This window comes from Nymphaea colorata, chromosome 12 (genome assembly GCF_008831285.2).
Source record: "Nymphaea colorata isolate Beijing-Zhang1983 chromosome 12, ASM883128v2, whole genome shotgun sequence".
Taxonomy (NCBI): Eukaryota; Viridiplantae; Streptophyta; class Magnoliopsida; order Nymphaeales; family Nymphaeaceae; genus Nymphaea; species Nymphaea colorata.
This window is the reverse complement of record NC_045149.1, coordinates 3820710-3892798: the sequence shown is the minus strand read 5'-3', so window position 1 is coordinate 3892798 and position 72089 is coordinate 3820710. Positions and strand designations below refer to the sequence as shown.

Sequence of the window (72089 nt, the reverse complement as noted above, 5' to 3'; positions counted from 1 at the left end):
ATCTTGTGGATAGGATTGGCAGTCAGGATTGGATTTTGGTCAACGTCGGGATAAGTCCTATCAGGCCACACGTCCAGGGACCGATGCCCCTTCACTATCATAGTTCCTTATATAAGTGTTGTAGGCGATCTCCTCGTGCGAGCATCGGAGCACCCAAAATCTCTGGTCTACCATAAATTTCAGACTACATGTTGCTGCTATCTTCTGGCCTACGTCTACTGACTTCCAGTTTGCTCCTGTCGACTGCCGGCCTGCTTTTGCCGACCAGAGCCATCGCTGCATGCTTCTTTGGGACCAGATAAGTGCCTTTTTCCATGGCATCTTCTTGCCAAGCCTCAGCTAGCCAGGTCGATCACCTCTGGCTGGCCAAGCCATGCCATCCCTGGCCTTTCGGCCAGGATAAGGGCCTTACACCAGCCCACTGGCCAGGCTTATGTTTAGTCATACTCCGCCACTTCTTTTCTACATGACAACATATATCGAGTGTCTCTAGTCCCCATTGTCTCCATCCGCTAGAGCTAGTGAACCTCCCTCTTCCTCTAGCCTCCACCCCCCCCCCCCCCCCTCCTCTCTATCCTCTCATACTTGTGCGTCAAGCTCTTTCTCTCCCTCTCCAACATCTTCCTCTCACTCTCCAACTTCCTCATCCTTCTTTGGGACATGGACAGAGGCGGCCCTCCCTAGATCTTCTTTATCTTCCTCATGTACTACTTCCTTTAGAAGTTCTTCCTTTACTCTATCTTCCCAACTCCTTCTTACTGAACTTATTTGTCTCCCTCTTATACTTCCTCATCTCCCTCCTGTACCACTTCTATTTCCTCTTTATGCTGAACTTGTTTATATGGAAACTTCTTCCTCTCCCTCCTATATTTTGTCTCCCTTTCTCCTTGTGTCTGTGACCATTTATTCTTCCTTTCCCTTTTTCGATGATGGTTTGTTCAAAGAGACAAGTATCTCCTAGACATGTTAATCATAAACCTTCGGTTCCTTCTAGCACTCGAACCTTTCATCCAAATTCCTCTTAGCTTCATCTTCGTTCTTCAGCGTGTGTACTCTTCCTTCCTCGACTCTGTCACCATGTTCTTTCCCTTTATTCTCGCCTTGTATTATTTCTTCCCTTTATACTCCTCGTCCACTACTTCCTCCCATTTCTTCTCATCAATTGCTTATTCCCTTTCAACTACTTGTTTCTCACTTGCTATTTCATTTGCCTCGGCCATCTCACAACCCTTCTTGTCACATCTTTGCCCACACATGCATTCATTTCAATCCCAGATATGCTGATACCTACAACCAACAACAACAACACGTCCATGTTGACCAACATGACATCTTTGAGTAAAATGATTTTGAAACATTGCCAAAGCTTTGCATTTTGCAACATGCCTTGCAACCAATTTTGCCTGGAGCACATGTTATTGCAGTTCTTCGACTCGGAACAAATGGTGGAAACTTGGTCGATGATGAGACAGCGCTTCTTTGATCCTTTCCCAATAAAAACAACACTAGGATTCTTTCTCTAGAAAAGAGGTTTACTTTTTGATAGATGGAACAATTTTGCTCCATTTTGGGAGGCGGTGCTATTTTTTCAAGGGTTCTGCAAACACAAATCGACTATTTCCGGGCACCGTGGTGGTGCAGCTAACCAGCACCGGCATATGTGTGCATGGCATGGCTTTGTTGACTTACAAATTCAATGCCGTCGCCCACTTCCTCGAGTCTAGACCGGTTCGGGTTCAACGGTGAAAATTTATTTTCTAATTTTAGATTTCAAGAAATTCGGTCCGAACTCGAACCCTTGTGCAGCAGGCCCAGGAAAGGCGGGACCGCTTTGACGAAAGGGGTAGTCTGGGACTGGCCTCGCCGGGAAAAGTAAAAAGCTACTCCCGTATTTTTCTCCTCCTCCGCATCACTTTTCCGTCCTGCCCCCTCGCCCCCTCTGCATTCTCCACTTCTCCACCCAAATCACAGAGAGAGAGAGAGAGAGAGAGAGAGAGAGATGTCATCATCTTTCGATACCTTCAGCAACGATGGTGAGGGCGTCAGAGACTCGAGTCGGCCGTTCGATGACGACGGGTACATGGGCTACGATCCTCGCCTCCCCTCCGAGCGCTACGAGTCCCGCAACAACTTCGTCACTGAAGAAGACGATGCCAACGCGGCCAAGGATCCTATCGACGAGGTGCCATCACCGCCCATACCCGTCTACCACCACGAGGACGATCCCGTGGACCTGATGCCGGAGAGCGTGGCTGCCCCTCCGTCACCCCCGGTCTATGGTTTCCGTGCAGAGCCCCAGCAGCAGCCCACCGAGTACTCGCCCTTCTCCGATCCCCTTGTTCCGGATTCAAACGGGAATTATGCATACGTCAACGGAAGGAGTGCAGATCTGGACGGAGTTTTCACATCTGATGGGCCGATCCTTCCTCCTCCAACCGAGATGCAATCTGAGGAAGGTTTTAGATTGCGTGAATGGAGGCGGTATATCTCGCTTTTTCTCATGGAATTTCTTCTCCTTGTTCCTGTTTGATCCGTTCTACATGTTGTACAAATCATTAGATCTCCTCACGTCATTTTTGTTCCTTGAATTTGTGCGGTTCTTCTTGAAAATATGCCCATCTTTTCTTAGTTTCTTCTTCTGAATTGACATTTCTCGAAGATCTTTGCATGCCAATGTATACGGATACTGTTCTTGTCTGCCTCTTTTAGTTTCTGTTCCGCGTACGGGCCCTTTTATTTCTTTCTTTGTCATTTGCATGTCGTGTCGTCGAGTAGATATTACTATATCGTCTGAAAAACCTGAGTAAAAAAGTTAAGCTAAAAGTTAGATATACATAACCTCGGAACTTAAGATGTTTTTGTCTTATGGCCTCATTTTTACTCCCAAGCGCTTGGGGCTCCTTGGCGTCTTGAATTTCTTCACTTCTTCAAACTTTAGCCCGTCTTCGCAGGATTGCATCTCATCAGGTGGATGTCGGTGGAAGTCATCTTGTCGAATGCCCAACCATTCTCTTAGTCGTGAACACCACCATAATTCTTCCTTTTTCTTGTTTGTTCTTGTCATGAATTACTTGATTTACATTGCTTTTCTTTTCTATTTATGCAAAAGATATCTTGAATTTTCGATGTTTTATTGGTGTCCTTTCTTGTAACAGTTCCAGATTTTTCTGGGAATCTAGGCGTTAAGTGATTTTCATTTAAAAACTTGGTAGTTTGGTTCAGTAAAATGCAAACTAGATGGATTTAAAAATCACTTTTAATAAGTTAACAGGTATGTATGAGAGAGCTAAACCACTATTCAACAAAAAACAAAAGATCTAGACATTTTTAAGATAATCGAGCCACATTTATGAACTAGTGATCTTCACGATTTAAGAAAAAAAATGTGGAAAGACTAAAATGCAAAATTTTGAAATGGGTGAAACTTTTGGATTTGCATCCAGAAAGGCCCTTAATAGGTTTCATTGGCAGTTTAGATACTCTACCTTTTGTGAATGGTTGACATATTTCAGGAAATATCTTTGTTCTTTAAATCCTTTTATGAATCTTTAGTTCTCTTAGTTAGCTTGTTAGAACTGGTTTTGTTGATTGGATCCAGATTTCATCCTTGAGCCCTGCCACAAAGGCCCCAACCAGCGCAACAATCGGCCATCATCGTACCATGTTGTTAAGATCTTCGAACTGCTCTTGATAGTCTAGCACTGGCCCTTTCTGCTTGATTTTGGAAAGCTCGACATTATAATCAAGATAAGATGAGGGGCCAAAGTGTGCCTTTATGGCCTTGATCAACCCTTCCCAACTTGGCTTCCCATGTTGGGACAACAACTAGCGATACCATCGAATCGCTGGGCCCTCAAAATGCACTGCCTCATGATTCACCTTTTGGTCATCGACAATCCTCTGACATTCAAAGAATTGCTTTGATTTGAAGATCCAACTCAAAGGATCTTCACTGGCGAATTTGGGGAAATCCATTTTGGACGCCTTCCAGCCACTTGCTCCACTTGTTTCTCCCTTTTCGCTACCACTAGTGGATGAGTTAGGATTCGACGTCCCATTGGGCAGAGAGATTTTCACCTCATATGGCTCCTCATTCAATTCTTTGGATGGCTCTCTGCCATCCCATGTCGTGCGAACCCCTTCTGATTCCCCAGTCTTCTTTCTCTCTGTGCTAGGTGAGTTGGAGAACCTGCCTTGCTAAATGATCTCCCTCATCAGCATCCCCAGGGATTACTGGTCTGCCATGAATGCTGGCATCCTTGCATTGGCTTCCTGATTCTGACATTCCACTGTTTGCAACCTGTGGTTCATTGTTTCCAAGGCTTGTTCCATCCATGCTCAATGAGCATCCACTGCAGCCATGATCTCTAGCATTGTCATTTGGTTGCCCATTCTCTGATGCTGATGCCGTTGTTAGCCTTGTCTTGCTAACAAGGGGCCAAGTTGCCCTTCGACTCACTCACTCACACATGCCAGCCGCTAGAAAGCCTGCTCCTAGTAATCACCTTCCTCATTGATACTTAGGGTTAATCCCGTTTCAGATTATATACACTCTGACCCTGGGTTGGATTTATTACATTATGGACTACTCGACCCAGCTATGACCTGACTGTGTGACTCAAGAAGCTAAAGGTATTGGATGGTATTGTATCCGACTCCTAACAATAAACACAATGAAAAACATAACATAATATATAAACAAAATATAATGAAAAACATAACGTAATGAAACATACCTGGTTGAGCCGCTGAGTGAAGTAGATACTGGTGACTCTTATGCAGGATGCCAGGAGCACCAACTGAAGGCTGATTCTATGTTGAAGGCTGAAGTTGGCTCAAATAAAAATGAGCCTTCTGCTTCCTTAAATAGCAATTTCCATGTTTATTGAAGAGTAGAAGACTTTGTTTCCATCTTCCGCAATCAGTTAATTAACACAACAGCAGTTTCCAAGTTTATTTACTCCTAACTGAAAGGTCTTTAATTGAACCCCAATGTGTCTCTTCGACTTTTATGGACTAGGTGATGAAGGTGGAGTTCCTCTCCTATGTTCTGGACTTACACAATGAAGGTGGAGTTGTGCGTAGGCAACACCTAGGCATGCACTTAGGTGATGCCTCAACAACATGGGATGGTGCATGTACACATATACGCATGCGTGCGCGCACACACTCACACTCACACACACACACACAACACAAAAATCATACGGTTCACAATAATCAGACAGTTATGGATAGCGATTGTAATATATCAGAAGAATATATATTGTACTTGCTTATATATTAATTCTAATATATCTTCCAAAGTTATCTTTTTATCAACAAAAGTTTATCAAGAAGAAGTTGAAATCCGTTGGATGCAAGAGCGATGGTAAAAAATTCCACAAGTTGGCATTTTGAAGGGACAAAAGACAGATCTAAGGTTTTCCAACTATGTTATTCTTGGACATAGTGGCAATTTCGTTTCTTCATTCTTCCCTAGAACGTGTGATTGCTACCTTTGTAAATCACACACTTGTTATCGCAACCAATTGGTAATTATGCCCATGTTTTTTATAGACCTTTTGGCCACATAATTTCCATGATAGTAGCGTCTTTGCTCGATATTTAGCTTCTGTTGATGATAAAGAGCCCTTATTTTGTTTCTTGCATCTCCATGAAATCAATGAATCACTTAAGAATATATAGAATTCAGTAGTGGAGTGTTTATTATTAGGATCTCTGCCCCAATTAACATTAATGTATGCAATTTTACATAAAAGGAAAAAAGATGATACAAGTAGTGATACAAGTAGTCGTTCAGTGATGGAGTTTTTGATCTATCTGATAGTTCTTATTATTGCGATCATGTGGACAAAAGTGGAGACCTATTGGAATTGGCTTGTGGTACAGACAACATATGACAATGTTAGGTCTGGTGATGGACAAATAAGTTAAGGCTCTAATGAGTCGTCGATACAACGTTGGGTTGTCTATAATTTCTCTATCTTTTATCTTCATTTTTACTCCTAATCCCTGAAGAGCGTCAACTACATTGACATTAGCGTTTGTACTCCTGCTCAAAATATCAGTAGCAAATTTGATATGTGAAAGCAAATATCTTCATTTACTGTTAAACAATTTCAATTCCAAGAAAATATATTAATCTTAATCAGTCATTTCAAGTTTCTTTTTCAGACGAAAACAAATTTAGCTTGTTTAATTGCTTCTTTATGACTGCAGAATCATATCATCGATGGAGCGTAGTAATATAACTATACTTGTAACAAATTTTTTGACAAACATTTATAATATCAAGAGTAACATAATTTCAAACTTGATCAAGCATTGTGGTGTCAGTATGACAAGATTTAAATCCTTGACCAAGCTTTAGCAGCTTGGTTCATTCTAAGAATGAATGATTCAAAGACATATTCTTTGTTTTGGAGAAATAGAATTTTTGTTGATGTCTGGTTATTTTACATGACCTCCCAAGGACAGGTTGGGTTTCGTCTAGTTGAGTGTCTTCTATGGTTTGATGAATTCTTCTTTTTTATGTTTGAGATCTCTAGTTGACTCCTTTTTCACAACATGAAATATCATTTGTTCAATTAAAGCTTGATTTTCATCATGTTAACTTACAAAATGGATATCATCATCATCATGAAATAAGGACTCATCATCATCTAACCATTCATAAGAAAAGCAAAATCATCTACATGTTTGAATTTACATTCTTCAAAACTGCTTCCATTTTAAAAAAATACAGTATTTTTGGATACATAAACTTTATCCTTTTCAAAATCATTATGCCTATACCCATTCTGAGCTCCATAATATCCAATACAAGCACACTTTATTGTCTGGAGATGAGTTTATCATCTTTGTCATTTGAAATATAGCTCTCAAAAAAAAAAGTTTTAAACGGGCTACAATTAGGTTTTAGATTTTTAAGTTTTTGGAAGGAAGGGATATTTTTCAAAATCATGGGCGTTGTTCTATTTATCAAGTAGTTAGCAAGAGCTGCTTTGGCCCAAAAATTCTTAGGGACATTTTTGGATGCAGGGAGAGGTCTTGTTATTGCAGTAATATGCCAATGCTTTCTTTCGACAACTCCATTTTATTCAGTGGTTTTGGGATAAGATTTTTAGTTTGGAATACCTTTTTCATTGAAAAAGGTTTCCAAAATAATTTGAAATATATTCTCCTTGGAGTCACTGCTAAGAATGTTAGTGCTAGTTCTATTTGGTTTTGATCATATTATTAAAATCTTTGAAGTGACAAAAAACTTCGGGTTTGTGCTTGAGGAAGTATATTCAAACAAGAAGCACGAAAACGGCACTACAATCAGGTCAGTGAAAAAAGGGGAAAAACATGTTTTGTTTGAAAAAAAACGCCAACATGGAAAACACGTTGTTTCTTCACATTTTTTTTCATTTTTTTATATTTTTTTACTTACCAGATTCTTATTTTTGCATTTTTTGCATGTTATTTTTAGGTTTTTAAAACTTTCGAAGATTTTCCCGAGGAAAACAATTCTGCCGTATTATGCTTGAGAAATACCTGACTGTTTAATACCTGAAATGATATTTTTGACAATGATTCAAACATATCTTGAGAAATCTTCAACAAATATCCATCTTAGACGTTATGGAAGCAGGTCTCCATTCACTTCTAATTCAAAAGGTCCTTTTGGAACATAAGTTCTATTATCAAAGGGTAAACATTTCCTGTTTGCTTTAATGCAATCATTACTAAAAGAAATTCCTTACATATTTCTTTCGAAAAAGGAATACAAGATGTCTTTCCAAAACTTGAATTTTCCTAATTTTTGATGCCATGGATAGTCTTTCTTGCTAACATGACAAGAAGGTTTTGAAGGACCTAAATATTCAACATAGTAAATACCATTTCTTCTAGAACCTTTCCCAATTGCCTTTTTGGAAAGATGATCCTATATCCAAAATTTATTCGTGTGAAAATTATATTACAGGGTTACACTGTTGATCTGCTTTTTGAGAAACTGATAAAAGGTTTGAATTGAGTTTATGAGTGTATCCCAAGTTTGGTAGTTTTAGAATCTTGGAATTGAAACATTGATCAACATTTCCAATATATTCAAAAGAAAGAGAAACTCCTTCGGCAGTTTTTATTGAAGGAGAAGGCTTTTATTTGTGTATTCGGAGTGAGGAAGCTATTTGGGGTCGTCCAAAATAATGCCCCCACATCAAGTATCAAAGAGAACATATAGAAATGAAGGTCAAGCACAACCATTGCGTCTGAAATTGATGTAGCTCCTCCATTAAGGAATGGTTGAAGTTGAACAACATCTATTACCTTGGATTGAAGAAGATTTACCAATATGTCAATGCCAATTGATCCAAGGGTGTTGCTTTCTTCATGCATGACTTCAGTTGTTCTTTCTTTTTTGCGTAACATTTTCAATTTGGGAACTTAGGCTTTAGCCTCATGACAATGAAAACGAATAATCTTTCACTTCTTTCATCACCAAACTTATGAAAGTGAGGAGGCCTATATGGTTTTGTGTAAGTTCTGGGATGAGAGGTAGCAAGGACGCTATCATTCTTTCCTTGGAAAAATCCAGCCTATTTTTCTGCATTTGAAGTTATGCAATTGCCTTACTCATAAATATACTGTAGACTGTAGATCTATGAAGTAATGAAGTCTTGATACCTTTATATTCGAACCTCAATCCAATAATAAATTCATGGAATTTCTTTCTTCAGATTTCTTTTTCTTTCAAAGCTATGTCTCTTGCATTAACTGAAAAAAGTTAAACTTAATTATCTCATCCAACGTTAGATCAAGTTTGGTAACATACTCTTTGATAGTTTTATCTCTTTGTTGGAGATCAGGTATATCCTTTATAATGTGTGGTTTTTTCAAAAACTCAAGCTTCATGTGCATAGTTGTGCTTAAAAATGTGATCTATTCTAGTGGTTTTACACAGATAAGAATCCAAAAGGATCTTTTTATGTTCTACTTTCCAATCTTCCCATTCTCTCATAATCAGCTATCGTTTTTTTTTTTAATTTTATTTTCAGATCCTTCTAACACACATACTTTACCACCAATAATTTTAGCCAAAATTACTTGAGGTTCCTTGGTCAACAGTTCCCTATAACCTTTTAATCCTAATGAAATGTTCCATGCCTATAGCCCATTGAACATAATTTGTTGTGGAATGCTTAGGAAGAGGAAAGTAAAATATTTTTTGGCCTGGGAGGTTACCTTAAGATGGCCAACAACCTGCCCAATTTGATGGGGATTATGATTCACCACGACCATGACGATGCAGCAACAACCTTTTTCCAGCAGCAGCAAGGCGGATGGAAATACTCACAGGAATCTCACCAACAGTTGGTGAACAAGCAAATCTTTAAGACAACAAAAAACTCAATCTTCCAAGATTCCCATAGCTTCGAAAAACATGGTGCAGTCAGATTGGAGGACCAAGCTTGGGTATCATGTAAATTTTTATGACAGACATTGAAAATGAACAGGACGGGTCACCTATCTGCGTGTTCTAAGGGAAGGAAGGCACCTACAGCGTCAGAAATCTATATCAATAATCACAAGAAGAGAATCATTAGGAAAAAAAGTGCGGTAAAGCACTACAACCTGAATAAAGAATGTGCACCAAGGCACTAAACTGAATAATAAAAACTTAGAAAAGCTTCAAGAGAAGCATGTATTAGAAGAGGACCAACGAGGCCCTTTAAATAGGCTACAGAAGAAGTCCAGCATATGGAGAGCTCAAAGAATTCCAGGTGAGCTAGATAGATGACTACAGTAAATAAAATTAAAAAGAAAAGAGTCACAATAGATGCCAAAAAATATACAAGGAACTTATACATATATATATATATGAAAATTGAAATCAGGCAGCTAACTCTGTGGTCGGATATTTATTTTTTTCACTTTGTGTCAACAAAAACCGTCACTAAAAGTGCATTCCATTGCAAAAAAAAAAAGCCATCTAGGACCATACAACAGCTGGCATATTTTAATCTCTCTCTTTTTCTATATATATATATATATATATATATGAGAATTCTATGCTGCAATGTGCCAGATGTTATCAGATGGCTAGAAGTTAAAAATCTGATCTAAGGGCACCATGAATTGCTTCTAAAAACACCATGAACCATTGCCACATTATAAAGTCGCTAATGCTCATTGACAACCATGAACTCCTGTATGATACACAGACATAAACCATCACCAATTCTCATTGACAGCTGGTTGTTTGTGATAGATTTTTAATTTTTAGCCGTTTGGCACACAACATATAACTCTCTCTCTCTCTCTCTATATATATATATATATATATATATATATATGTAAGAATGGAGCGGCTCAATAAATCATTTGAGCCAAGGAGCTATATGTGAAAGAACAGAGTTTCTTTGTGCTACACTCTAGCCTTACTGAGGGAGATTATATCAGCTTATCAATTTGTTGAACCGAGTTGAGAGCGAGCAGAACTGGTTCATGCTATCTGCTACTTGGAACTTCCACGCAGCATTATTGGTTGTTGATACCATTTCAGTCGTGTGTGTGATATGGGTACAAATGGACACAAACTGATACAGGAACCAACCAGTGGGAGCATTATTCCATCGTTGTTTTATTTCTCTGAATCATTTCTTTACATAAAGTATGCACTGTAACGTTAAAAGGCAGATCTTTATTATGAAAAATATTAAAAGCCCCTGCTCTTGTGTCCCACCTTGAAAGAAAATCTTGAAGTTACTAGTTAAATATCTGCATCAAAAATTATTTTATTTGCACTTCCTTGTGTAGCCCATTGGAGATTTTTTTTATCAGAAAAATGAAATTTTTTATATGTTTATGCAGTGAAAATGCCCTTAGACTTGAGGAGAAGGAGAGGAGAGAGAAAGAATTATTGAACCAAATTATCTATGAAGCTGATGAATATAAAGAAGAGTTTTACCAGAAGAGGAGAGTCAACTGTGAGACAAACAAAGGTCATAACAGAGAAAAAGAGAAGGTCAGATTTGATATTATTTTGTTGTCCATTTGGTATTGTTTTGTTCCCCTCGTTCTTTCCGTTTCTTGGTGTTCTTATTGATTAATCTACATTGCATCTTGTTGGGGGTTGCAGTAAGCCAGTGAAAAATAAAGGATGCAAATCAGCTGTTGGGTAGTTCTAGTGGAATGTCTGAATAAACGCTGATAAACTTGTCAGTAAAGACCAACTTGCTGGAATTTTTCAGTACCGTGCATCCTATTATATTGTTCTTTTTGCTTCTTATCTTGAAGGAGACATGCCATTTATTGGCCTTCACCAATTGGTTGGTGGAGAAGTTCCCCGTTTTCCTTTACTTTTGTAAACTATAATTTCCAAGACCATTAAGTGTGACTTTGTTATTAGCTATATTCGTGGCATTTTTGCATATTTTAATACGTTTTAATAATTTGTTTTGATGAAACTTTGTTCCCCTTCTTCTGTCAGCTGTTTCTTGCAAACCAGGAGAAGTTTCATGCCGGTGCAGATAAGCAGTATTGGAAGGCAATTGCAGAGCTGATCCCCCATGAGGTTCCTAATATTGAGAAGAAAAGGGGGAAGAAGGATGCTGAGAAAAGGTCTTCCATTGTTGTTGTGCAGGGACCAAAGCCAGGTAAGCCTAGTGATCTGTCAAGGATGCGCCAAATATTGGTTAAGTTGAAGCACACACCACCACCTCATATGAAGCCACCTCCACCGGAACCTGCAAAGGATGCTGCTAAAGATGGTTCAAAAGATGATGCTAACAACACAACTCCACCTAAGGAAGCTGCTGCAGTGGCGGCAGGAGCAAAGCCTGCAATTCCTCTCAAAGAAGCAGTATCAGTTGCCTAAAAGGTTCAAAATTTACTTTCTTCTCTTCATGGTTGCGTGGATTATTTTGTATTTGTATTTGGTCCCCTAGTTGGTTTCCCCATCAATTACACAAAAATGACGAGGCAGCGATTTTTGGTAGTGATGGACAGTTATTAGTGCTTTGTATTATTATTTTTTCTTAACTTTCTGTCGGAATTCTGCTTTACAGATGCATCTTCTTTCCTTTTCCAGGGTTGAATTTGAATATTTCTCTCTGTCTCCATACTCTGCACGGAGACACTTGTGTTGCCGTTCCTATCCTTTATGCACCTTTCTATCACTGTCACAAATGTTGCGTTTTATTGAAAAAAATGATAAATACATTAAATATAACTCAACCGAAAAAACATAAATAAAACACGTCTTTTTGAAAAGGACGTCAGACAATAAAACACACGAAAAGACCTCTTTTTTTGTGCCTTTTTCTCATTTTTTAACAGCATATTAGATTTTTTCAGTGTTAAATGTATTAAATAAGAGACAATTAACCATAAAATTAAGCATAAAAGGTGAATGTAGTAATGGAGATTAATTACGTCATAAAGTGAAGGGGGAGATGATTAACAGAAAATTTAACGCAATAAAGAAGAGAGAGTGGGAGTGCCCAAGCAGCCCTAACCGGTAGCATTAACTCTTTTGTTAACACGGTTTTCATATCCGAAGATTGGGTTTAACACGGGGACCAACAAAATTTATTATTTTGTAAACTTACATATGGCTATTATTTACTTTTAATGTATTATTTTTCACACACATCTTAGATAGATTTTATCTAATCATTTTTCAATGTTTTATTATTAATTTTTAATTTATTTTACTTTTACTTAATTTTGGAGTTTTAAAAATTTTTAATTAAAAAAATGTCGATTTTTTTTCAAGAAATATAATTTTACCGTATTATATCTAAGAAATAACTCACCCTATAATAGTCTCACAATGCTTTCTACCCTTCTTTGCTGCACTCCCTGTCTTGACTACTTCTGTCCATGTTGACTGGTCTCCCCTTACAGAGGGAGTAGTCTGTTACCTTCGTTCCCCGTTCTTTAACTTTGGCGAATTCGAGGTTGGAGTCAACATTAGTCTTGATTCTTTTATTTGCTACGTACTTTTTATTGACCACCTACCACCGAAGAGGCTGCCTTTCTTTACTCGCCCTTTGTTGTAGGGCAGTCTTGGGAATGAAGATCATAATGGTAAAAAGAGGCAGATGTCACGATATCTCCTTCTGGTTGCGTATTCCACCGACTGAACAATCCTTTAGAGGTTCTAGCTGAAAGATTTGTAACAGGGACATGCAACAAAAGAGCCAATAATCTAGTCGTATGCCATGTTGCAATTTTCCTCGACCAGGATGTACTTCTGATTCACTACCAAGGCATTTCGCTGGCTTAAAGAATTCTAATGTCTAATAGTCTAATGAAGTAATTTTGGAGGCTGCTGCCGTATTTGTAGCTGATGAAGCTGTTTTATATTATTGGTCGTATCGTACATTGCATCAAAGAGCTTATTCCTGCTTTGCGCTTTTGTTCTAATATAAATTCTTTGAGCAGGCTTTTGGCTGGTTCCCCAAGTGCTTGCAGCCTGCTGAATGCAAATGTGGCTCCATCCATTTGTCATAGGGTCTGGCTGTGAAACCTGCTAACGCAGTCTACTTCTGCATCTCTAGAAGCTTATGGTAGGTAGAATATGGGGTATAAATGCAGTTTCGTCCTTGCCCGTTTGCCTTGATAGGCATTGAGCGCCTTCCCCTCCCAAAGGTCTCTGTGACAACCCTCTAAACCCATGTTGGTGCTTGCTGAGGAGAGAGAGTTTGGAATATTTTATTCCTTCATCTCCTCCAGTTATCCTGACGCTCATCAGCTTTCCAACAAGTCTCTCCTCATCTTCCCTCTTCTGAATTTGGAAAACCATAATCTCCATGAGAGATGTTATGCCATTGATATCCCTTGGTCCTGCCTCCTTACTGATTGACTTTCAATGGTGACAATGACAGTGTGGGGTTGGGTTCTACTCTGCAAGCCAACCCTATAGTGTAAAAAGTTCTGGTCTTAGATTGCATAGCTGTACTATTGTCGCTGCCTTTCCTAATTGGTTCGCTAGCCTTTTACTGCAAAAGGTCACAGGTGGAATGGAAATGAAGCCAAGCTCAAGTGGCGTATACACCTACACCTATCGGTGCGAGTCTAGCAATTCTTGCTGCCTTTACTAGGGATAGTCAGACTAAGGACTAGACTTTATGTTATTATAATTGGGTGTCATTCAAAACCAAAGAAAGCAAACATGTTCTGAATTTGAAATAACGCAAAGTTTAAAATTTAATTCGATCATCAAATATATGACTTGCGAACTGGGAAAATTCAAAATGTAACTTGGTTCATGTCTTTTTGTAACATCCAGCTCCTTAGTGCTGAAATCAGATTATGGGTTACCGTTTTAGTCATATAAGTTCTTGAACCTTATTATATTCCTGTGTGAGTATTGCTAAGACATGATAAACGAACTTGATAACTAATAGTACCTATAAAAAAGCATTCGACTTGGTCTCACTTGTATTTCGAACTGGACCGAAAAACGAATGTCGGATAAGTATGAATCTCACAGTCAAATTGGGGGACCGAAATAGTCCAATACCTAGTGAGACTTGGGTATTTTGGTAATTGGAATTAGCAAACTTATGATTATTAACCATGATCAGGAGTAGATTAGCAATTGAGTAATTTGAGATTAAATTTTGTTAATCATGATTAGGTTTAATTCATGATAGTTTAAGAGCTTAAACACCTAATTCGTGAAGGATTAAGCTCTTATAGTAGGATTAAGCACTAAGATAAATCATAATTGAAATTATTAAATTAATTGAATTAATTTTTACCACCTCTTCTTATTGTTAAATTAATTTTTAAAAATCTTTAAATAAAATATATAAAATATGATAAAATATTACAATAAATAATATTTTTACATAAGTAGGGCTGCCACCCATTTTGGGCAGCAATTTGAGGAGAGGAGAAAGAGAAAAGAAGGGAAAAAGAGGGAAAAAAAGAGGGAAAGAAGGAGGAGAGAGAAAATTTTGTTGATGGTGAAACCTTGCCGAATCCTCCCGTGCATGCGCCGCAATCATCTGAAGTGCAAAAATCTATGGTGTGGTGAAAATTATTGCAAGTTCTTTGATTAAACGTAAATTTCTATGTTTTCGACAGTAGGAGTTTTAGTTTCTTCCCCTATGTTGTGTTCTTTAGCTATTCTATAGGATTCCTACGAATTGAAACCATGAAAAATGGACTGGTAGTTGAGTCTGCCAGATTTTTATTTAGAACTCCGAAGCACTTCATAGCACGCATAGCGCATGCGAGCAAAGAATGGACTATGCCAATGGCATTCACGTGGTTTAATTGTCTAGCCTGCGTAGAAACCCATGTTAGTTCGCACGCCGGTTTGTATAATGGGGTGGGCGTCGGTAGCGGGTACCCGGCCCGTGGCCCATGAAAGACGTGTTTTATTGATGTTTTTTCGGTTGAGTTATATTTAATGTATTTATCATTTTTTTCAATACAACGCAATATTTGTGACAGTGATTAGAAAGGTGCACATAAAGGATAGGAATGGCAACACAAGTGTCTCCGTGCAGAGTATGGAGATGGAGAGAAATATTCAAATTCAACCCTGGAAAAGGAAAGAAGATGCATCTGTAAAGCAGAATTCCGACAGAAAGTTAAGAAAAAATAATAATACAAGGCACTAATAACTGTCCATCACTACCAAAAATCGCTGCCTCGTCATTTTTGTGTAATTGATGGGGAAACCAACTAGGGGACCAAATACAAATACAAAATAATCCACGCAACCATGAAGAGAAGAAAGTAAATTTTGAACCTTTTAGGCAACTGATACTGCTTCTTTGAGAGGAATTGCAGGCTTTGCTCCTGCCAACACTGCAGCAGCTTCCTTAGGTGGAGTTGTGTTGTTACCATCATCTTTTGAACCATCCTTAGCAGCATCCTTTGCAGGTTCCGGTGGAGGTGGCTTCATATGAGGTGGTGGTGTGTGCTTCAACTTAACCAATATTTGGCGCATCCTTGACAGATCACTAGGCTTACCTGGCTTTGGTCCCTGCACAACAACAATGGAAGGCCTTTTCTCAGCATCCTTCTTCCCCCTTTTCTTCTCAATATTAGGAACCTCATGGGGGATCAGCTCTGCAATTGCCTTCCAATACTGCTTATCTGCACCGGCATGAAACTTCTCCTGGTTTGCAAGAAACAGCTGACAGAAGAAGGGGAACAAAGTTTCATCAAAACAAATTATTAAAACGTATTAAAATATGCAAAAATGCCACGAATATAGCTAATAACAAAGTCACACTTAATGGTCTTGGAAATTATAGTTTACAAAAGTAAAGGAAAACGGGGAACTTCTCCACCAACCAATTGGTGAAGGCCAATAAATGGCATGTCTCCTTCAAGATAAGAAGCAAAAAGAACAATATAATAGGATGCACGGTACTGAAAAATTCCAGCAAGTTGGTCTTTACTGACAAGTTTATCAGCGTTTATTCAGACATTCCACTATAACTACCCAACAGCTGAATTTGCATCCTTTATTTTTCACTGGCTTACTGCAACCCCCAACAAGATGCAATGTAGATTAATCAATAAGAACACCAAGAAACGGAAAGAACGAGGGGAACAAAACAATACCAAATGGACAACAAAATAATGTCAAATCTGACCTTCTCTTTTTCTCTGTTATGACCTTTGTTTGTCTCACCGTTGACTCTGTTCTTTCACATGTAGCTCCTTGGCTCAAATGATTTATTGGGCCGCTCCATTCTTATATATATATATATATATATATAAGTTCCTTGTATATTTTTTGGCATCTATTGTGACTCTTTCTTTTTAATTTTATTTCCTGTAGTCATCTATCTAGCTCACCTGGAATTCTTTGAGCTCTCCATATGCTGGACTTCTTCTGTAGCCTATTTAAAGGGCCTCGTTGGTCCTCTTTAATACATGCTTCTCTTGAAGCTTTTCTAAGTTTTTATTATTCAGTTTAGTGCCTTGGTGCACATTCTTTATTCAGGTTGTGGTGCTTTACCGCACTTTTTTTCCTAATGATTCTCTTCTTGTGATTATTGATATAGATTTCTGACGCCGTAGGTGCGTTCCTTCCCCTAGAACACGCAGATAGGTGATCCGTCCTGTTCATTTTCAATGTCTGTCATAAAAATTTACATGATACCCAAGCTTGGCCCTCCAATCTGACTGCACCATGTTTTTCGAAGCTATGGGAATCTTGGAAGATTGAGTTTTTTGTTGTCTTAAAGATTTGCTTGTTCAACAACTGTTGGTGAGATTCCTGTGAGTATTTCTATCCGCCTTGCTGCTGCTGGAAAAAGGTTGTTGCTGCATCGTCATGGTTGTGGTGAATCATAATCCCCATCAAATTGGGCAGGTTGTTGGCCATCTTAAGGTAACCTCCCAGGCCAAAAAAGATTTTACTTTCCTCTTCCTAAGCATTCCACAACAAATTATGTTCAATGGGCTATAAGCATGGAACATTTAATTAGGATCAAAAGGTTATGGGGAACTGTTGACCAAGGAACGTCAAGTAATTTTGACTAAAATTATTGGTGGTAAAGTATGTTTGTTAGAAGGATCTGGAAATAAAAAAAAAAACGATAGCTGATTATGAGAGAATGGGAAGATTGGAAAGTAGAACATAAAAAGATCCTTACTTGGATTCTTATCTGTGTAAAAGCCACTAGTACGAATCACATTTTTAAGCACAACTATGCACATGAAGCTTGAGTTTTTGAAAAAACCACACATTATAAAGGATATACCTGATCTCCAACAAAGAGAAAAAACCATCAAAGAGTATGTTACCAAATTTGATCTAATGTTGGATGAGATAATTAAGTTTAACTTTTTTCAGTTAACGCAAGAGACATAGCTTTGAAAGAAAAAGAAATCCGAAGAAAGAAATTCCATGAATTTATTATTGGATTGAGGTTCGAATATAAAGGTATCAAGACTTCATTACTTCATAGATCTACAGTCTACAGTATATTTATGAGTAAGGCAATTGCATAACTTCAAATGCAGAAAAATAGGCTGGATTTTTCCAAGGAAAGAATGATAGCGTCCTTGCTACCTCTCATCCCAGAACTTACACAAAACCATATAGGCCTCCTCACTTTCATAAATTTAGTGATGAAAGAAGTGAAAGATTATTCAAGGACAAAATTTTCTTAAGGGGATTAAGATTGTAACAAGTAGTTCCTTAGTGCCTAAATCACGTTATGAGTTATCGTTTTAGCCCTACAAGTTCATGAACCTTATTATGTTTTTATGTGGGTTCATACAAACTTGTTATTACATACTATGATTAAGGTAGATTAGTAATTGAATAATCTGAGACTAAATTGTTCCAATCATGATTAGACATGCTTAATGACAATTTAAGAGCATAAACACCTACTTAGTGAATGATTAGAGCTCTTAAGTTTTTCTTTTCTTTATCTTCAGTTTAGTTCTTTTTTTTTTCTAGTTTTCTTCTGGTAGTATGTCTTAGATTTTTCTTCTCTATTTTAGCATGCTTAGTTTAGGTTATTTTTGCTTTAGTTCTTAATCAGTTTAATTTCCTTTAAGCATGCTTAGGTTTTAGAATTTCTAGTTTTGTCAGAATTTTTATTTTAATTTATTAGTCTTTAGGCTGGGGATTTGAGGTCAGGTATGCCCCTCCTTCCTCTCTCTTTCTTTTTTATTTTGGCATTTAAATTTTGGTTTAGATTCTTGCTTTAATGTATGACAAACACATATTTGCTTTTTGCATAATACGAGCATATCTTGGACCGTAAATATAAATTAAATTTCAAATATGCACTTAACATATGATTCATGTAGAAACTAAGCATGATTGGCTAGTACCATGCCATGCATAGTCCTAGCATGATAACATCCAGTTCAGTATAGTATCTACGTGGATTCACTTTCAAAAACATAAATTTTCAAATGCACATTTTCAAAGCCAAATCTCTTTTAGAAATTATGTTTTCTAAAATCCCTAGGTTTATGCATGGTCAAGATCTAAACCTAGAGTTACCCATGTTCAAATATTCTAGGGTCTAACGTAGACTAGCTTTAGAACCCACACAAGTAAGTCACAAATCCTAGATCCAGCTTTCGTTAGCCAACCCATACAAAATTTCTTGATAGTTAATTAAATGTGGCATTGAGTCCACTACAATGAACCATGATTTGGTCAAGCTCTAGCTAGGTCGGCCCGTTCTAGGAAATCCTAATTAGATCAAGCCTAGTTAAGCCTAGATCCAATTCAATTGAACCTCAAACAAACGTTATTGGATCTCATGGTGAATTGGATCTAAGATCTAGAAAATACCTCTGATTTAGGTTCGGATTTCAGGACAATATTAAAATTGAATATGGATAATAGATTACAAGCATTAGATCTGGCATTCAAAATTTGGATCTCAATTTAACTGATTCAGATTAAACCTCAAGGATTTATATATTGCATTCTGAATTTTGTATCTTAAGTATCATTTATTACAAGCCTGAACTATAAATTTGGATCTAAACCCCGGTCGACCCTCAGGCAAACCGTAGAACCTAAATTTCCATTACAAGTTTGGATCAAGAAGTCTAGACGTTAAATCAAGCTGATCATGAGAAGAGCTTGAATTTAATTTTAGATCTCTTTAGCATCACATCCCATATTTCATGAAATTTAGAGACCAAATCTTGATTATGCATAATCTAGTTGCATGCATACATGTGAGACCTAGGTTCATTTTCATGGATCAATAATGAGATAGTCCAATGTCATGCATAGCTAGGGGTGAAAAGGAAATAGAGGAAGAACAGGTTTTTTCTATATGATCGTTTTGACCAAGCAGAAGCGAAACAATTACACAATTATGTGTTTAGCGTAGGCCTGAGCAGTCTATTTATGTACAGTTAAACTTGCCATGTAATTGCATGCAGCACAACATGACCTAGAAGTTAGTGGCTCTAATGAAGAACACCTATTTATAAGCAAACCTCCAAATCATGTATCAAAGATTTGCAACTCTCACAGTCTTTGTTTCAGATTAGCAAAAAGGGATGTACATATATCTACGAACAAACCATGCACACACAAAATTTATGGTTCAAGTGGAATGCATATGACATCAGACATGCCCCTCTCAACAATCCCCCATCCTTCAAGCCACCTAGCAAGCATCACCTACAGTAGAATAGGAACCTAAAGAAAATAGATAATCATGACATCAGCACAACTGCCGAATACAATATCAAGTATTCCAAATACATGAAAGACCTAATTTCTAGCCATAGGTTGAAATAGCTTCAGTGCTTCATCTTTCCTTTTCTCCATAGTTTTTCCCATTCTTTCCATAGCTTTTCCCATTCTTTCTTACCATACTTACAAATCCTTTTTCTTTCATTTGAGTCTATTGCTTCTTCGCGTTGGTCTTCATAATAATAAATCAAATTATCAAAACTCATATGTTTCTAACAATTTCTCCAAGTCATTCTCTATGGTTGGTTCAGCAATACTAATTTCATTAAATAGTTCAATATGGTATTTATCTTTATCATGGTTCCATTTTTTGGTATTCTATGTGACTCACATTCTTCGTTCACTAGAATGTTTAGAAGAGTATCTTTTATAAAGTATGTTTCTTGAGAAATAAGAATGATAATGGCTGAGTATCATCACTGGATACAGGTCCACTCCTACACCAGTGATAATACTCAGGTCATAGTTCAAAAGTTTAGAAAGCATAACAATATAACTATCAAAAGATATTTTTGTGGGAGCAAGGAATGGAATCCCGTCACTTGGCCATCTGTGATCCTCAAGGGATTTAATGTGGAAGTAAGGACATGGTGTTTTAGATTGAGAAGGTAGCACATTCCAGTCAATCGAACTGTCCACAATGGGTCACTTTCCCTTATCTGCAAGCCCTAAAAGTCGGTCTTCTGGTGTTTTTGACATGCCAGTGAATCAGATCACTCACTCTGAGTCACACAAGTAACCAAATCACATTAGTAAAAGCAATGGAAGGAAAGGAATAAATAAATAAATAGACAATAATTCATAATTACATGAATTTCAATGATGCACACACACACCCACTTGAGCAAAATCATATGATGCCACCTAGCTCATCGATGTATTCAGGGCTGACCATTGTGCCGCTCATGGTCCCAAGCATCGAGTCTGCTGTGACTCTACATTTCATTGAGCACAACTATGTTATTGCAGTAACTGCATCCCACACTCTGCTGCCTCACATCGGGGATTGGCTCCAGCTTGGGGAATGAGCACTTAATATATCAATCCATGCATTCAAAGGAGGTTCCGCAAACTCAGGTCCCTGAACCCTTGCACCACCCAACCTGAACCCTTTTATGTTTTACAGTTGGGTTCAACTATCTATAGCCACCATGCCACAATTTCATAAATTTCTGCCATTTCGAAAACATTAAACTGGCCCTAAGCTCTTGCCTACATCAAAATGACAACTCAGGCCATGAGCAAACTTAATATGAAATAAATAACAAACCATCATGCTCAACCAAATCGATGCATGACTAACAATTTCTGGCTTTCTTCATTAATTATGCTCATTTGAAAGCTAAATCATGGACTCATTATAAAATAACATCAATGTCAAAACTCAGTTTAAAAGCCTATATCTCTGGCATAACTGAAGATCCCCGTATGAGTGTTGCACACTCCTTCAAAATCAATTACATTTGAATAGCAAGCATGTATGCATGCTTAAAGAATCAAGTTAAACTCGACTAGCTCAAGTAATCTTACAACTTGGATTAAGCTGTTGAATCTCAATTTATTAATCTAAGCAATTGTCAAATCACTTGAGCAATCTGATTATGCATAATGAACAATAAATTCAAGACAAAACTCTGGGTGGTCAATCGTGTGGGGCCTAATTTACCCTGGGCATGGCAGGGGTAATCTAACTAAGTTGGGGGGTAGCTGACCAAGGTCTAGCAATGGCTGGGCCATGGCCAACCAAGACTTACCAGCCCTCATAGCCTAGCTTGGCATACAGTCAATGTTTGTGATATAGAGAACCAATGTGCAAACTGACATGGGTTTCACGTAGCCTAGACAGCTAGACCACGCAAACAATGTTGGCATAGTTCATTCATTGCTTGCATGTGGTACATGTGGTATGGAGTGCTTCAAAGTTTCGAATAAAAATCTGTAGAATCTCAAAGATTGGGGCCCTTTGCACGATCCAACCCATAGGAATAGTAGAGAATAGCTGAATAGCACAACGCAGGAGAAGAAACTAGAATTCATATGGTTGAAAGCCTATAAATTTATGTTTAATCAAAGAAACTGAAATAATTTTCATAGTTTCTTAGATTTCTGCAAAATTTCTAATCCAGATAATTGTGGCACACCGGTGGGAGGATTCGAGAAGGTCTCACTATCAACAAAAGTGTCTCTCTCCTCATTTTTCTCTATCCTTCCTCTTTTTCTTTATCCTTTTCTCTCTTTTCTCCTTATTTTCTCTCTCCTTTTTATAGGTATTATTTGTTCTTAATTTCAATATTATGTCTTAGCAATGCTCACACAAGAACATAGTAACATTCATGAACTTATAGGCCTAAAAATGACAACTCATTATCTGATTTTGGCACTGAAGAACTGGATGTTACAGTCTTACCCTCTTTGCGAAAATTTCATTCTTGAATAGTTAGGGACAGTGTTTCTATATATCAGCTTTTAGCTCCCAAGTACTGTTAGTAGTGGTGCTGCCATTCAACTTTTACTACTGGTATTCTATTTGTTCTTAATACACATATGTCAAATCTTTTTTGTATCATTGACACATGAAAGATGTTATGAACCTGAGAGTATTGTGGTGACAGTCAGTACGTTGTTTTACCAATTCCTACTAGAATTTCAAAATGTCCAATAAATCTAAGATTCAATTTGCCCCTCTTACCAAATCTGAAAATCCCTTTGATTGGGGACACACATAAAAATACTTGGTCTCCAACTCAAAACTTAGGGGCTGTTGTCTTTTGTCAATACAACTTTTTTGATAATCCTAAGTAGTCGATAGTTTGTTTTATATCATCTTGATTTGATCAACATAGTGTAGTAGAACTAAAGAATGTTTCAATTTTCCATCACTTTCATCCCAATATATAGGTGTTCGGCATGGATGTCTATATAAAGCTTCAAAAGGAACCATAACAATATTAGAATGGTTACTGTTGTTGTAGGCAAATTTAGCTAGTTTTACATATTTGTCCCATTTGCCCTTCCATTCTAGAGAACATGTCAATAACATATCTTCTAAAGTTAAAATCGTCCTCTATGCTTGTCCATTGGCTTGGAGTTATAATGTAGAACTCATATGTAACTTAGTTCCCAATGCAAGCTGGAGAGCTTTTCAAAAACAAGAGGTGCATTTAGGATATCTGTTTGAAATAATGGTACACGGCACACCATGCAATCAATTCATCAACATACAGTTCAGTGAAAGATTCTAAGACTGGTTAGCTCTTATTGGAAAGAAATGAGCAGACTTTGTTAGTCAATCAGCGATGACCCATTTGGTGTCATGTTGTTTCCGAGTCCTTGACAATTCCATGATGAAGTCCATCGCTATATCTTCCCATTTCCATAAAGGAATCTCAATTGGCTACAATAATCCTCTGGACTTTTGATGTTTTGTTTTGACTTACTGTTACATATGACATTTTGCCACATGTTTGGTGATATCAGATTTCATTCTTGACCACCAAAATGTTTACTTAGCATCATACATTTTATTCACTCATGGATGAATTGTAGGAAGCAAATACTATCTCTATTGTCCAGAGAAAAATCTAGTTTATCCTTTGGACAATGAGAAATCATCTGGCTATAATCAAGATCATGCTTGTGTTTTTGTCGAACTATCTCAATCAAATCACATAGCTTTGTTGTGCACAAGTAACTGTTCTTAGAGTAGGTTGTAAGGGATGCCAGGAAATCAATTCCTCAATCATTTTCCATGTTTGAAGTATCAAACTTACTGCAGTCACAGTACCTTTGCGACTAATGGCATCTGCTACAACATTTTCCTTCTCTCTCCTCATTTTTTGTCTCCTTCCTCTCTTTCTCTCTCCTTTTCTCTTTTTTCCCCTTCTTTTCTATCTCATCTCCTCAAATGTGGCCCAAAATGGGGTGGCAGCCCTATTTATTGTAAAAATATTATTTATTGTGATATTTTATTCTATTTTATATTATTTTATTTAAAGGAGGTTGTAAAATTTAATTTAACAATAATAAGTGGGAAATTACCTAAACCACTAAAGACATAACTGTGTCTACTCTCATGAGCCTTGCATGTGTCTCATTTGGTTCTTGGTTGAATGTTACTTCAGCTCAAGTCCAAGACCTCACTTAGACTCTCACACTTCTTTACTTTAGTGAACATGCAAAATTTTCACAAGTTCAAATGATTATTTTACTCTTCACCATGAGATTTCCAAATGAATTTTCAAAGACCAAATTTCAAGGACAAATGGTCATTCTATGCTAAACAAGCACTTTTTACATCAACATTGAACACCTAGACTCATACCATTTTATCTTTGCATCTTGTCATCTTGACCTAGAAAATAAGGATTTTTCATCAAAATTTTTGAGAATTTCCTAACATTTGAGCAATTAGACCATTTGTCAATTTTACATGACCCCAAGCGTCGCTACAGTCAATTCACCAAGGTTATCCCTAGCTTGAAGCCAACTCCCTTGTAGCTCAAATAAGCTCTTGGAACTTAAAATTATGATCTTAGCTCAACCAAGTCAAAACAAGTTTTACCTTGATGGAGAGAAAGTTTTATTTCACTAATTTTGAGTCACCCAACCCAAGTTTCAACATATACTAATTTGCAGATTGCTGCTGAATCTTTCTATCTCTTGTTTTCAAGGGTTTATACTGAATTTGAGTTCAACCTGGAAGATTGAGCTAAACCCAAGCTACGACCATCTTTATCATGTATAATTCAAGCTTCATTTAGTTCGGTTTGAGTTCATTCATCCCGATTTTAGTTCAATTTATTTTTGAGTGCTTTCTCTTTCATGTTTTCAAGGGTTTAAGCTGAATTTGAGCTCATCCCAGAAGAGTGAGCTAAAATCAAGCTAGGACCACATTTATCATGTATAAATCAAACTTCATTTAGCTCAGTTTGAGTTTATTCATTCCTGTTTGCTTTCAATTAAGTCTTGAGTACTTTCTCTCTCCTATTTTTAGAAGTTTGAGCTGAATTTGAGCTCAACCCAATAAAGTGAGTTGAAACTGAGTTGGGTTATTTAATCATGAGTAAATCAATACTTAGTTAGTTCAGTTTGAGTTCATTCCTTTCGGGTTGAGTTCAATTCAATTTAAAAGTCTCTGGAGCTCATTCCTAGTACTTGGTACGTTCTGTAAAACTGTTGTCGAGCTCAATTTTGCAAAATTACATTGAATTTCTCTGATATTTCAGCATGTCATTATAGGCAAATAGCTTTTCCAAATGCCTGTAGCTCCACTTGTGGAAATTCTAATAAAAATCTGATTTTGATGGCCTTCCTTGATTTTCCTTTATAAATGTGGCGCATACAGGTTGATGAAAATTTGTTTTTGATTTTTAAAGTCATTCGAGAGAAAATTTTCACTAAGATTTTAATTAGATCCTATTTAGGAACTTGGCCACATGCTGGATCAGTCAGAGCGAGAAAATTCATCCGAAACTCTAAAATTATACACAAAGGCAAAATGGCTGTTTCCTTTCAATCCATATTCTTCTGCATAAACATAAGTTATGAGTCACATATACCTTGGTTTATGATTTTCTTTGATTCTAGAATCTTAGTTCAAGACAATCTCCTTATTTGAACCAAGTTTATCCCGAAATCACATACAAGGGTATTTTGATCATTTGACACTATGCACATATTTTTCATAAAACCTAGCTTAAAACCTAACTTAAGAGCCACATGAACTTAAGTTAGGTTTGAGATAAATTTCATGGATCTGGTAGGCCTAAGCACAGGCTTAGCATACCCCAATTTTCCATTAAAATTAAAGTTTTTTAAGACAGTACTAGGTTGAGCCTATCATCAGCCTAGCTCTGAACCCAATTTTCAAAAACTAAACCTAACCTAGGTCCAGTCCATGTCATACAGCTTGAACCCACCTAGCTCAACTAGAGCCTGGTCCAATTCCATGCTATTTTTATATCTTCGTTTCACATTTATGACCATGATCATATATCCATGTTTGGATCTCATACCAAGTCTCAAATCTAATCTATCTTTATAGATCCAGATCCATTATTCCCATTTTAGATTTTGGATATCGAATCATAATCCAAATTTCAATACCATATCCATATTCATCCTTTAGAATTTTTGTTGTATCTGGACCTGGATTTGGGTCCCAACATGAAACCCCTATCCAGTATTCACATGTGAGCTTAATGCATGTTATATCTAAAAAATGTATCATGGATTAAATAGACGACCTCCCACCTTGCCCCTTAACACTTTATTTATTCCTAGAGAAGCTCATAAGGTTGGTAAAATTCCAAATGGGCACTAAAAAAACGTTTATTTCAAAACAAGTTAAATTTTTTTGTCTTTGTCTAAGTATTGGTTCAGGCTACATTAGTGCCCAACCTACACCCAACCAAACTCAGTGTTGGGGTTGTGGGAGTGAGCTCAGACATGGTGCCGACTTTAGGTAAAATTTTATCCCTCTTCTTTTTTTTTATTTGCAATTTAGATCTTTATGCATGTTTAGTTTAGTTTATTTTTCTTAGTTGTTTTAATAATGTTATAGCCTAGCAAGTTTGTTTTCTAGATTAGGCTTATTTTAGTGTGATATGCCCCTCTCTTCTTTGTTTCTTTCATTTAAGTTCATGTTTTTTTCTTACATATTTTTACTTAAGTCATGCATATAGAATATGGTTTTTCTTCATATTTTTTTAATCATGCATTACACCTTTGTTTTAACATACACTGAACCACCTTGCACCCACATGCACCCCTTGTTTGAAACCAAACTAGGTCAGCAAAGTATCATACTCTGTGTGCATCAGCCCAGGTATGTGAAAACCAGAATCCAGTTTGGATCTCATGCAAGAATCATTTCAAATCATAGTTTTCTCTATAAAGTTTCAAAACCAATCTTTTTTAAATGATTTCAAAAACCCTTGGTCATGTAGACATTAAGTGCAATCCTGGTTCAATTCTCTAAGGCCTAGCCCAAACTGATCCTAGAGCCTACTATTTAGGAACCCAGTCTATAGCCTAGGTCTAGTCAAGCTTCTTTAAATACTCATTCACATGGAATGCATGAAATTTATATATCATATGGTTTGTCTAAGACCAAACCCACTTATTATAGTCAAACCCATCTTCGAACCCAGTGTTAACAGGACTGAACCCAGTCATGTTGACCAACTTACCCCTAAATCATTTGGATCTCAGATCTCAATTCAATGTATTGTATTCAAATCATAAACCATATGTTGATCTAATCTAAACCATGTCATTAACCCAAGTATACCTACATTGATGTCAATCTCAAGTATTGGATTTGGATGCCAAGTATTAGATTTTGGATCTTGAATTATGGACCTTGGATCTTGAATTTTAAATCCCAAATATGGATCTTGGAACTTGAATTTTGGATCCCAGGTCATAGGTTTTGGATCTTGGATTTTAGACTTTGGATTTTGAATCAGATTTCATGTACGAGACCTGAATCATAAATGTTAGGTCATTGGTATTGGATTGTGGGTTTTGGATCCTAGATTTTGGATCATGAATTTTAGATCTTGGATTGAATTTCAAAGTAAATGAGCATTTGATCATAAACCTAGGATCAATCCCTACAAAATTAAACCAAAATGCAAGATTTTGAACCCCACAATCATCAATTTTGGATCTATCCTTTTAGAATTTGGTTCTTAAAAGATTCAATTATGAATGCAAGGTAAATTCACTAGATCTATGACCATGAATTTTGGGATCATGAGTCTCAATCACATGAAATGATACTTTGTCTTCTATAACATCTCTTCAAATTTAGAACAAGATTTATATAAAATTTCTTAGTTCATGATTATAAGTTTTGGATTCAGATCCAGTTCTCTCTTAATTTTTCCATGAACCTACATCCTAGCCCTAGTGGAGACCAGACTCCAAACCTCCATGACATAGTTTTGCATGCATCATTTTAGATCTAGGATCTCAAGTTGCATTAATCTATGATGATTCAGACATCAGACATCTAATTGAGTTTTCTTTGTTCATCACTCTACTTCTAAGATCTATTTAAATTTTAAGACATACATGATTTCAAAATTAAGGCACAATTGTTTTCCTAGGTTTTGAATACATTTAAACTCAGCAATTGAAACATCTATTGTAGTCCTTGGTCCGATTAACCCTGTTTAAGACACCAGGAATGGTTAGACCTCATACTGACAGGTCGAGTTTCATCCCTCAAAATCCTACACATGGAATATGAAGGCAAGTACAAGTAATATATCCTATTTATTACAGTTTACATGTATGATTTGATAAAAAATGTACATATAAACAAAAGTGGTGATCACAATTAGACCTATCACTAACTACTAGACAATAATGTCATTTTTCTACTATCTCTAGTTGGCCAATTTGTGATTTCTTAATTGCTTTCTACTCTAGTGGATATCCTCTAAGCATGTGCAGCATTACAAAAGTGAGTTTGTTATCAAATATTTGACATTTCTATTGATGTTTCCTTCAATATACACTCGATGTTTATATTTGTGCTTTTCTGCAAATATTCTCCATCATTTATGACTTATTTTATCTTTTGCATTTTCTTTATTTATAAGTTGTACATTTTGATCATTTCTTTGCACAATTTCACAGTTGCTTTTGGTATAGACATGCCATTATGATGTTATGAAAAAAGCCTTTGCGCTTTGAACGAGTCAAGTTGCCACCATAATGGGAAAAATAACTTAATATCACTATGGGAGTCACAGTTGTGATTAAGCTATCACATACAGTGTTTGGTATCCAAGTTTGACAGACATGGCTCTCTTCTGGGATATAGACTATCCTAATCTTGTTGACACCTCTAAGCCATCATCACAAGCTAGGTGCAAGCCAATCTGTTTGTATGTGTATATGTACCTTGTGAAGATAGTATGCATATTAAATTTTATATTTGTGTTTGTGTTTATGTTACCTATTTATTTATCTTCTTTTGCAAATAATATTTTTGTGTTTTTTTCTTCTTTTAATCCTTTATCTTTACTAGAAGGCATTTCAGTCATTTTGTAGTTTTAAATTGAATTTAAATTTTATATTTGGGAAATCAAGTACGAAATTAGCTTTTGACTAATAAATCTTTGAGCTTATGGAAACCTGCTTAGGACTAGGGGATCCTGTTGAGCAAACGATCTCAACTTGTTAGTGAAAAGGAGAACATAGAGAAAGAAAGTTCAACATTTTGCATATCTCAACAACATTTGAAGTATGGAAGACTGTGTTTTATCAAACTATTTACTTCCTTTTATTGACGTTGGATGATGGAAGAGCACATGCCACTTGAATGTGTACATCATGTGATTCGGATGGTTTGAAAGAGACTGCAACTTTTCTAGATATGGTATTTGTTATTTGTAAAGTCGTAGCCTTTCTCTGTTTTATTTTAGAATTTTGTTTTCTTGGAAAAATTTGGAATCCAATGACCAAAAAATAAAAAATACATAAAAATAGTAAACATATTATGAAATTCTGAGTTATGCACTTCATTACAAAAATGTTGGAAAAATTTTTGGATAGTTTTTATATAGACCATTTCTTTTGAATGAACTGGGACAGCAACACCTGCTTCAAGATAGAAGGAAAGTTTATGTGGCATTTGTATGATCAATTAAACTTTTTTTTGGCTTTCGGTCTATATGTTCTTGTATTTTCATTTTGTTTTATTTCACCTTTTTCATCCCCAGGTTCCTAATTGAGGGCTTTTACCTGATTAACGGAGGATCTACTGTATCACATGTGTTTATTTATTTATTGATTTTATGGTCATTAAAAATGGAAAAATGAGTTCATTTCATGCAGAACATAACAATCTTCAAAACATGAGTCAGGGCCATATATATATGTCCCTAGTCCATAGCCAGCCAACTAGACTATGGCAGTGCAGTTGGATGGGCAATGTACTATAGACTAGTCAAACAATCTACTAGTCCCTGCTATAATATACATTATATACGTATAATATGTATAGTATATATGTAACAAAATATAAAATATATATTGTAACATTGTTATATGCACATACATATATCCATATAATATATATTATACATATATATATGATATGTAATATAATATATGTATGGTATATAATGTATGTATAATATATAATTTATAATTATTATATTATAAACATATTATATAATATGATATACTATATATGTATTACATATAATACATACGACATAATATAGTATTATTTATTACGTATCCATATGTATAATACGTATAATATAACCTATATTGTAATATAGATGTTATATAGTATTATAAACAAATATATATATATATATATACACACACACTATATATATCTATACACACTATATGCATTGTATATTAACTATATATAGTACACAAGTATATATGTATATGTATAACAGATAACATATATATAAATTGAAATGCATACAAATAAATGTATACAAATAATATGACATATATAACATAAATAATATTACAGTACGTATAAATATGTACATACAAATAATAAATATATTATTGTATAACATAAATGTACATGTTATAATAGTATAAATAATGTTATATAATATATAATGTATATTATACATATTATGTATACATATATACGTTATTATAACATATATAATGTATATAATATTATAATAGTTGTTTACATTATATACTAATACATGTAATATTTAAAAGATTGTTAAGTATATTAACATGTTATAATGTACATATAATATATATAAATAATGTACATATATCTGTATATACATATGTTATATGTACATGTATGTATATATACATATATGCAACATACATATAATACATAGAATATGGATAAATGTTAAAGAATAAGTATATACATATTATAATACCTAATAATATTACATATTATAATATTATATTACAATACATATATGATATATATGTATATAATAATATGTATAATGTTTAATTGTATTATATACATGTAACATTATATGTATAACATATCTATACAATATATATATATATATATATATATATATATATATATATATATATATATATATATATATATATATATATATATATATATATAATATGTATATATATGTGTTATATGCATGATACATATAATACATTACATATATGACATTATAGGTATATATGTATATATCCTTACATACATAATCCATATGTCGTAACATACATATTACGTATATGATACCATATAATTGTATAATACTTATATGTTCATATTATTAAGCATACATGTGTCTATATAACATACATATTATACATATATACATATGATATATACATATATGTTATGTTATGTACGCTATGCACATGTATAGATATGTGCATTTATACATATAGGATGTATGTTATACATATATTCATATAATATATACGTATGTATCATATTATGTTATCCATTTATATACAATATACATATATGCATATATATGGTTAACACTAATGGGATTGATATATATTATTCGCAATATAATAAACCTTTACATATGCTATACAATTGGATGCTCACAAGTATCCATTTGATCCCGTATACATATCAAATTGTAATATGCTTGTGTGAACATATTATAATATAATGTATTATAATATGAGAAGTTAATATAATATAATGTTAACTATTGTATACGTATATATGTATATTGTGTTATCCATTATACAATAACATTATATACCAATGGGATTTAACTCATTCATTTTCATTATAGTTAATCCGCTGAATCGAACTTGTTGTTACATTTATATTGATTGATTCAAAGAATTGAAAACACATGTTTGTATGAATATAAATGGGATTTAAGCAATTCATTTGCTAAAACAATAAGTTGCAATTAACTATATAGCTAAACAAATGGGATTTAAGCAATTCATTTGCTAAAACAATAAGTTGCGATTAACTATATAGCTAAACAAATGGGATTTTATTGTAAATAAACACTCTGAAAGCATAGCCTACTGATTTATTTAGATAAACTCTTAACTAAAGGATAATCTTCCTCACTGGAAATTAAGTCCTTTGGGGATTCATAGCCTTCAACTGAGACTATGGAATAAATAGATTCCGAGTCACTAACGTATTCATCTACGCTAATGAGTTCTTGATTAGTGTTATTTAATAACACTGCTTCTTTAGAATAAGAATTCCAAAGCCTTAGTAGATAAAAGTACCAAGGGTTGTGAACATAATTGGAATTATGAAGACGGCAATTTAAACAAAAATTGTTTTGTTTGTTGCCGATACCCTAGCATAGAACACAGATGGAAATGCACTATGTGTTACAATGAGATCTGTAGACTATGTCTAACAGAACTCAAACCAGAATTAGTTTTATCCGTCACCCAAGACAACAAACCTAAACACAAATTTGAAGAATCTGACCTTGAGAAAAGGATCAGAAGGCATGAAAACTTCAGAGAAAAATCTGAAGAATTCCAAGAGAAAACTCAAAAGAAGCTCCTTGAGCTTCAAGAGCAAATTAACCCTCTCCCAAAATCTAAGGAGAAGGGAAAAGAACCTCTTATTACCGAATATGGTAGTAAATTAAAACTTGCAAAACCACCCGGTTTTATAAGTTTTATACACCAAAAAGATTCTGATGACCCTCATTTTTACCAATTAATGGTAAAATGTAGATTAATCCTTGAAGGTGCTATTATTGAGGTCCAAGCACTCATTGACACAGGATGTACTATAACCATCTTGGATGAGTCTTTTATTGACCCAAAATATACTAGACCTTTAGAAAAACCCATAGTATCAAATACTATGTCTAGACATAATTTGGAATACAGAACCTGTATTCCCAAAGATAAAGTAAAACTCCAACTTACTGATGAAGAAGGAGCTTTTACTAATCTATTATCTTGTCCAAAAATTTATATTGGAAATCTCCATTGTAAGCCTATATATTTTATTATAGGTCTTAGTTTTCTAATTGGTGTTAACCATGGAATGATGCTTACTAAAAACCAACTACAAATTTTCCATGAACCACTAAGCTGGTTTGATCACATTTTCTACAAACCATAAACCTTTACTTTGGGAAAAGTCCAAAATCAAGAGTGCGAGAGAAGCATGGTGGGACCATCACCATTCAAAAATTCTCCACTACAAGACGAATGCACTTGTCCCATTAAAGGGCAATGCAAAAAGCAAGTTATGATGTGTCAAACTATTATGGATAAAGAATATATATCCACCTTTCTGGAATGTGAGGTAAAATACCACCTAATTCCAAAAGATGAAGGATTGGTTGATATTTATTCTGATAGATTTGGAACATTTGATTATGTTCTAGATATAAAAAGAATTCTAAATTGCTTCGACCAAGTTGGAATTAATTCAAGCTATCAAGAGATTGATGACCTAATCTCTAGGTTATCCAAACTTGAAATCATTGGAGATAAACCCCAGAAATATTGGGAGAAAAATCAAGTTATGTGTAAACTTGATATAATTAATCCTGGCTTAAGGATAAAAACGACCAATATCAAACTATCTTTGGAAGAAGAATAGGATATGGCAAACCATATAAAAGATTTGATTAACCTAAAGGTTATCAGAATGAGTTCCAGCCCTCACAGGTCTGCAGCGTTTATTGTAAATAAACACTCTGAACAAGTAAGAGGGAAATTAAGAATGGTCATCAACTATAGAAGGTTGAATGATAATACCCGGGATGATGGATATAACATCCCCGATAAAGATTCTTTAATCCAAAGAATCCAAGACAAAAAATATTTTTCAAAATTTGACTATAAAAGTGGATTTTGGCAAGTCAGAATGGAAGAAAGTTCTATTCCATGGACTGCTTTCACTTGCCCCCAAGGACATTACGAGTGGGTTATAATGCCTTTTGGTTTGAAAAATGCTCCCAGTATTTTTCAAAGAAAAATGGATCTTGCTATGGAAAGGTGCAAAGAATTTTATATAGTTTATATCGATGACATCTTAGTTTTCTCAAAAACTAAGAAAGAACATGTTATTCATCTCAAAAAAGTGTTAGAAACTTTTGAAGAAAATGGTATTATAATTTCTAAAAAGAAGATGGAGTTGATGAAAACTCACATCAAATTTTTAGGAACTGAAATTGGCAATGGATATATAAAACTCCAGCCACATATTATTGAGAAAATCATAAAAGATTTTCCCGATAAAATTGAAGACAAAAAGATGCTTCAACAATTTTTAGGAGTCCTAAATTATGCTAGGCCCTATTTTTCACAAATGCATAATCTTGTGTCAGGACTTTATGCAAAACTAAGACCAAATGGTGTTTTATTCTTCAATGAAGAAGATGTAAACCAGGTCAAGAAAATTAAGGAATTAGTGCAACAGCTAAAACCTTTAAGGCTACCACTTAGCACGGATTATTTGGTAATTCAAACCGATGGATCGCATCTTGGATGGGGAGCGGTATTACTTGCTAAACCCTCAAAATATGATCTCAAATCAAGTGAAGAAATTTGCAGGTATGCATCTGGCAAATTCCAAGAGAAAGGTAAGATATCTTTCATAGATATAGAACTTCTAGCAATTTCTTATGCCCTAAAAGCATTTGAATTATTTATCTTAAGAAAAGCTTTTACAATACGAATTGATTGTAAGGCAATTGTCAAGTTTCATTCACAGCTGCATGAAACACATAAAAGGTCATCTGCCAGGAGATGGCTAAATTTCAGAGATATTGTAACTCAATATTCCTCTTAGTGCACTTTTGAGCATATCAAAGGTAAGGATAATAGTATTGTTGACATCTTATCTAGACTGCTTAACTTGTAGGGGAAAGATGGAAGGAATCCTTGAAGAAATCTCGAAGGCAGTTGATATGTTCTTCAAGCTCAGAAGACAACAGCAGAGATTGCTGACTGAGTTCTTTGAAAAACTGTCTGATTTTTTAAAGAGACAGGATATTATAACAGATCACCTCCATAATTTGGAGAAAGAGCTAACCTCACTGGTTAAAACAGGTGTGCTAACGAAGAAGGGAGAAGCTGCGTAGGAGGGAGGATAAGAAGAAGGGCGAGGAAGGAGAAAAAGGCGAAGGAGAAGGGAGAAGGGGGCAAGAGAAGGAGGGAGCTTACCCTCAGCTGCTGCCGTTGCCGCCGCCGCCGCTGCACCGACCTCCGTCTCCTTCTTCTTCTCTGCGCTGAGCTCCGGTCGTGGGTGAGGGAGAGACATAGAGGGGAAACGAGGGGGAAGGGGAACGAGGAAGGGGAGATGTGTTGCGGCGTCGGGCTCCTTACGCGCATGGAGCTCAGGTCCGGGTCTGGACCCTGACCCGATCCGACCTGCAAACATCGCAAGTGTGGATACTTCTTTCGCATCTCCTCCTCAAGTTCCCACGTACTCTCCTTCAACCCATGGTACTACCATTCCACTTTCACTAACGGGATTCTCTTCGTGCGAAGCACTTGCTCTCATTGATCCACAATTCTAATCGGCTTTTCTTCCATTGTCAAATCATCTTATACTTGAACACCTTGAAAGTCAATCACATGTGTAGGATCTGGTACGTACTTTCGAAGCATGGAAACATGGAAAACGTCATGAACATGGCTCAAGTCAGGTGGTAATGCCAATTTGTATGCCACCTCTCCAATCTTCTCTAAGATCTCAAAAGGTCCTATGAACCTCGGGCTCAACTTTCCCTTCACACCAAAACGAAAAACACCTTTAGTAAGGAAAATCTTTAGGAGTACATGATCGCCAACCTCAAAAGCCAACTCTCTATGCCGAATGTCGGCATAGCTTTTCTGTCTACTCTGAGCAGTCAACAATTTTTTTCATATTAATTGCACTTGGTCAGTGTAGTGTTGCAATACTAAAGGGTTTTCAATCTTACTATCACTCAATTCAGTCCAACAAGCTGGCGATCTACACGGCCTTCCATACAAGGCCTCAAAAGGTGTCATCCTAATACTAGAGTGGTAACTGTTTTTATATGCAAATTCTGCCAATTTCACATGTTTGTCTCATTCTTATTTCTACTCTAAGACACATGCACGCAGCATATCCTCTAAGGTCTGAATGGTCCTCTTAGATTGCCCATCAGTTTGGGGGTGGAACGCTGTACTTAGCCTAAGCTTGGTACCCAATACCTTTTGCAATTGCCCCCAAAACCTAGAAGTAAAACGTGGATCCCAATCCGAAACGATAGACTTTGGCACTCCATGCAATCTCACTATCTCACTGATATATAACTCTGCGAGACTTTCTAGGGACTGACAAATTCTTATTGGCAGAAAATGGGTGGACTTCGAAAGTCGATCAACAATCACCCATATGGCATCATGTGTCTTCGGGTGTGAGACAACCCAACCGCAAAATCCAACGTATTGTCTTCCCCTTTCCACACTGGGATATCTATTTTCTGCAGCAAGCCTCCTGGCCGTTGATGCTCTGCTTTGACCCATTGGCAAACTAAGCACTTTGCTACATATTCTGCAATTTCACGCTTCATTCCAGGCCACCAAAAATTTCTCTTCATATCCTGAAACATCTTTGTACTGCCAAGATGTATAGAAAACTTAGATTTATGAGCTTCATCAAGCAACTGATGTTTCACCCCTTCATCCTTAAGAACCCACAATCTTTGTCGAAACCGCAACGAACCATCTTCATCTTGATGCCAAAGAGAATCTGTCTTCTTGCTTTCTTCCATGTTCTTAGCAAATTCTGGATCTTCCTTTTGCTTCCTTACAAGCTATTCCATCAAAGGATGTCGTATCAAAGCCATCATTGTTGCCTTGCTCTCATCACAAAAGTGGGGCTGCCAAACTATCACATCTCGCAACAATGTCCAAGAACAAGTCAACACACTACACATCGTTGCCTTAGCATGCCTGCTCAAAGCATCAGCTACAACATTCGCCTTGCCTGGATGATATGATATTGCGAAATCATAATCATTTAAGTATTCAATCCATCTTCTTTGTCTCAGTTTTAGATCCTTTTGGGAGAATATATACTTTAATGACTTGTGATCTGTAAACACCTCAAATGTTGCCCCATAGCCAAATCTTCAGTGCAAACACAACTGCACTCAACTCCAAATCATGAGTGGGATAGTGTTACTCATGTACTTTCAACTGTCTTGATGCATAAGCCACCACACGGCCGTGTTGCATCAATACACAACCAAAACCGATTCCTGATGCATCCGTGTACACCACAAATCCAAAATGACTCGATGGAAGCGTCAAAATAGGGGCAGTAGTAAGCTTGTCCTTCAGAGTTAGAAAACTCTTCTCACATTCTTCATTCCAAACAAACTTCACTCATTTTCTTAATAGTTTAGTCATGGGCGTAGCTATTTTTGAAAAGTCTTGTATGTACCTGCGATAGTATCCTGCCAATCCCAAAAAGCTTCTAACCTCAGTTACATTACAAGGCGTCCTCCAGTTCTGTATAGCCGACACCTTAGTCGGATCGACGGATACTCCATGCTTTGAGATTACATGACCCAGAAAGTTTACCTTTTCTAGCCAAAATTCACATTTTGAGTATTTGGCATATAACTTATGCTTGCGCAAAGGACACAACACACTTCTCAAGTGATCTCTATGCTCTGCCTCATTCTCCGAGTACATCAAAATATCATCAACAAAAACAATAACAAATCGATCCAAGTAGTCTTGGAACACCCGATTCATGAGGTCCATAAACGCTGCAGGAGCATTGGTCAACCCAAAAGGCATGACCCTGAACTCATAGTGCCCATATCTAGTTTGAAAAGCAGTCTTAGAAACATCTTCCTCCCGTATCAAGAGTTGATGGTAGCCTATCCTCAGATCGATCTTGGAGAAAACTTTTACATTCTTAAGTTGATCAAACAAGTCTTCAATTCTTGGAAGCGGATACTTATTCTTGATGGTGACTTGATTCAACATACAGTAATCTATGCACAAGCGCATCGTCTCATCTTTCTTCTTAACAAACAACACTGGTGCTCCCCACAGTGACACACTAGGTCAGATGAAGCCCTTGTCTAAGAGCTCCTGCAGTTGCTTCTTCAATTCTTCTAACTCTGCTGGTGCCATACGATAGGGTGCTTTAGAAATGGGAGCTGTCCCTGGTAACAACTCTATCTTGAACTCCACTTCTCGCGTTGGAGGCAAACATGACAATTTCTCAAGAAACATATCAGGGTACTCATTACAACAGCAACATCCTGCAACCTCACCGGTTCAGCCTCATTGATCAACACATTGACCAAGAAGGCAACACTTCCATTTTCTATCAAACGTTTAGCCTTCAATGCAGACACCATTATCTTATCAGTTTGACTGGCCTAACGAGCATCGAATTATACCGGTTGCATCTCACTAGTCAACAATTGTATCTGCTTCTTCCTGCAATCTATATTGGCATAATGCACATATAACCAATCCATGCCCAAAATCACATCGAATTCACTGACACTTGTGATCACCAACTGTGCAGGTAGGTGATGTTGATGGATCTCCACGTCCACATCAGGTAGATACTCACAACACGTCCAGTCGTCTGCCGCGCGTTGGAAGGACCGGCCTCAGGCTTCTTCAACTCTCTTTCTTTCTTTAAGGGGCAGTCTTTGATGAAGTGTCACATCCCTCCACAGTGTAAACAAGCTTCGGTCACCCGATAGCACGCCTTCCTGAGGTGCACACGAGAACAAGTGGGGCACCTCGGTGAAGTCAGAATGGCCAGTGACCCCTGTGTGGCCTCACTACGGGCTGGCTAGTTCCGTCTGAAAGTTCGATCATCATGCCTCTTATAAGGCTTTGCCCTGCTTGCAAAATGGTGGTGCTTGACTGATATACGTCCACCATGAGAGTGCTGGGTAGTTTTCTTTTGATGGTCCTTCTGAGTCCTTGCCCAATCTTCTTCCATGTGTCTTGCCATAGTGACTGCCCCGTCCAAGTCGCAAGGTCTGCTTGACATATTTCTGCCTCAAAGCCCATCACGCAACCCATATATAAACTTGTCGGCTCTGGCCTCATCTGTAGTATAGAGGTGTGGGCAATACACCTTCAAATGTCGATACTTAGCAACATATTCCTCCAAGCTCAATTGATTTTGCTGCAATTCAAGAAACTCTTGCATCTTCTTGTTTTTGGCATGTGCTGGAAAGTATGTGCTAAAGAACGAATCTCTGAACTGCTTCCAAGAGATCGTCTGATGATCTACAAACCGGATCTCTCGAGTCGATTGCCACCATCTTTTGGCATCACATTTAAGCATATATGAGCCATAATTTACTTTATCGCCTGTTGGCACCTTCAGAACCTCAAAAATACGTTCAACCTCTTCAATCCATTCATCTGCCTTGTCTGGACTACCATTTCCAATAAAGACAGGTGGCCGCATCGACATAAAATGTTTGAATGACACCGATGTTGCTTTCTCCTTAGGTGGTGCGGTGGTGTCTCCAGTAGGAGATGCTTGGCTTCTCTGGTTACCGACCATCGACTACACTAGCGAGGTCAGTGTCTTCAACGTCGTCAGCAATATAGCCTACTGATCCACCGGTGGAGTCTGCCTCGGTGGGGTTTGGGCACCCACACTAGTCTGGGCATTCTGTTGCCCTGAGGTACTGTCATCATGTGGGGTATGCACATCAGAATGAGCCGGACTTGGCTCCCTTTATGCCTCTGTAGACAGCTCAGCACGCTTCTTACCCCTACGTTGATATTCCATCTGTACAAATAAGAACCTTTATTCTCAAATCACGCCTAAGACCAAACTCACAAATCAAATCACAACGTGCATTAGCACGAAGTTCAAAACATTGAACACATTATGTATTTATACTTGTAAAATCAAAACTACAATAACAATTTAATCAAATAAGTGCGTACTTGGGCAACACGGCTTCACAGATAGGCTTTAACTCACATCCATAGTGGGGTTTGCCATGGCACTGATACCAAAACTGTCACACCCCGACCTTTTAACACTCAAACATTTTTTTTTCTAAACATCAAACATCGCGGTGCGACTACACAACAGTTCAAAAGAGATGAACCAAGCAATTCAAAACAATGGGGCGAACTTTCATTTATATAACAACTTTGTTTCATACAAAATCATGTTTATGTGTATGACAAAAATGCCCCCAAACTGTATGATTGATGTCTAACAAAAACAAGACATCAATACAAATAAACCAAGACGCGCCAACACTACATAAGAAAACAAAACCCAAAACCTCCCCAGTAGGACGTGAGTGAAGCCATCCGATCAACCTGTTGCCCTGGGCCTGCCAAAACCTGAAAAAAGAAACAACTGAAGGCTTAGCCTTCGCAGTATGGCAACAAGCCAGGGAAATACCATGCACCTCAATCACATACATTCAATCATATACATGAATTAATTGTTCCTGTGGGTGCAACACATGCACGTGTACACCATGGGCAGCCTACAGCCGAGAGACAACCCCCGTGGTGACCCATAACAGTATGGATCCATTTCATCCGCTGCAGCGGTAGAGCACTCATCCATGGATGTGTGAATTCCAAGGAAAGATACTCAGCCTTCCCTAAGACACTCAGGTTGGGAAGGCGGGAGCCCAACACACAACAGTACCTGGGGCCTTGAGACCAGTGGTAAAAGCGGGACGTCTCCCAAACACATAGCCACATCCCACTGACCTCTCATCTCTTATCATTCATTATTATCATTAGATTAACACATTCACAAACTGACTGGCTAGCTCATGAGGTTGGTGCACTTCACGAGTACACCCACACTTTCAATTGCCTCCACACGAGGTCTACACATAACAGTCATGGCTAGCCGTCATACAATACGGGTACAACTACCCTCCAATTTAATCATTTGCATCATTGCCCGCAGCAGTGTGTATGCAACAAAACAAAACATTCACATCATTCATCATATCAATAACATCTTCAAAAAAACTTAGCCAAACCACAGAGAGTAGTCTCGATCTGTGATTGGCTCGTAGCTGTCCTATGCAGTTATCATTCTAGGATGCTTTCTAATGCACATTTGGAGTCGAGGAGACACTCGATTCGATACCCCACCTCATATGTCTTAAACAGTTATCAATTCTAGCATGCACATGCAAAGACGTAACATTTTCAAAACAATTACTAATAGCCTTTCAAAACCCTTCATATCATATATCAATTCATGTACATGCATACACACATTCAATCTCAAAACAATCAATCAATTCACATCACAAATCCTAGAATCCCATGACCCTAGGAACACACATTCACACATTTGCCCAGGCAGGGATTTGCTTGGAATGTCCCCATACCTGTCGCGCGCCCACAAAAATTTCAAAATGCCTCAAGCTTCGAAACTGGTCGCTCAAGGTCGACGGGACGTACCCGGTGTACCTGCAAACATACACAAATGGTAAATGACTAAACTCTACATTGGTTTAGATTCACAATCAAAACAAATATAAAACAAATATAAAACAAATTCACCCGAGAAGCCCTCAAAAGGGTCTCTTCTCAGCCCTAGAGGTCACCACCAAAGGCTTAAGCTTCGCACTATCGTTTTAAATCGATCACTAATCCATTTTTCTCTTGCTTCCTTAGTGACAGTGTCTTCCCAACATGTACACCCTCTTCCTTCCCACACAAAGGACCCACGTCGACAAAGGCACTCCCAAGCGTGCGCAAGAACGGTCCTATACCACTCCACAACATCACAATCTCTACCATGCTTCCCTATTGCTTCAAAAATTAACCCATCATGCTTAAAAGAACAACATAGACATGAATCAATACTTCTCCAACATAATCCTACACTTTCTCCAAAAGCAAGGTCACTAACATGCATCATAAATCATCAATTCTACCTTCTAGCATGCTCAAACAATAATTAGACGTGTTCAAATAAATAATAATCAATCATTTAGGCTCGATTAGGCCTTGCTCACCCGAATTCAAAAGTCTAGACTATTGTAATCCTCTCGGCAGCCACCCCACGAGTTCAAGAGGCCCCAAAACGGCTAGAATCCCTCAATGCCGCCACCACCAACGCCTTCACTCCGCTGCTATGTGGGGAACAAATGTGTCCCTAAGCTGCACATTGACCAAAAGCCCTAAACGAGTAAAAAAAAAATCGACCAACAAGGGGTCTGCCATAAGAAGAAAACGGTCGGTTGTGGGGGAAAACTGGTGGAAAGGAAAGAGTGTGAAAAAGGGAAAAACCGGCAGAGGGGAGGGAAATCGAGTGGGGCAAAAGAGGGAGATGGTGAAGAGGAGACAGATGGGACGAGGAGGGAGTGGTAGCAAAGAGGAAGAGGGAGGAATCGTGCAGCAGAGGGTGCTGACAAAGAAGGGAGAAGGTGCATAGGAGGGAGGAGAAGAAGAAGGGCGAGGAAGGAGAAAAAGGCGAGGGAGAAGGGAGAAGGGGGCGAGAGAAGGAGGGAGCTTACCCTCGGCTGCTGCTGTCGTCGCCGCCGCTGCTACACCGACCTCCGTCTCCTTCTTCTTCTCTGCGCTGAGCTCCGGTCGTGGGTAAGGGAGAGATGCAGAGGGGAAACGAGGGGCAAGGGGAATGAGGAAGGGGAGACGGGCTGCGGCGTCGGGCTCCTTATGCGCATGGAGCTCAGGTCCGGGTCTGGACCCTGACCCGATCTGACCTGCAAACATCGCACGTTACAAGTAGTCATGTATCGGGAAAGATTTGCCGGAATGTACTCTGCGCGTGCTTATGCACTGGCACAGGTTGGAAAAAATTACTACTCTAGTTTAAAATCTTATAGTTCTGCCCATATCTATCACCTGTTCCAAGAATCATATGTTTTTCAGTTTAAGAATCACTTGTATTCTTGTTGGTGGGTTGGGGTACAGATGTAAATACAGTAGACGTAGCTATTGCCTCATCCAACTAGTCAGGAACAGGCTGTCAGTCATAAATAAAGGATTCAATGTACATAATTTTATCAGATCCAATTGCTCGATATAATTGATGCACATGCACATGCACATTTTTGTTCATGAAAATTAATTCTTTTTCTACCTTTACAGGCTGTCTATCTAAGGCTATTGCTTCTTGTGCTTCAATGGTCATATCAACAACTTTTGTGAACGTGAAGAAGATGCATGTATGTTTCCACAGGTACGTCTTGTAATTGAATGCTCTGACCCTTGTTCGTGAGGAACGCATGAGTTTGCAGGTGTGGGGCACTCTCTCTGTGACACCTGGTATGGAGGTTTTCTTTCCTAGTTATGTTAGTTCCTTAAGTAAATTGTACATTTTCTGTTGAAACATGATGTTTATTTATGCTTCTTGATCTTGAGATTGATAGCAGTTATTTCTTATTTTTCTGTCCTAGTTTAGGTTTATTTAACTGTTATTTGTTTGCCTTGTAATTGTATTGAGATTATATCTAAAAAGGATTGCTATGTTATGTTGAAGTTGTTTTAGCTTTGCTAGGTTAGGTGTGATCTTGTAGTCCTTACTTGGATGGTATCAGCTATAGCTTTCTAAAGGATTGGCAGTCTACTTGCTGTCATTTTATGTCTTGCATGAAACTATTGCAACATGGTATCACAGGAAATGCAAGCTGAAACTTTCAAGAAAAGCTACATCTATATGGTTTATAACTCGTGTTGTATCTATACCTTCTTGCACATTGATCACAAGCTGAATGCTTAGGTATTATATTGTTAACTGCAGACTTGTATGGTGATTTTGCTTTGATTTATGCATATCTTTTTTTTTTTTGTCTTATTACTTAGGGGGTTATGTTTTAGCAAATATTATTTGTGCTATCTAGCAAGGTGCACGGTCTGTAGTTTGGCAGACCATTCGGAGTCTAACAGAGTCCAAATCTATAGTTGTCATTATTGTTTAACTGATGATTTTAGAAAACCCGCCACGTAGGATTGGTTTATTTTGTTCTTCCTTAAGGAAAGTGAAGAGCTTAACCCAATTCATTTGCCAAACTTGCAATCAGTTGAGGACCCGACATCTATGGGAACTTGTCGCCCTTAAATAGAAGGCACTACTTTTATGGAAGTATTGGTGAAATTTGTTTTTTCAACCTATCTTGTTTTTCAATTTTCCATCTCTTTAGGGAGTATAGTTCTTTCCTCCTTTTGATATACCATTTGATGTCATGAATTTGTATCGAAGAGAAAATTTTAAATTTTTCTTAAAAACATTTTTCAAATTGTTTTCTCACACAATGATATGTCTTTGGTTTATTCACAATACCTTCTCGAGTAAAAGCAGGAAATTTTAAGTTTTTTGTTGTCAATCAATGGCTGAGGAAATATGAAAATTCCTATATATGAGCAGTAAAGAAAAATCTTATGAAGCTGAGAAAATCAAGACTAGAAAATGCTATTGACTCTGATGATCAAGCATCTACAAGGATTCAACAGGAAAATATCTTGAGAGAAAAGCCATAATGCTCTGTAAGATCTTGGCAGGTAAAAAAATGAGAGTTGAGAGATGGGCTTGGGTAGTTGTTCCTCTGAGTCGTTAATCGAGAGTACCGAGTAGGCATATAGGTGATTTATGTATGTCTCGCGAAGATAAAGACTTATGAACCTTTGGCTCATCGAAGCCCGTAAGCTGAAACGGGTGGGACATGTGACAAAGCTACACATTACCACCAAAGTGGTGGAGCTTCGTAGTAGCCTTTGAGGTGGTGAGGTATTCCTTCAAAGTTGAAGGTCGGTCTGGAAAAAAAAAATCAAAAAGTCAAATGTAAAAGAAAGAAAGAAAAGAAGGAAAGACATGAAAAAAAAACGAATGTGTTTGCCAAGAGATGAAAAGCATGAAGGTTAAACTCACAGGAATTGAATGTGACAATCTTTCATAGATGTGCGATTTTTGGGGTCAATATCTGCTTCTCTTTTTTATTACCTAAGATGTCGAGGATGATTCCTTTATGTTCATATTTTGGATTCATATTTTGGAAGTTGAAAGACATTTGTTCTAGAGATTTGACGGCATTGATGCAAAATGAATCTTGATGCTTGTACGGGGTAAATGAAGGCCATATTATTTGCACAACACAAACACTCTTGCTTTTTAGCTTAATTGATTGTTTTTTTAACTATTTCAAAGTGAAAACTTGACGTTTCTTGTTATATTTGTAGGCTTCCTAGGCGTAGGATGAACTAACCAATTCCCGTTTTGCCAGTTCTCATTACGAAACCACTTGTCCATTCATGCAATAGATGAAATTCCTCAAAACCCAGTCCATTCATGCTGACTGTGATGAATTTTCCTTCATTTCCTCTGTCTCAAGAGAAGTAGATCATTAACTGAGTGTATTCAACATAACTCAGACTTAGGGTTGAGTTGTCATGGAAAGCCTCTTATCTCTTTTTTAAAAGAATTAGTCGATTTTGAATTGTTACATTTTTTAAAAGTTCCATCCATTGAAGCTGCATGGGATTTATGTCCCTGGGTCCTTCATGGTTTTAGACCTGGTTTGTTCTCACTTTCTTTATGTCTTGTTATTGTACATGTCCACCATAGGTGAAGGTCATTGGTTTGATTTGTTTTCAGGAGGATCACATTCTGGTTTAGATCGAGTATTTTAGTTTTGTTGAGTTGACCCATTGTTGGTTTGATTTTATGGTAGTTCAATTTTTTCTTTTATTGTCTGCTTAGTGATTTTGCAGGATAGTGCTTGTGTTTATTTTTCACTTTCATTGTGAAATGGGTTTGTTTAGGAGCTTTGTTGACTTAGTTGTTTGGTTTTCATTTTTTCAATGTATTTACTCGACTCCTTTGATAAATAAAATCTGATCAAGTTCATGGCTATGTTGGTTGAGTCGCGTTCTGATATAGTCTTTGAATTGCATTAAGTTTGTAGGTTGCTTGGCTGAATATCTATGATGATAGTATCATGATATCGCGGTTTACCGTGAGCCTGATCTCCCGCACTGTAGTCTACCTGCCGAATAACAGCAGCAAGGCGGAGGGTAGAAAGTTGTAATTAACAGCTTGGAATTTGGAAATGCTATCCGCTTCTTATATACAAAAAGGGCTACATTTACAAAGCCTATGGGCCGTTGGAAGCCACCACCAAATGTCTCAAGTCATCCCTCTCCTGATGCCTCTTGCACTTCCCCTTGTTAGACCACAACCTTCATTGATTGCTGCGATGAAGGTGTATGGTTCGATGTGGCCGCTGCCGATGGGGTCGGTGTCTCGAAGTTGATGTCCGCTAGTGAGGTTCAAGTCATTGTCAATTCCTCGTTGCCACTGGTGGTTGATGGCACAATGATCAACTTCAATGGTTACTTTCTGCCTCTCCTTGTAGTTCAGGTATTCCCTTTCCATCCTCTGTGGCTTAATTTCTTTGTCACCAGCTCTACCATCACTCCCTTAGGTGTAAATCTTGTTATTCTTGATTCGCTAACTTTCCCTCAAGAATTACATGCATGTGAAGACTGTCAAACTTTTACTCACTGTTTGTTTGGATGGAAAGGAAGGAATAGGAAAAGAAAGAGAAGGGAAGGGGATGAGAAGGGAAAGGAGAAGAAAGAAAAATGAAGGGGATGAGAAGGGAAAGGAGAAGAAAGGGAAATGAAGGAAAGTCCACCATCGATCTTTATCTATTTTTTAGTCAAAGTTAGGCATTGAACTCAACTTTACGCCCTGAAAATTTCAGAACTTTTGGACTTGATGATTTGATGTTATGGAATTTAGAATTTTTATTAAACTCTGTTTTCTGCTACCTAGGTGCGTGGAGTTGGAATTTCTGATGTTTACCTGATTTTTCCTTAATTCTAGCTTTCTGAAGCTTATTTTGTCTAGTTCAAATCCCTCTCCTGGTTTTGTATAAATCATGTGTTAGTCTGGGAATGAGCTTTAGGGTAGGTAACATCGTGGGCGGGTGGCCTCTTCTTGAAGTGCATGCGAGGAGCGGAGACCATTGTATAAAAATCACACTTTTGATTTGGTAGAGCTACCAAAAGGTAAGAAAATGTTGCAGAACAAGAGGTCTACAAGCTTAAAAATGAAAGTCAAGGCAAGTTGAAATACAAAGCTCGGTTAGTGGTGAAAGATTTCAAGCAGGAAAGAGGTATTGATTTTGATAAAAATTTTTCTCCTATGGTTAAAATGTCATCTATCAGGGTAATACTTGGTTTGGTGGCATATCTAAACTTGGAGTTGGAGCAGTTAAATGTAAAAACTGCTTTTCTTCATAGAGATTTAGAGGAAGAAATCTACATGATACAATCAGAAGGTTTTGTAGTTGCTAGGAAGAAACACATGGTTTGTAAGTTAAAGAAGAGCTTGTATGGACTTAAACAAGCACCTATACAGTAGTACTAGAAATTTGATGCATTTATGATAAATCAAAGGTATCGCAGGTCAGCTGTAGATCATTGTATCTACATCAGAGAGTTCTCATTAGGTAACTTCATTATCTTGTTGTTATATATAGATGACGTGCTTATTGTTGGACAGGACCGTCAATTGATTAGTCAATTGAGGAAGGATATGGGCAAGTTCTTTGATATAAAAGACTTGGAGGCCAGCACAACAATTGTTAGGCATGAGGATTGTTCGTGATAAGAAGGCCAAGAAGTTGTGGTTATCACAAGAGAAATACATTGAGAATGTGCTTAGCAAGTTCAACATGAAAAATGCCAAAACAGTAAGTACACCTTTAGCAGCACATTTTAAATTGAGAAATGAGCAATGTTCATCCTCAGCAGATGAGAAAGAAAGAATGGAGAATGTACCATATGCCTCTGCAGTTGGAAGTCTCATGTATGCTATGGTTTGCACACGCCCAGACTTGACTTATGCAGTTGGTGTAGTTAGCAGGTTCTTGTCAAATCCAAGCAAGGAGCATTGAGCAGCAGTGAAGTGGATCCTAAGGTATCTTAAACATACTTCCAATTACTGTTTATGTTTTGATGAATCTAATCCAGAGATACAAGGATTTGTTGATGCAAACATGACAGGTGACTTGAACTCTAAAAAGTCTCTTTCTGGTTATGTCTTTACTTTCGCAGAGGGAGCAGTATCATGACAGTCCAGATTGCAGAAGTGCGTTGCTCTTTCTACTACAGAGGCAGAATATATTGCAGCAACTGAAGCTTGTAAAGAGTTGTTGTAGATGAAGAGTTTTCTTCATGATATAGCATTTGGCGAAGAATTCAACGTTCCACTCAAGGACCAAGCACATTGATGTCAAATATCATTGGATTCGTGATGTGCTTGAGCAAAAATTGATTCAGTTAGAAAAGATACATACAGAGAAGAATCTTGCAGATATGATGGCGAAGTCTCTACCTAAAGAGAAACATGACATGTGTAAAGATTTAGTTGGAGTGGCTGCCTTTAAGGCAGTGTATTAATTTTATTTATTTTGCAGGTATGATCCCTCTCTTGAGGCTGGAGGGAGAGTTTGTTGGGTCGGATCCAGCCTCAAGTGAGGACCTGACCCAAGTGAAAAGAAAAAGGGGAGGGCACCCAACGGTGCCCTAATCCCTTCACTCTCACGCCTCTCTCTCTCTCTCTCTCTCTCTCTCGTTTTTGACTCTTTTGAAGAAAGAAAAGATGGTTCTTCCCTCATGGCTCACACCAAGCAAGGATAAGGGGAAGAGGAAGGCAAAGAAGAGAAGGAGAGAAGGAAGGCAAGAAGGAAAGAGGAAGAAGAGCACGGCTATGGGTTTGGGCAGCCGTGTGGGTTCAAGTGTAGAGAGTGAAGAAAACAAGGGAAAGAAAAGAAGAACATACGGTGATTTCTTTTCTTGTTGTTTTCTTGTGCATTCATTCTTGAGAATGATTTATGCTATTCTTTGCAAGAAGAACAATGTAGTTGTATTGCTCTTTGATATATATATTTAAAGTCTCTCTTGCCCATGGTTTTTTACCCCAATATTGGGGTTTTTTCCACGTAAATTGGTGTCACTTGCTTTATGCATTATTTAACATATATCTTGGCGTATATTGCTGCAATATTGGTGTTAGAAACTCGATCTTATGCTCGCAGCCTTGTGATTCCGATTTTTAGCAGTTTTATGTTGGTTTGGCCTCTTTTATTGCTGTTGAAGCATTCTTTTTGGGGAATACGACTATAACAAGAAGAGGCCTAAGCCACTGATCAAGAGCTCTAGAGATAGAGGCAACTACTGTGCTGAATTTAGGAGTTACTAAACCTGTTTGTGGTGGAGTATCAATCAAATCTTGAGAGCTAATCTCTACTGAGAAGGCGAGCTTGGAGTTGCTGGATGTCCAAGCTGTTGAAGGTGAGCTTGGAATTGCTGAGCGTCCAAGCTATTGAAGATGGGCTTGGAGCTGCTGAGGACATCCAAGCTGTTGTACTTGAGGCAGGCTTAATGAAAGCTGCAGTTGTTGCACGAGCTGCAGTTGCTGTGCTTGAGAGAGCTGAAGGTGAACTTGAGCAGAGGCATCGAGGCTACTGAAGACAAGCTTGGAGCAGAGGCGTCCAAGCTGTTGTGCTTGAGGCAGGCTGAAGAGGCTATGAAAGAGCTATTGAGGACGTCGAAAGGAAGAAACTCCTTTAGAGCTGTTGCTGAAGACGCTTTGTAGATTTTTTTAGTTGTAGCTTTTTATTGATGGTCTTCGTGGGAAGCTCATCCCTTCAGCTTGGGACTAGCTAGGAAGACAGTTAATGCTTTAGTAATTAGGCAACTGCAAAGATTTATTAGAAATCAATCTTTTAACAAAAAAGAAGAGGGATTGACTACAAATCAATTTTTTTAACAAAAAGGAAGAGGGAGAGTGTTGTGTGCAGCTGAGCAGCCTCTTTTCCTTTAATGGTCCATCATAGTCTAGACCTCCTGTTTTTTTTTTTGTTTTTTTTTTTGAAGATAACTTTAAGCCCTTGAATTAAGGCTTCATATTCAGCCATATTATATGTGTGTGAGAAACCTAGATTGAGGAAGAAGGGGATCATTTTGTTTTCTAGTGTAACGAAGAGTATTCTAATGTCTGCCCCTACTGCGCTTTTAGACCCATCAAAATAGATGTTCTATAGTAGAGTTGATTCTGTCATCATGATTTGTTCATCTAAAAAATCATCATTTGCTTTAATTTCTTTTAATAGGGAAAAGTCTACTAACTGATCTGTGATGGCCTGACCTTTTAAAAAATCATCATTTGTTGTTCTTCCATTTAGAAATGATTGTTTAAGGATATATTTAAGTAGATTCAACGTCGATAAAATTTTGACTTCACATGATGATAGATAGTATCTCAAGTTTTAACACATTTGCACTAATGCTAAACAAGTTTTCTCCATGTTGAAGTAATTTTTCTCTTACTGTACAAATTGAAAAACGTGTATACACCAATGTGTGAAATTTAGAAAAACTTGTGAAATTTTAAAACCCATATGCACCAATTTGTGAAATTTAGAAAAACTTGTGAAGCTGAAAATCTATGTGCACAAGGTGCAACATTTTAAAAACTAATGAAATTCGAAAATCTGTGCACAACAAGGTGTGTTATTCTGAAAAAAATTGTGAAATTGAAAAAGTTGTGCACACCCAAGTGCGAGATTAGAAAACTTGTGGGAACTGAGATGCGAATTTTGAAAACCTTGGATGCACCAAGATGCAAAATTTGATAAACTTTCGCACACTGAAATATGAAGTCGAAAAAACTATGAGCATTAAAATGTGAAATTGAAAACTTGCACGCATTGAAGTGCAAAAAATTACCAGCTTGTGTACCAAATTTTGAAAAACTTGTGTGCACTAAAGTGCAAAATTGAAAAACTATGTATGCTTGAAAACTTGAGGCTATTGCAAAGATCACAAAACATGAAAAATTGGTATACACTTGGATTGTGGAGACTTTGTGGACTGATTGCTCTCAAACTTTGAAATTTTCTTATTGCAAGTAAATGTTTGAAAATGGCTTGGTCACCTGGACTAGATATTTGAAGATTTGAAATTGTTAGTTGTTCCATATATCGATATGCCTATACACTTGGACAAAAAAACTAACTATATAGCATAGATTCCTCTAGACACGGTTCTAAGGGCTAAGGGGCATCATTCTCCTTGTTCACTCACCAAAATATTAGGCCAATGTCTCCGTGTGGGTAAGGGAAGGGCCAATGCCCACCTCTAATAGATTGGTCTAGCCGTTGAACCACTTTAAGCTAATGCATATAAAGAGTATATCGACAACATGATGACCGAAACATGTAAGTGAGGGAAAATTTTGAAACATGAAGCACAAGCACAAACTGTTGGCTCTAAGCAATGGGGCTTAAGATGGGAGTTAAAATGACAGAGGAGAACAAACATTATTTTCAAACAGTTCCTAAATTTAGAGGGATAAGGTGTGATCCTATCCCAGAGTGAATATAGAAAATCTCTCTCAATTCTAAATCCTAATGAACACCAAAAATATGTACATACATTAAATGAAGATACCTAAGTGGTTCTAAAGGTAGAATAACATTTAAAACATAGAAAAGTGAAACATTCTTGTCTACTTAGCCATTGACAGGTCTCATCATGATTGCAACTTTTGTTACATGTAAAGTTTTAATCAAATGTTACATGTTGGCCATAATAAATGAGATGAAATCTCTGTATTCACCTCTTGTGTGGGATTCCTAGAGACGACACCTGACCTATTGGTATTAGGTCTGACCATTCCTGACGCCTTTGTTAGGGGTAATTAGACTAAGGACTAGCCTAAACTATTTTATTTCCTAAATCTAAATCATCCAAAATCTAAGAAAGCGAACACATCCTAATTTTATGTTTTAAAATTTAAGCGGATCTCAAAAATGGATTGATGAACAAGAAGAAATTAATCTAAAGTTTGTTCATGTCTAGATCATTATATATTAATGCAAATCATTGTCCTAAATTTATCTCATGTATGAAAAAGCTAGGCCATATAGACCTAGAGTCTAGTCTCTACTAGGACGAAGATGTAGGATGGGTACAGGACCCCAACCATGTCAGACCCATTGCTCAACCTATTTGGGATCCTCATTTTGGTCAACTAGGAAAAAACTGGATCTATATCCAAGTAATCATGATCTGAGAAATTATTGTTCTAAATTGAACTATGAGATGTCATGAAAGTACAAAATACAAATAATGTATTAGATTACACAGAGTGGTGATTATTGGTGTAGTTTCCACATTCTTGTTAAATTGTTGAATGAATAGATTAATTAGCTTGTCAACGTTCTTGAGTTCTACAAATTGATGTGTTCTCGATGCCAATGCGCTGCTATGTCTTCCAACCTCTTCGAGAAATAGTGAAAAGAGCTTGGTGGTGGATGTGAAACTTGTAAGACTCAGCAAGGGCATGGACGAATGAGAGTTCGGGTCTCCTTGACCATCAAATTTTATGAATCTCTTTAGCAAATTTTGATATATTTGTCATTTTCAAAACTTTTCTAGAGGTCTTCAAAAGTAAAACTTCTACTATTCTTGCCCTTTAGTTGAATGTTGAATGGCAGTAAGCTTGTTTTCAACTTATTGTATTTTGATTTTTAGAGATTCTCCCATTTTCTTGTCCTTGAAAGGCTTTTCACATTCTCCATTGTTCATTCATGTGGTAGTAATGTCACTCCTACTAGATGAAGTTTCTTTGTTCTTCTTTCCTTTCTTTCTACATTTCTTATCACCTTTTTCTTATTCCTTTTTATATTTCAGTATGAATGTGTGAAACCTCTTATATTTGTCATATTCTGGATTAGTAGTTTTTTTTTTTTTTACAACTGGAGCTTGAAGATGATTCTTCATTCTTTTTTTTTTAGAATTGTTTTGTTCAGCTTTCATTTCTATCCTTTTTCTTCATTGATTCCTGGTTTTCACTATAAACAGGATGTTCACTTGACTTGAAAAAGACAATGAGTTAGGATTTTTGAAGAGTGGTATGATAACGAGTATCATTAGAGATGTTTGATTTGACAATGCATAATTGGAATGAGATAACATTGTTTGTGATGATTCAATTGATAACAAGGTTTTGGCTACACTCTGATGCCTAACTAGAAGGATAGGCAGTGAACATCTTTGAATCATTTGATATAATCAGGACTCATGGCTGAAGACAAGATAGATGTGAGCAACAAACCCCCAATGTTCTTGAGCTATGGTGTATATTCCAAACCATTCTGGAGTGTCTAGCTCATGTTCTACAATGACTCCTTTTGATCGATCTCATGAGTCTGTCTTTTCACTGTGAAAACTGACGAATCCAGCACTTTAGATGATATTCTAATGCAAAATATGGCCCTAGACGTGGGCAATCTTTGTCTAGATTGTAAATATATCATGGTGACATCTTTGTCAAAGAGTTCTCAAATGATATTTCATTCATTCACTTGTTCCATCTTTTCTTGGTAGTTTTCCATGTTGAATAATCTTCCATCAAAATTCTGAAAATGGCTAGATTATGTGTTCCATTCTTTAGAGATAGATTTGAAAGAGAGCACAAATTAGTCTCATACAATCTTTAAATTGAGGAAGGGTAGGCTTGATTCTAGGACTAAAGAAACTTGAATGCTCATCAATTGCTCCTAGATGCACACAATATGCATGATGTTGGTAGGTATGACCATGAATAGTTTTCATGCATTTGATATCTGACATTTTGAGAAATGACTTGTACTTGAGAAATTTTAGGCCAATGATGATGGGTCCCATGATGATAGCCATGTGTTAGCACCCCTCCCACGAATGGGAACCATGTGAAGTAGCAACAATTAGTTTTGGTTTGAAAAAATTTTTGAGAGAAAAGAATCCACCTGTTGGTACGAAGTCCAACTGTTCCTATCATCTTCAAAAGGGGTAGTTGGGCCAAGGTCTAAGCATTCTTCAAATTGTAAAAGTCATTGTGATTTATGATCCTATATGACTATCCATGATTTTGGATTTGAAGATGAAATTTTCTTTGAAAAATAGATTTTTGTGGCTTGAAAAGTTCAAATTTTTAAAATTATTTTCAAATAAACTTTGGGATTGAATTGAGTATTTTCACTTTGAGATAAGTGAAGGACCAAATTTTTGTTGTAATACTACTTCATTACCTTAGCAACTCCGATTCAGTTCACTTACATCTTGACGATAGGTGAATTAGTGTGCCTATGTAGTGAGTGAATGCATGTTTGCAAAGCAAACTATATGTTATCGTCGATGCTTCACTATCTCATCTCTCCATGCATAAATTAGTTAGGTTTCATTCATAGAGATATAGATATAGACATTTGGATTTTTATGAGAGATTAGAATTGTTGGATGGCTTCTAGATTCATCCTTGATATTGAAATCAATAATGTGCTGTAGAGCATGGTCCATGAACTTGACTTTGGTTTTAAAAATTGTTTCGTAATCTTGAGTTTGAAATCATTGTTTCAAAGGAGAAAAAAATTAGGATAAGACTCCTTTCAAATCCACTTATGGACTTGCAAATCAAATAACTTGGAGACCAACTATGATCTTGGAGATCATGATTTTCAAGAGGAAAATCCAACCAACTCACAAACCTTGGTTTGCTGGTTTTAGGGTTTAGTTTCATTCCTCTTTGGCTGAAATTTTGATATTATTTTAAATTGAAAAACAGCCCATTGAGCATTTCTTTCTGTAAAATTACAGAAAATTGATCTTGCTCAAAATTGAATTTTTGAGACTTCAAGATGTTAGAAAACTTAGGGATCGGACCTAAAAAATTAACCGATTGATCTTGGCTCTTTTTTTTAGTAGAAATAGCTCAGTGTTGAATCCTTGAAATCTAACATTTAAGATTTATTTTAATGATTTTCAAATATTAAGAAGAGATAAATTGATCTCTTGATAAAACAGATTTTTAAGTCTTTATTTTGGAAGAGGTCTGACCCTTAGATAGGCCCATAGACTCGAACAGCCACTTCCAACTTGGGGGGGGGGGGGGGGGGGGGTGTGGGGGTGTGCAGATTTAGGGTCTGAAAATTAAAATTTCCAGATGTTGTTTGATAGAAATATGGGGCTGGTTTTAAGGGGAAAAGAGTAGAAAACCTGGTTTCCCCTTATGTTACTGATTTTGGCCTTCAGTTAGGTATATTCCTCTTGTTTTTGAATAAGAGAGAACTCTTTTTGAGAGAATTTCTGGTCAAGTTATTAGGCATTGGCTCCCGATCAAAATTGATGAGTAATGTTTTGGAAATTACAGAATAAATTCTAAGAATTTCATAAATATATTTTGAGCAAATGGTGGCTTATTCTATAAAAACAAGATCAATATGATTTATTTACCTCTTGTAGGATAAGCTATAGTCATTATTTGAGTAAGTTTAATCCTTAATAGGCTGAAATTTATAGGTTGTGATGATAGGATTGCAGTAATGGAATATAGTCTTCATTCATTTATTCCTCTCTCTCTCTCTCTCTCTCTCTCTCTCTCTCTCTCGTGTATTGTCTTCATCATAATGAAAATGTGAAAAGGAAATAGAAAGACAAAGTAGATGAACATCGCATAGTTGAGCGATATATCTCTCATCATATTTTTTGTCTAATCTCATCATGGATTTTCTCCATAGTTTGTGACTTTTTAAATCTGATTTTGAGCTTCATGGGTGGGCCAGTTTAGATAAATATTCAATTTCTTTGCTAAAAATAGGTTTATGTAAGTTTTTTTTTATCAAAAACTTATTGAATGCATCATTGTAGTGCAATTAACATGTACATTTCACCAGATAGTCTAGCCGGACATCATTCCTAGCGTTGAATTAAATAAGAAAAACCCACAAGTTGGCTCTACATCATTCATCCATACATAGAAAATATAGAAATAAAATGAAGTGAGATTAGTTTATAATACCCACCTTATTGGAGTGACTTGGATGGGAATAGAGCTGGAATTTATTTTCTTAGTTGGAATCTTAAACGAAGACACTAAATGAAAGGGATAAGCTTAAGAAATCCAAACGTAGGAGATAGAAGAGACTTTTTTCTTGCTAGAACGGACTGAATACAGCTGGGTTCTTGCTGCTTAGAACCAAAAAATCCTAACCTAAAACCCAAAAATGGGGTTCAAGCTTAGCAAATTCTTTAAAAGGGAGGAGGTCTTCCAAGCCGCCGACTGTCCTCCGATCTTCTTCTTCTTCTATTCTTCCCTTGGCTGATACAAGAGAGAGAGAGAGAGAGAGAGAGAGAGAGAGAGAGAGAGAGAGAGCTGATCTATCTCGCTTGAGAGGGAGTAGAGGCACAGTACTTGAACGAGAGCTGCTGAGCTGAAGTCGTCCCAATAGAAGAATCCCCCTTGAGAGTCTTATCTAAAGGTTTTTATAGAGTTTTCCAGCCCTGGAATTAATGATTTCCATAGGAGGTTGATTCCTTCACCTTGAAATAAGAAAGCTATTAATGCCCCTATTAATTAGGTGGTTGTTTTGATTAATTTGTAATCAATTTTTTTTAACTAAAAATGAGGTGGTTGTTTTGATTAATTTGTAATCAATTTTTTTAACTAAAAATGAGAGAGAGAGAGAGAGAGAGAGAGAGAGAGAGAGAGATTAACCCAACCAGGGAAGGTCTTTCTCTTAAATGGTCCACAATGGGGTGGACCTTCTTAGCTTTGTTCTTGATTAATTTCTTGACCTCTACTTTAGCTTTAATTGAAGTTTTGAAGCTTCAGTCTGGATTAAAGCTTGAATCTAAAATATTGTTCAATCCAATATGGGACTAAAATTATGTTTTAGACCTCTATGTCAGCCCAGAGCTTAAATCTTGGAATTAATATTGCAATTGATTCCAAGACTTTAGTTTAGGGTTTGGGTTTGGCGGGTATTGAAGCACATTACTTCAAATTTTGCCTAAAACATCACGCAAAATTTCGGAATTGTCATTGGGATTCAAGTGAGAAAATTTGGGGTGTTAATAACACCAGCACCAGCACTACTGGTGATAGGCTCTATCATTACATCCTTGCTGACGCCCAAGCCATTGCAAGGTTTATAGCCCATTTTAATCATCAAATGAGATCTCTCGTTAATTCTACAAATCCCCTGATACAAGGGATGATGGATCATGGGCTGTGGGAATCTTTTGTTAATGGTACCTCCATGACTCTATTTCACACATTGATGTAAGGTGGATGGTACAACATTGGCTTCTTGAATCCATGGCCATCCAAGTAGAAGATTATAAGATGCTGGCACGTCCACCACATAGAATATGACTGAGTGAACGGTGACATTGATGTGCAAATCTAGTAAATCCATCATTTCGTTGCCCTTCTGCTTTGGTCAAATCCATATATTGTCATACCGTTGGTGGTATAGTGCTCAACTTTTATCTCAGGGCGTTGGCAGTCATCTCTCTGAGTAAATATTGAGGCAGCTTCCTCCAACTATTGGAATGTACATGACATTCATACAGCAAGCCCTTGCCACAATATAAAGTGGATTGTTGTGTAATTGATGAGGCTTCGGTAGATCATCATTGGAGAATATAAGAAAACTGGATTGGGTCAGCCCAGTAGCATGCCTTGAGGTATTATCCCTAGCATGGGAACATCTTGACTCAATCCAATCCTCACGCAACATAACTTTCAAAATCAAGTTTTCTTCAAATAATTTCAAAATCAACTTCTTCAAAAGATTTCAAAAACCCTTGATCATGTAGATGTGGAGTCTAACCCTAGATCAACTTTCTAAGACCTCACTCGAATTGGTCTTAGAGCCCACTACTCAAAAAACCAAACCCTAGAGTTCAGACCTAGCCAACCTCTACAAGACCTAATTCTGTAAGAAATCAACATGAAATCAACATGAAATCCAAATTATAAATCTTACAGTTTGACCACTCCAAGTTAGGTTACCCCAAAACTAGACTTGGTTTGAGTAGGTTCTAGCCCCCTAATCCTAGTCCTCTTAACAATTCTGATCTTCAATCTTGATTTAGAAGCATTGGATCTCCATTATAAACCCAGATTGATCTAAATCATGATATTAAACCTAAGTAAAGCACATTTGGATTAGGATCTCAAGGAACACCATTTGGATCCTGAACCTTGGATTTGGTTCTTGGATCTCGAATTATGAATTTTGAACATTGAGTAATGGATCATAAACCCTATACCAGTGCTCATGAATTGGATACGATTCAAGGATTTTAAATCATGTTGATAATCAAATTTGGATTTATTTTATCTGAATTTGGATTTTAGAAGATCAAACCATAGATACAAGATCAAAATTTTTTGTTCTTTAGATCTTCAAGTTTTGATCATGAATTTTAATATTAGTATCATATAAAACTACTTTGAATCTTCATATTATCTCCCAAATTTCAACCTAGAACCAAAATCTATCATAAACGCAAGTCCAAATTCTTGGATTAAGATTACATATTCCTGGATTTGGATACAATTTTTCCCTAATAGGTAGAGCTACCAAAAGAATCACACTTTTGATTTGGTAATAATGTGCACAATATTATCCTTGAGCATGTAAGAGGTGATGAAGCCCACCTCTTATAACCACTATTCTAATTTTGCTTCCTCACAGATTTCTTCTGGAAATACCAGTGTGGGGCATCAAGTTTTGATGAGCAGAGGACTTGATTTCCCTGGTTACTTTTATTGGATATCAGTAGGAGCTCTTTTTGGCTTCAGAATACTTCTCGATATTGGATTCACGCTAGCCTTAACTTATATGAAGTGTAAGCTGAATACTCTAACATCTAGTGAGTTGAACAATGTTCGTTTGTGTTATCCCTACAAGGTCCAGTAATCAATTTGCTCAACCTGAAAAACTGACAGCTAATGTAGACAAATACCTTGTGCTAGACCTTGTCCATAGGAAGTTGTAGGCATTTACTAGCCCTATCATCCTGCATCCTTTGTTATAAATGGTCATTTGAAATTCATGCTTATTGATTCAATCGGGAAATCAGAACTTTCATACGTGTAGGGTGCGGCAAGAACACACACACACACACACACACACACACACACACACACACACACATATATATATAATTATTTTTAATTGTTTCAAGTTTTTTTAAGATGATACAAGGGGTCACGAACGAAGGGTTGGGAGAAATTGAGTCGAGCACGGGTGTTGGTGCTAAATATTTTTATTCAATCAAAACATTTGGTGGTTCTCTGTAAATAGATGAAATATGAGACTGGTCATGGAAATTGATTTAAATCTTCCACGCCCTACCTTTCATGAACAAAAAAAATCTTAAACATCTCAACCCCTTCCCATTAATCATTAAATTAAGTACAAGAGGACTCATTTTCTATTATTTTTCAAAAAAGGTGGCTCAAATTACTGAAGTCCTCAAATAAATCACCATTCACTCCATCATGCTATCTTGAGGAAATTAAAATAGAAAGGAAGTCCTCGCTTGTAGACGCAGAAATTTTTAGGAAATGGGTAACAAGGATGACCCTTTATGAATTTGTCTTTAAAAATGCATGCTTTGCCACACCCCTAAGGATCCATTAAACTATTAGTTTCATCATAGCATAATTCTGCTTAATTTTTTAACAAAAAGTTATGTGTTAATTTAATTACTTAATAATTATACACATATTAAAATTATCGTACTTTATATAAGATTTGAGAAGTAGACACCTGTTCATGTGAGACATTCACCCAAGCTACCATTGAACTTTTTATCTTATCATTGAACTTTTTATCTCCTTTTATGTCAAAAAACTTCAAGCAAGCAATCGGCAACTTGGAATTCAAATTAAGGTTGACTGAAAAAGTTATTGTTGTGGTGGTCTTTGGCCATCTTATTCATTGTAAAGAAGAATACTAACCTGATCTATTGACATCCTTATCTGCCGCCACAAGCTGAATTTTGTGTTTGAACCTTAGATCCAATTAAGGAGCTGTTGGCAGGAGCACCCAAGAGAGCTGGTGAGTGAGCACCTTGGTGATTTTTTTTTTTTTTTTAATTTGAAACCCTCAACCTTGACTAGTGGTTTAACAGGGGGGGGGAGAGAGAGAGAGAGAGAGAGCTTCTCTCCATTGCACATAAATCAAATATGCCTGTTGCCGCATGTAGAAGGAAGCATTATCTAATCTACATATGGGGGAACTAGGGCTGCACACGAGGAGAGTTGAGCCTAAGCTTGCCCAGCTCCAGCTCAAACTTGAGCCGAGCTCCCTAACACAAGCTAGAGCTCAAGCTCGAGCTTGACTCCCTTAACTCTTGTTTATGTCCTAACTTGTTTTTTTGAGCTTGTTTATGTCAACTAGTTTAACTCGTTTACAACACCAAGGCAAAGCTTGTTACCTCAAGTCAGAAGAAAAACTTACTATTGGTTTGCTTGTGATACAAACTAGGGTATGATTGTCATGGAATACCGAGATATTATTTTTAGTATTGTAAGTTAAATGAGCAAACAACCTCACAAAGCTGCACAAAAATGAGAACAAATTCTATGGTATAACCATAAAAACAAGGGGGTTCAACACAAGAAATGCTAACAGGGTTGGGGAACAGTTTAAACCATTGTCACAAAAAATGGCGTTGTATTAAAAAAAACGCTTATTTAACGTCAAAAAAGTTTCAGACGAAAAAACGGCAAAAAGACGCGTTTTTTTGAAAAAAACGGCAAAATTTAAAAAACGCGTATAAAACGCGTATAAAACGTGCATAAAACGATTTTTTGCATTTTCTTTTAACGTGCGAGTGCAAAATGGCATAGCTTGTAATATTTTTTAAGACGTTGGCTTTTCTTTAAACTTGTTCAACCTTTTAGTGGCAAAAAAGTATTTTAACATAAGAAAAGAGGGCTTAGGGTTAACTTGAAATCGAAAATTTGTTGAGGGCCTTCAGCTTCGAACGTTCGAGTCTATCTTGTCTTCGAGACAGAGGCGTAACAGGGCAGGCTTCTTCGAGTGAGGTGAGAACTTCTTCCTTCGTTCGTTCCTCGACCTCACCTCTCAATCGGCTGAAGAGAAGGGCATTCAAGATTCGGCTGGTTTCGTCTGATCGTCTTCTTCTCGTTTTCATCATCTTCTCGTTTTCATCCGGCTGAAGAGGAGGGCATTCGAGATTCAACTTCCTTCGTCTCCAATCTCCATCTCTTTTTCATTCGAGCGGTGACAGGTTCTCTTTAGTCTTTCCAAGTTTCCATTTCGTTTTTTTACAACGTCACTATAGTATACATGTGCTGTTCGATTTTTCTTTTTTCTTGTTGTCGTATGCATCAATGATTCAATTCAATGCATGCCTTCGTCTCCATCTCGTCTTCTGTTTGTTTCTAAAACTTGTTAGATGAAGCGTTTTTCACTGTCTTTTAATTTGTTGAATGGTTTAGGTGGTGGTGATAAATTTTTAATTTTAATCATGCCTAAAGGCAAGGACATATTCTGGCGACATGCACAATTAAAAGAAGATGGAAAATTGGCTTGCAATTTTTGTGGAGAACAATATACAGGAGGAATCACTCGGTTTAAGTATCATTTAGCTGGTCTTTTATTTCATGATGTTGCTATATGTCATCAAGTGCCAGACAATGTCAAACAAATGGCACTAAAAGCTTTTGAAGGTATGAACGAGAAGCCTACAAAAAAGGGAAAAATGTCAAGCTACCGAATAAGTTCAAGTGCAAGTGGACCACATTTAGGTTCTTCCGGTTCAACTTCAAACTCATTGACTAAAGAAGGAGGACAACTTCAGACAATTTCAAACATGTTCAGGAAACAAGAAAAGGATAATATTGATAGGCTCCTCTTTAAAGCTATGGTTATGAACAATTTGCCATTCAACTTACTCCGATCGAATGATTTCAAGAATTTTGTTGTTGCTGTTTCACAGCATGGCCCAGGATACTTTCCACCAAGTAGTGAAACAGCGAGAAAAAGACTACTAGATGATGCAAGGAAAGAGGTTGATGTATATATTGAAGAAATGAAATCTACATGGGAACATTATGGGTGTACTATTATGTCAGATATTTGGAAGGATACAATTAGAAGCAGATCATACATAAATTTGTTGGTAAGTTGTCCAATAGGTACAATATTTTGGAAAGCAAAACATGTAGAAAAGGTTCCTAAGAATGCAGAACTTATAACTGAATTTTTATCTTCAGCTATTGAAGAAATAGGGCCAAAAAATGTTATACAGATTGTGACAGACAATGGAAGCAATTACAGAAAGGCAAAACTTATCCTTGAAGAAAGGTATTCAAATATTTTTACTACATCATGTGCTGCTCATTGCATTGATTTAATGCTTGAAGATATTGATACTTTGGAAAATGTAGCATCTATCAAGACAAAAGCTAGACAAATTGTTAAATTCATATACAATAAGCAGCAAGCTTTAGATGTAATGAGAACTTACACAAAGGGAGCTGAGTTGAAAAGGCCGGGTGCAACAAGGTTTGCTTCTCATTTCATTTGTTTACATTCTATTTTAAAACAAGAAGAAAATTTGAGGTTCATGGTTGCCTCAAATGATTGGAGACTTGTCGAAGAAGTGGAAAAAGATCATGCAAGAGATATTACACATCTTATTCAAAATGAAGATTTTTGGAATATGGGAAAAGAAATAATCATGTTTGTGGAACCATTAGTGAAAGTATTGAAAATGGTAGATGGAGAAGGATCCACTATGGGATATTTATATGAGGCACTTGACAGAGCTAAAGAAGCTATAAAGGCTGCAAGTAAGGATATGAAGGAAAAATATATGCCATATTGGAAAATCATTGATAGGAGATGGGCTCGTAACTTGCACAATCCAGTACATGCTGCAGCTGCTTTTTTAAATCCTCTTTTATTTTGGAAAAAAATGGTCACAATGGATGAAGAAGTTCGTGAGGGTTTGGATATAGTGACAAAAAAACTTGTTCCTCTTGAAAACTTTTCTGAAATAGCTAATGAGTTGGTCACATACCATAACAAGGATCCTACATTGTTTCGCGAGGGATTAGCCATGACAATTATTCATACTGCACATCCACGTAAGTGTCTCATTTTACTAGTTTTTCTATTATGCAATCAACATTCATTATTGGTTGTGCCCTTCTTCTTTTAAATTTTGTTTTGCTTTCTAATTATAATAGGGGTTTGGTGGGAGATGTTCGGTTCTTCTGTTCCTGTGCTTCAAAGTGTAGCAATCAAAATTTTAAGTCAACCATGCAGCGCATCAGCCTGTGAAAGAAATTGGAGTGCATTTGATGCTACTAACACGAAGAAAAGAAACAATCTTGCACCATCAAGATTAACAAATTTGGTCTTCATTAGAATGAATATGCGTTTGCAAAGCATGGCTCCAGAATTGAAGAAGACCAATGAAAAAGCTATCTACATTGAACATGTGAACCCATTTGCTGAAGAAGAAAATTTAAATACTGAGATGAGACAGCGAACTTGTCTTCAGATTCAGAAGAGGAAAATATTGATGAAAGTGAAAGACAAAGAGCTTCAAGTTCAAGGCGTACAATAAATGAAGAAGATGACTCCACTTCTTGGGAAGACGATTAGGACATGTTTTTTTCACTTTCCAACTGAAATGACTTCATTTGTGTTGTAAAGCCATGAAGGCAAAAAACTTTTGTTAGTTATGTATTTGTCATTTCATTATCTAATTTTAATGTGTTGCTTATCTAGTCATTTTTCAATGTTTCTTTTAATTTCTCACTTACTTTCTTTTTATATAATTATCAGGATTATTTATTTATTTTTTAAAAATTTGCCATCTTTTTCCCGTTTTATTCCCGAGATTTTCGGCTTCGCTGTATTATACCCGTTTTTTTCATCGCCGTATTATACCCGTCCACGTCTTTTGTGACAATGGTTTAAACAAGCAAACTCTTTCAACAATCAAACTGATGTCACAAGAGAAAGAGTGAGTCGGTGAAAAAGAGAGAGATAGCCTGAGGTGTACCGGCAGCAGAGAACTAAAATCAAAAGTCTCGCTGCCAGCCACTAAATTAAATGATCCACAGAGCAATGAAGCCTTTCATTTTCATGGCAATAACGGAAACCATTAATGAGACAGAGGATGACACCTAGCACTGCAGACGCCATGCTTGTTCCGCAGAAGACTGATCAGGACTCGCGTAGCCCTAGCAGACGCCATGCATGGTGTTTTTTTTAAATCTGCATCCTTTTTTATGACCCTGCAATAGGGGTTAGCTTGTAGACCCCATATGGATCAGAAAATCGGAACCGAAATCAATCTAGAAAATTTTTATTGAAGGATCCGAACCTTGTTTTTTAAAAATTAAAAATTTACCAATAAAAAAATGGGCAAATAAATATTTTGCGATTGTTTAGATCTTGCTCATTCAAGAATCAATTGCAAGGACTAGGTTGTAAAATTGAGAAGATAAGAAGTTAAGATTTTTAAATCGTGTTGATCGTGTGATAGCCTCATATGTCAAATCCAAATCTTGTGTGCGTGCATGTGTGTGAATGAGAAAAGTGAGAAGATTGAAGAAGTTTTGTTCTGATGCCATTTCAGACTGTACATCCAAACTTTGGGGAGAGGTACTTATCATCTGTGCTGTTTCAAGAGTTAAGAGATGAAGCTGCTGGTATGCAGCCTGTCCCAGTAGATCGAAGAAATTAAACATCATATGTACATGGCTCTCTCTCTCACACATTGCCCACATGCGATGCATGTGCTGATGTTAGTAGTTCAAAGGCACGAGGTAGAATTGTAGAATTAATTCATGTTGATGTTATTCTGAATATAAAAAATTCTGTGATCCTATAATCATTGCAACGGGCCCCCGAAACAGAACCCTCCAAGGCGTTAGAACCCTTCACAGGTGCACCATCTCCAATCTCCTGATCATCAGACTGACGGTAGAACCGTTCTTCACTCATATGTTTTATCATTCTCTTGATCAATTTTCATTGTACAGTGGAAAAATCATCAAAAGATTAATTAACCTCATTGCAAATGGTATCCTGATCTCACGAGTGCTCGGTGGACTGATCAAATTAAGCCTTTCAGGAACTTGAATTGGGAAAAATCGAGTTTCAAATGGAAGTGGAAAATCTGTCCAACTTTTTCAAAATCAAGAATGGAGGACCCCCCAAAAGAAAAAAGCAGCTTTTAAGAGAAAGTGCTCCTTCTTATTGTTGAATTCAGAAAGCTAATTTACCATCGTTCGAATAAGAGCTTTAGTTATGTTTCTTCAATAATTCTATAATGATCTTTTTTCAATAATTCAATCATTCTTCCATCTCATGGTCGTCTATAATTGTTCTATCCCTTTGATGAATAGTAATGCCATAGCAGCCTGCTCACATGGTAGCATGATTTTACAGAAAATTTTGAGATTAATTTTTGAAAAGACTCAAGCATTAGACAACATACAGAGCATGACTTGACTATGATGCGATTTATAGTCTGACTATCTACACGTGCGTAGACCCATCCTTCTTACGTACGGGTAGGGTAGGGACTGCACAAGGGCTGATACTCTCATGAATGTATGTTTGTACCCGTCCTGCAAACGGAGAGCTACAACGAGATTTTGAGAAAAAAGGATTTGCCTATAACGACCCTACCTTTTGGGGTCATTTTTGTTTCAAAACATTTTAAATTAAAATTAAAGCATGTCAGAAAATCTTTTCAAACCTCCAATTTCTAATATCATTAGGCATAGTTACTAACTAACTTTAAACTGTCAACATTAAATAATAATTTAAATTAACCCATCAAATGGATCTTTCACAAAAATAGAAAGTACGAAAGTCATTCAAAAATTTCTAAATCACCCAATTCAAAACGTGATATAGATTGGTTGGGCATCACCAGATCATCGCAAATTGTAGCAACCTCATCACCACCTTCTCTATTCTGAATTGCCTGAATAGTAATAAATAGGGATGAGAACGTGGAAAGTTCTCAGTATGTCGTCCATCCTTGTTTATTTCAGCACAAAATGACATTCAATGATTCAACTCATTCAAGTTCATAAAACTAAGGCAATCAATATCATAAGTTCATGACAAATGTAAAGTGGTATAACATCGATCATGTGTAACTGCTATCTATTCTAACATACATGATTAGCAATCCAACATGCAGTTTATCTTATTATCACATGAAATCAAGAACTCTAATGCACACAGGCAATAAAGGGTTTAATCGTAACAAGCATTTACAATGACATAATCATGAATTTTTATGCATAAAAGGCATGTGATATTAATTATGTGTCAACATGCTTGCAATTATGTTAAATTTCTCTTGTCTATAACCGTAGGCACTATGCGGGTGGCAACCCAACTGACATTGGTTTATTCACACAACATTTTCTTTTATACAGTGCTCAAGGGAACAACCAAAACATCAACAACGTAAACAACTCATGTGCTAGTACTAGACTTACAAATCGACTACTGTCTTACTCCAATGGGCCCTTGAAATGGCAAGTTGGAGGGATGTTCTCCAAATCTCATGGTGGGAAACGGGTCACCCCTAAACAGGCATGCCCAAATAACATATAGTAGAGACAAAAAACAAACAACCAAAAACCTAGGTGACTGAGCCTTGGCCCTAGTCAGCCTCACCCGCGCAGAAGGTAAACTCTCACCTCCTTTCTCATGCCCTGAGAGATTGTACCACCCTGGCTCAAACCATTTAAGGTCAAGCCAGATATGCATTAATTATTATGAGCATTTATTCTTTGGTTCAAATACTTAGGCATATTCCCGGTGTTGGAGAATTATAATAAATGCCATAATACCAGTTCCTGACTATAAGGATCAATTTCAATCATATATACACAATCACATGCAATTTCTAGGTACAAAAATCTGGATCTCAACATATCAACTCAAGCAGATCCATAACTTCGCAAGAGCTCAAATACAAACACATATGACATGTATATCTCAAGCTAAAGATGATCCAACACTAGATATATATGAAATCATCAACATGCATAAGGATACATGTTTAATAAATCAATTCTAAATTATCAAACATTAACAACGATTAGAATGTAAATGAACGCTTGTGAAACAAAGTAAACTCATATCCATATGTAATCATGTGTTAGATCCAAGGAAGACACTATAAGATCCATACCGATGAGTACTATTAGTGTGTTTAATTATTTTCAAAGATTCATTTATTTGAAGTCATTAATCTTATATCTAGAGTCAAATATGTTTGCATAACTAATATAGGTCAACTATAAACAAGTTGAATCCAAATCTGAATATATTATGAAAATATCTTCATTTTGAAACAAGGTGGATCCAAATCCAAACAAGTTTATAACAAGTAAAATATACTTTAAAATAAGTTGTCTCTGATCCAAATATATTTTTACAATAGTTAAAATATATTTTTCAGAATGAGTATGACAACCAACCAAGATCCAAATCTAATTCAACTTACTTAACCAATAGGGGTCTAGGATTATCTCTTTAAATTTAAATAAACATATGATTAATTTTCTTAATATTCTAAGTTAAACATGAATGTCTAGTCATAAACTTTCTTAACTAAAAATTCCGGCTTTTCAATTAAAGCTTAAATGAAATTCGGTCGGTAGGACTGGGTTAGATTAGAAGATGTAAAAATCAGAGTTTTACCAAAAACTGGTCCGGAAACTTTTTTTTTGAAAATTTTCTAAAGTTAAAAATCAAAACCAGACAAAACATAAACTTTTTAAAACCCTTCTTTCAAAATTTAAAACGTATAGGTTTATAAAATTGTCAGGGCATGGACATGGCCGCGAGATTCTTTCCCCATTTTATTCTGAAAAAAGCGAGACAGAAAGAATGTTTTGAAGTTGCAGCAGCATTTCAGAAAATGGAATAAAAAATATTGGGAAAGTTTGAAAATCTTTATAAAGGTATAAAGCAGCTCACCTCACACGGGTTTCTCTTTTCCTCTCACTTTTCTCTCTCCTCTCCCTTCTTCTTCTCTCCTCTCAGTCTCAGGGTTTCACGGAACCCATGACCGTATCCGACCACCTCTGTCGGGGCTCGGCGAGACCGCCAGCCACCGCAGGGGAAGCACCAAACTGGTGTAACACCTGGTAAGTCTTCTTGTTACGCCGGTTAGTTTTCCAAAGAGCTGCTTAAAATAAGTGAGTGTTTTTGAAAATTTTTCATTTTAAGATAGGACGATTTTGAAAACTTAGTGAGGGGATGGTTTATGGAGTCAAGTAAACAATACACCGACATTTACAAAAAAAGAACATATCTAGAATTTTTTTTTTTTGAAGAGTTGGATAATCTAAAACAAAACCGAACTTTAAAATCTTGGTTTAAGAATTTTATAAACTTCTATTTTTTGAAATCACAAATCCCAATTCAGACATCATCTCTTTTTTTTTGGAAACTAGTTCAATTTTAAATATATTTGAACTTTGAAAATATGGTTAAAACTTTCTAACGTAATGTGAAACTAACGAAAAATGCAAAATTTATCACTACGAGAGGAAAAATCTCTATCCAGTAAATGGCACCGATTTTGCAGTGCAGATACCCATTAAAAATGGGTAAAATCACAATGCCCTGAAAAATCATAGTTTTTTTTCTTTTGTGGTGACAACTAATGACACCACGATGATGGTTGGAAAAGCAATGAAATCTCCACCTCGATTTTAAACATCTTTTTTTCTTAAATAATGAGAATCTAAAACTGATCGGCCCTGAGGCTTGAGGTAATGAATTTAAGAGTTTGAAAGACTTTTAAACTTTACCTATGGATCAAGTCATTGAAGGCCGATAATGATCATAGAAAATTCGGCCGGCTCAGGCGAGCTTTAGCTTGCTGGTTTTACGGTCTAGCGTCAGTCTTTTGTGGCTGAACTTTTGATATTATTTTTGGTTGAACATCAGCTCATTTCTATGTTAGAAATGATCATTTATTTCTGTAAAATTGCATAAAAGTGATCTTTCTCCAAATCGAATTTTTGAAACATTGAAATGTTGAAAAAAATAGGAGTCGAGCCCTTTGGCCGGCTGTTTTTGGCTTTCTTTCGAGCAGAAAAAAATATGGTTTTAAAATCTTGAAACCTAAATTCTAGGTTTCTTTTGATGATTTGAAAACATTTTGAAGCGATAAACCGATCTCTTTTAAAACATGTTTTTGGAATTCATTTGGAAGGGGTCCAGCCCTTCAATAGGCTGACGGATTTGGAGCAGCCATTTCCAACTTTGGGGCAGCAAATTTGACGTTTAAAAAATAAAATTTTCGAATTGACATATGGCCATATGGGCCAGTTTAGATAGAAGAAAGAGAAGAAAAACTGGTTTCCTCTCTTAGTTGACGATTTTGACTATCGGTTAGGTTGATTCCTCTTATTTTCGAATAAGAGAAAGTTCTTATTGAAATGGCTGCTAATCAAGTCAGATTAGGCTTTGATTTTCAATCAAATTTGGCGAACAAAGTTTTGAAAACTGCAGAAATTTCTGAAATTTTAGAAATGTATTTTGACCAAATAATAGCTTATTAAAGAAAAGCTCATTATGATTAATTTGTTCTCATGTAAGGTAGACTACACTCATTGTTTGAGTGAGTTCGATTCTTGACCGGAAAAAATAGATAGGTTGCCAGGTAGGATTACAACATTGAAATATAGATGTCATTTATTCATCTCTCTTCTTTCTCCCTCTCTCTCTCTCTCTCTCTCTCATTCATTGCATTCATCACAACAAGAACATGAAATTGAAAGAAAAATAAAGGCAAGAAAGAGAAGCACCACATAGTCGAGTCGCACATCACTCATCCTATTCTTGGGATATCTCACCGTTAATTTTCTCCTTAGTATAGGACTTTTAAAGTTTGGTTTTTTAGACTATAGGTGGGCCGATTGAGAAAGCCATTGTTTTTTTTTTTAAACGAAAAACAGGTTTAGGTATGTTTCTTTATCAAAACTCGATTGGATGCATGCATTGGAATGCATTAACATGTAAAGTTTACATAGATAACCCCGTCGGACATCATTCTCAGCCTTGAATTAAATAGGAAAAACCCACCCCATGTTGGCTCATTCATTCATCCATGCATAAAATATAGAAAAAAATAAAATGAAACAAGGATGGTTTTATAGTACCCACCTTGTTCAAGTGAATAGGGTTGGACTTGGTTTCCTTAGTTGGAAATCCTAAACAAAGACCCTTAATGAAAAGGGCCAGGCTCAAGCAGTTAAAGTGTAGGCAGTAGAAAAGATTTTCTTCTTGTTGGAATAGAATGATTATGTCTAGTTCTCGCTGCCTAGAACAATAAAATCTTAAGCTGGAAACCAAGAATCGGGTTCAAGCTTAGCAAATTCAGCAAAAGGAGGAGGTCCTTAAGGCTGCTGACTGTTCTCCTTCTCATTGCTGGTACAAGAGAGAGAGAGAGCGCGAGAGAGGGAATTGCTGAGTTAAGTTTGAGAGCTGGCGAGCTGTAGAGCTGTAGAGACGCTGCTGCGAAGCTTAAAAGGGAGCAGCAAAGCTGCTGAATTTGATAGGGAGCAAAGGTGGCGAATTTAAGAGGAGCAGAGCTGCCAGACTTAAGAGGGAGCAACTGAGTTGAAAGTTGTTGAAACAGGTTGACCTACCGGGCTGAGTTGCTCAAGAAAAGACAACTGCTGTGGGAGATGAAGACGGGCTTGAGAGCTGAGCCACGTGGGCAACAGAGCTGTGAGCCTAATAAGAAGCAGCCGAGCGATTGGGTTTGATAGGGAGTAGCAGGGCTGTGGTTGAGAGCGTAGCTGCTGAGATGGGCTGCTAGCTTTGAGGAAGCTACCGAGCTGTATTTGAGAGCATAGCCATTGTCTTGAGGAGATGAACGAGAGACCTGCGGCTCTGTCCAAGGGTACGACAGAGATAGCTAGACTTAGAGGGGATCAATAGAGCTACCGGCCTTGATAGGGAGCAGAGTGGAGCCAAGTTGAAGAAAAGCTGCTGAACGGACTGAGAAGAGGCCTGAGCCACTGATCAAGAGCTCGAGAGATAGAGGCAACTACTGTGCCGAATTTAGGAGTTACTAAACCTGTCTGTGGGAGAGTATCGAGCAAATCTTGAGAGCTAAGCTCTACTGAGAAGGCGAGCTTGGAGTTGCTGGATGTCCAATCTGTTGAAGGCGAACTTGGAGCTGCTGGATGTCCAAGCTGTTGAAGGCGAGCTTGGAGTTGCTGAGCGTCCAAGCTATTGAAGATGGGCTTGGAGCTGCTGAAGACGTCCAAGCTGTTGTACTTGAGGCAGGCTAAATGAAAGCTGCAGTTGTTGCGCGAGCTGCGGTTGCTGTGCTTGAGAGAGCTGAAGGTGAACTTGAGCAGAGGCATCGAGGCTAGTGAAGACAAGCCTGGAGCAGAGGCGTCCAAGCTGTTGTGCTTGAGGCAGGCTGAAGAGGCTGTGAAAGAGCTACTCAGGACGTCGAAAGGAAGAAGCTCCTCTAGAGCTGTTGCTGAAGACGCTTTGTAGATTTTTTTAGTTGTAGCTTTTTATTGATGGTCTCCGTGGGAAGCTTATCCCTTCAGCTTGGGACTAGCTAGGAAGACAGTTAATGCCTTAGTAATTAGGCAACTGCAAAGATTGATTAGAAATCAATCTTTTAACAAAAAAGAAGAGGGATTGACTAGAAATCAATTTTTTTTAACAAAAAAGAAGAGGGAAAGCGCTGCGTCCAGCTGAGGAGCCTCTTTTCCTTTAATGGTCCATCATAGTCTAGGCCTCCTGTTTTTTTTTTTTTTTTGAAGATAACTTTAAGCCAATTAACGCTTCATATTCAGCCATATTATATGTGTGAGAAATCTAGATTGAGGAAGAAGGGGATCATTTTGTTTTCTAGCATAACGAAGAGTATTCTAATGTCTGCCCCTAGGTGCTTCTGGACCCATCAAAATTGATGTTCTATAGTAGAGTTGATTATGTCATCAAGATTTGTTCATCTCAAAAATCATCATTTGCTTCTGTGATGGCCTGACCTTTTATTAATTTTTGTGACACAT

General features: G+C 36.9%; 2 protein-coding genes across 2 annotated transcripts; one reads left to right on the top strand and one right to left on the bottom strand.

The window, feature by feature from the left end:
* Positions 1-1882: 1882 nt before the first annotated feature.
* LOC116266159 (clathrin light chain 2-like) lies at positions 1883-12110 on the top strand. The gene is made up of 3 exons (XM_031647265.2): positions 1883-2481; positions 10861-11014; positions 11480-12110. Exons 1-3 carry the CDS (start codon positions 2000-2002, stop codon positions 11864-11866), a joined length of 1023 nt encoding a protein of 340 aa, XP_031503125.1. The 5' UTR covers positions 1883-1999; the 3' UTR covers positions 11867-12110.
* Positions 12111-15593: 3483 nt separating this feature from the next.
* LOC116265830 (clathrin light chain 1-like) lies at positions 15594-35555 on the bottom strand. The gene is made up of 3 exons (XM_050080899.1): positions 35208-35555; positions 16617-16667; positions 15594-16150 (listed from the first exon to the last, which is right to left on the bottom strand). The coding sequence occupies exons 1-3, from the start codon at positions 35553-35555 to the stop codon at positions 15764-15766; spliced, it is 786 nt and encodes a 261-aa protein (XP_049936856.1). The 3' UTR covers positions 15594-15763.
* Positions 35556-72089: the final 36534 nt, after the last annotated feature.

What these genes read in the sequence shown, in the direction of transcription:
- LOC116266159 (XM_031647265.2), top strand. Translation starts at nt 2,000, where the DNA reads ATGTCATCATCTTTCGATACCTTCAGCAACGATGGTGAGGGCGTCAGA. An exon ending in AGATTGCGTGAATGGAGGCG is followed by an intron (nt 2,482 to 10,860) that starts GTATATCTCGCT and finishes ATGTTTATGCAG; the next exon opens with TGAAAATGCCCTTAGACTTG. An exon ending in ATAACAGAGAAAAAGAGAAG is followed by an intron (nt 11,015 to 11,479) that starts GTCAGATTTGAT and finishes TTCTTCTGTCAG; the next exon opens with CTGTTTCTTGCAAACCAGGA.
- LOC116265830 (XM_050080899.1), bottom strand. Translation starts at nt 35,555, where the DNA reads ATGTTTGCAGGTCGGATCGGGTCAGGGTCCAGACCCGGACCTGAGCTC. An exon ending in CACCTGTTTTAACCAGTGAG is followed by an intron (nt 16,668 to 35,207) that starts GTTAGCTCTTTC and finishes TACATGTGAAAG; the next exon opens with AACAGAGTCAACGGTGAGAC. An exon ending in ATAACAGAGAAAAAGAGAAG is followed by an intron (nt 16,151 to 16,616) that starts GTCAGATTTGAC and finishes TTCTTCTGTCAG; the next exon opens with CTGTTTCTTGCAAACCAGGA.